This window comes from Rhopalosiphum maidis, chromosome 1 (genome assembly GCF_003676215.2).
Source record: "Rhopalosiphum maidis isolate BTI-1 chromosome 1, ASM367621v3, whole genome shotgun sequence".
Lineage (NCBI taxonomy): Eukaryota > Metazoa > Arthropoda > Insecta > Hemiptera > Aphididae > Rhopalosiphum > Rhopalosiphum maidis.
This window is the reverse complement of record NC_040877.1, coordinates 47,144,956-47,196,484: the sequence shown is the minus strand read 5'-3', so window position 1 is coordinate 47,196,484 and position 51,529 is coordinate 47,144,956. Positions and strand designations below refer to the sequence as shown.

The 51,529-nt window shown below is 24.6% G+C and overlaps 6 protein-coding genes across 7 annotated transcripts in view; 3 read left to right on the top strand and 3 right to left on the bottom strand.

Moving 5' to 3' along the window:
• Positions 1–3,068: 3,068 nt before the first annotated feature.
• LOC113547755 lies at positions 3,069–4,649 on the top strand. The gene is made up of 5 exons (XM_026948238.1): positions 3,069–3,143; positions 3,746–3,820; positions 4,004–4,095; positions 4,243–4,295; positions 4,528–4,649. The coding sequence occupies exons 1-5, from the start codon at positions 3,069–3,071 to the stop codon at positions 4,647–4,649; spliced, it is 417 nt and encodes a 138-aa protein (XP_026804039.1).
• Positions 4,650–11,234: 6,585 nt separating this feature from the next.
• Positions 11,235–16,195, top strand: LOC113547748. The gene is made up of 7 exons (XM_026948226.1): positions 11,235–11,256; positions 11,313–11,476; positions 11,841–11,985; positions 13,295–13,470; positions 15,512–15,661; positions 15,808–15,975; positions 16,058–16,195. The coding sequence occupies exons 1-7, from the start codon at positions 11,235–11,237 to the stop codon at positions 16,193–16,195; spliced, it is 963 nt and encodes a 320-aa protein (XP_026804027.1).
• Positions 16,196–16,444: 249 nt separating this feature from the next.
• LOC113561365 (fer-1-like protein 6) lies at positions 16,445–23,047 on the top strand. Its single transcript, XM_026948212.1, has 10 exons — positions 16,445–16,531; positions 16,592–16,783; positions 18,550–18,830; positions 19,800–19,970; positions 21,146–21,428; positions 21,486–21,670; positions 21,725–21,957; positions 22,051–22,208; positions 22,687–22,787; positions 22,852–23,047. The coding sequence occupies exons 1-10, from the start codon at positions 16,445–16,447 to the stop codon at positions 23,045–23,047; spliced, it is 1,887 nt and encodes a 628-aa protein (XP_026804013.1).
• Positions 23,048–23,113: 66 nt separating this feature from the next.
• LOC113548966 lies at positions 23,114–27,947 on the bottom strand. The gene is made up of 9 exons (XM_026950083.1): positions 27,394–27,947; positions 26,696–26,786; positions 26,454–26,606; positions 25,856–25,991; positions 25,622–25,749; positions 25,381–25,503; positions 24,731–24,895; positions 24,390–24,620; positions 23,114–23,264 (listed from the first exon to the last, which is right to left on the bottom strand). The coding sequence occupies exons 1-9, from the start codon at positions 27,517–27,519 to the stop codon at positions 23,143–23,145; spliced, it is 1,275 nt and encodes a 424-aa protein (XP_026805884.1). The 5' UTR covers positions 27,520–27,947; the 3' UTR covers positions 23,114–23,142.
• Positions 27,948–29,970: 2,023 nt separating this feature from the next.
• Positions 29,971–42,270, bottom strand: LOC113548444 (thiamine transporter 1-like). Its single transcript, XM_026949324.1, is given in 10 exon segments — positions 29,971–30,181; positions 31,027–31,168; positions 31,443–31,623; positions 32,034–32,136; positions 34,512–34,639; positions 40,663–40,764; positions 40,839–41,052; positions 41,919–42,089; positions 42,144–42,203; positions 42,205–42,270. Coding segments are annotated over 10 exon segments (1,281 nt in total). The 3' UTR covers positions 29,971–30,067.
• A 5,947-nt stretch (positions 42,271–48,217) lies between these two features.
• LOC113550242 (catalase) overlaps positions 48,218–51,529 on the bottom strand; it is a 19,702-nt gene continuing 16,390 nt past the window's right edge. Inside the window, exons 1-9 of one of the 2 annotated variants that reach the window (XM_026951966.1) lie at positions 50,936–50,964; positions 50,463–50,617; positions 50,259–50,400; positions 49,672–49,822; positions 49,425–49,604; positions 48,990–49,334; positions 48,675–48,907; positions 48,454–48,586; positions 48,218–48,370 (exon numbers count right to left, since the gene is read on the bottom strand). In XM_026951966.1, coding sequence (XP_026807767.1) covers positions 48,272–48,370; positions 48,454–48,586; positions 48,675–48,907; positions 48,990–49,334; positions 49,425–49,604; positions 49,672–49,822; positions 50,259–50,400; positions 50,463–50,617; positions 50,936–50,949 — 1,452 coding nt within the window. In that variant the 5' untranslated portion in view covers positions 50,950–50,964 and the 3' untranslated portion in view covers positions 48,218–48,271. Of the gene's footprint in view, positions 48,371–48,453; positions 48,587–48,674; positions 48,908–48,989; positions 49,335–49,424; positions 49,605–49,671; positions 49,823–50,258; positions 50,401–50,462; positions 50,635–50,935; positions 50,965–51,529 lie in introns of those variants that run through there. The other variant, XM_026951965.1, reaches the window with a different exon arrangement.

Genomic DNA, 51,529 nt, shown 5'->3' with positions numbered 1-51,529 from the left:
CGTTATAAAATTTGTATTTCTATTGTTCTATTTGATTGGTGTTTTCAATTATCAAAAAGCATTATTTGTGTTTTATACTAACCAGTCGGACCAGTGCATAAATTAAATAGTATTGATAACAATAATAAAATCACAGTACACGACAGGGTTAGTTTACTTTATCAATATGTTGGTCTATCATCTATTTTTCATCATAATATCATGTTATTAATTACTAATTATCTAGTAATCAATAAAATATTTTAATAATGTGTAGGAAAAATTCAAGCTTCATTATAATAAAAATAATATGTACTTTGGATAATCAACAAGGCTCAATGAATATGTTTGATTGTAGTTAATTTTAGTAAAAAAATATTAGTATTATAAAAGTTACCAGAGAACCCCTTAGGTTTTAGGCGCGCAGTTATTGTGATAATAGCGTTATGGTAAAATTAATATTGTTGACTTTTTTATTTATTCGCTGTAATCACCACTTCAGTCATTTAGGCGCTTACAAAAAATGAGATTCGGTCTTCATGTTTTAATTATAAACATTAGTTATATATTGTGTATATTGCTGAAAATATACACTTCACGTGGCCGGATCGACTGGCATCAAATATTTTGCGACAGCCCTTTTTTATCTGATGTACGATATAAAATGCACTTAAATAGAGAAATTATTGTATCGATATTATTGTATAAACATTATGAGAAAAACGCGTAGATTTTACATCATATAGAAATGTTTTATTGTTATTAAATTGACCTGCTCGTACATAATATGTTGAATTTGAAGGAGTCAGTATCGAAAAACAATATTTTAAGCCTGTAATTAGATTTTTTTCTAAAAATGTGCTTACATTATTACAATCATTAATGGAGCATTGCTAAGTCAATATTTTTTGTTTTGTTTTTATTGTTATTATCATTATTAATATTATGAATAATATATGTACATATAATTTCATTACATTTTTAAAATAAAATGCTTTCGATAATTTTTTAGATCGAAATCGTTTAAATAGAATTTTTCAATAAAAACGGCTTTACTTTGATACTGACTCTTTCAACTATACTATTCGTTGTTGGTTATTCATTTTATTTTTGAATTGATCATTGGTCAGTCGTAAAGATTGTTATTATATCACTGCTGTACTAATATACCGATATGCAATCAATTTGTACGATTAAAACCACATAAATTGTTATTTATTTATATAAAAGTTATCCTTATAAACAATTAATTAAAAGTAATCGTAGATCAAAAATACATTTTTATCACTCCTGTATTTTTAAGCACCAATTTTGGTGAATACCAAAGTTAAGCGAAGAAACTTTCTTATAGTGAAAGTTGACTGATAAACATTAGGAATACTACTAACTTTTTTTAAATCTATTTTAAACAAATACTTCATTAACATGAATGTTGGACAATTTTTCAAAATACTACTGTTTTTTGACAATATTTTCTTCTAACTCCTAAATGACATCATGTAGTAAAATGAGTAATTTTGGTTATAGTTTGCCAATTATTTAATTTGAACTAAACCAAATTACTGACATGCTTTTATTTATTATTATTTAATTTTTTATTATACATATATAATTGATCATATTGTTATTATTATAAGTGTATGTTTAAGACTGAATCATTTAGTAGATTTTTGATTAGATTCGTTTGTTTACATTGTTATTATACAGCTAATTATTATTATTATTTTATATTATTAACATTTGATTATTTTTAATTGGCTTGAAATATTTTAAAGAAAATGTTGATATGAGTTCTTTGGAAATGAAAATGTCCACGAGTTTAAAAGATCGAGTTATTTGTGACCTAAAACGCTTTGTTGTATATTATAATAATAATTATTGTCTTTTAGGGTGTGTCGATTGTTAATCAGTTTTTACAGAACTATGTGTGCATATATTATGTCGGGATGAAAATACCTATTACACATTTTTCTTTTTATTTATTTTATAAATAGTTACTCACTATACACATCAAAAAAGTTCACGAGCAGTTATTGTTTATTGTCATTATAAATAATATATTGTAATGTGCTTTAAGAAAAAAATGTAATGTTTTGTTAGTACCTACATCATGTATTATTATGTATGTTATTTCTATTCTTTATTCATTATTAGTATGATAATAATATTTAATGTGCCATAATTTTATATGTTATTCAGTTGTTGGTAGTGATTTTGAGATAAAATTATAGTACAAACAAGGTTTTTTCAACTATATTATATAGAAATCCGGTGTTTTTAATCATGTGTTATTTTAATACAATATTTATTACCTTTTAATGATAATTTGTTTTCTTTGACGAATCAATTCTAACATAATATATTGTTAACAATAATAGAACATTCATATTTCTTTAAGTTATTTTTTATTTATCGATAGTCAATAAGTACCAAAGTACCTCTACACGAACATGATATTTTTTAAATTAAAAACAATTTATTTAAATATTATGTTTAAAACTACGGATACAGGCAATTTGTTTTAATACCGAAAGATAACGATAGAGATGTAAAACAATGGTACACTAATGCATTTGTTACTGCATACTAGATATATGGTAAATAGACTGATTACATTAAATTTTTATCAGCCCTCAAAACTTAAAATCTTTTGATACGTAATTTTAAATATCCATATTTCTTACATAGATATTAGATAATCTTAACATTAATACCCCTGTTTTAAATAATGAACAATATTATCTTAACATATTAAAATTGAAACTCAAACGATTGAGTTGTTTTCGAGTTATTCAACTTTATATATTAAGGATAATAATATAGGTAATATGTAATCATTGTAATCCATGACAATATTGATAATGGATTTGAAAGATATGAGAGCTTTGGTAACTTTAAAGTCTTAGTAATTAATATTAACTTTCTATCATGTTATAATTTGTAACTATGGTAATTGAAATATAAATAATAAACCAACGAGAGAAAATATTTTTGCATTTACCGATTATATTATTATAGTTACTCAAATAATCGATAAAAAATATTTTTTGAATATTATTTGTTAATATCTCTATAAATTTATATCGAAGATGCTACGGATTCAATTCGAAATCTTGAACTCAAACATAAAAAAATATATGTTCATAAATTTAGCCATATGTTTAGTAAGTATATATATTTATATGTATATAAATTCTATAGTTAATATATTTTACTAATATTAATTTTAATATTATTTAAAGATACTCAGAGCAGTAGCCTTTGGCCATTGGGAGTTATTCAATTTCGTATATTATATTAACGCTGCCACAGTGTCATTTACGTTTTTTTCTGTTACCTGTTAAAAGACAGCATAGCGCAGTATAACGCAGCTTCTAAAATGTTTCAAAATAAGTCCTGCCACCCACAATAACTAAAATTATACACTATTATGTGTAAATTTAATTAAGACATTAATTATATCCTTTTAAATTTTTCTAACACTTTTTAATATTTAACTCATTAAAGCGTGTAACATTTATCCATGTGGATACGAAATCGTTTTTAACTTAAATTAGTTAAATTTAACATAATAATATACTATTAACTAATTAGCTTCGCTAGTGGTAGAATAATAACTTACAATGATCGTTAAATTAAATAAATGCTTACTAAAACGTTTAACATAAAAAACGCTTCGCTCTTTTTTTTTACATGTATAATAATTAAAACAATAAAACATATACATGCAATGGTATTAAACACATTGTCGATAATTTTACACCAGGTATTGACGTATTTCGAGTTAATAAATTCAATTAACTACATTACAACCTTCATTGTTGTCGGAGCTTTACTCAAGGTAAGATTGAATCTTTCGCATAATAAATCATGCATAAAGAAGAAAGTACAATTTAGCTATATTGAAATAGATATTTGTTATAAGTTATAACCCTAGAGATAGAGAGTAAATAATAATATTGTTTAACATTTTTAGAATGAATTTACCGATAGATTAAAACAGTATTATATTATATTTTTTTAGGGAAACACCATTCGTGCTATGCCTTATGCACTGATTTTAACGGCAATTGGATATATGTTTGATAGTTTTTATATTTTTTTCGGCACTACTAAGTATATAACTATATTTATTATCAATTTATCATTATTCATTTTTTTTAGTTCGATATTAAAGTCAATTTGTTTACTATTATTATAATGCCAATTAATATTAGTGTAACTATTATAAAATAATACTTTTAAAAACATTTTATGTTGAAGTTATGTTAGTTCGAGTTGTGTCAAATTCTTCCATTGTATAATGCATATTTTCTGTAAGTATACATTTATAAATACATTATAAAATATAACGATTATTTTTTATTTTAAATAAAAATAAATAAATTGAATAATATTGTTAAATGGCTTAACCCTGAAATCATACAACATTTAGCAATTAATTAACATATAAAAAAAAAAAATCGTTTATTCATTTCTATTATTTTTTGTTGAGCTTATTTTATACCACTAATATCCTTTTATAACTATAGTGATTATTTTGTATAGCTATCCTGTACATGCTTCTCTACATACTGATGTTATATTGTTATTGGCTGCATTGTATGACTGTGGCGCAGAAAAAACAAATAAGACTACAATTGGGCTTATATGACGTGGATACGAGATAGAATCGTCTTGTTCAGAAAGAAAAATATCTTCTATGAAATAAATTAAATTTTAATACACGGTGTGATACGTTTGGGTTTATCGCTTAATGTAATTTCTGTTTTAAATCATCTATTAAATTGTTTTAAATAATAAGATTAATTAAGATATAAAGATTAAGATAGTAAATATATGTATATTAATACTATAGTTAATTAACCTTGCGTCATTTTGAACAAACATGTAATACTTACTTACAATTTATTAAACAGAATTTTTGATATTGACAAATGATTATAAATACAAATTGTACGGATTAATTATTATGTTTAGTACAAACATTAGCAGTATTTATAAATTTGTATTTTAATATTAAATGAAATTATTTACTTATGCATAATGTAGATTTGAATAATACCTACTGATCATTTATACATTTTTGTAATAATTTTACTATGGATAGAACTCTAAATGAGTTTATGAATTCAGATTTTTAATTTATGATGCATAAACATATAAATAATCAGGTCTTCCAGTTCCCAATATATAATTTATAAAAACGAATTATCCATTTCACAATGCTCTTATGTTTGACTTTGGGCTGTAGTATTATTGAAAAACAATCTTTTATTGGAGACTGTAACATTTTTTAATTGAATTAGAAAATCATTCTAATGGTGTTTTTGTTAAAAATATTTATTCCCATAGCGTTTCCTGTCAAAATTGTAAAGAATAGAATACTCAAATTCTCGAGGAGTTTTTATTTAAGATAATTTTAAGAAAAAAAAATAGTAAAAAAATGTTTGTTTAATCTAGCTTATATAAAAAAATCATGATTTAAGATAAAAAATTCTAATATTAAAATTTGGTAAAAATGTAATTTTTATTTCTCTGTGATTTTTCATTTTTAATTAGGTACATCAATACTACAAAATTGATTTTATAGAAAACTAACTTGTTTTTTCCCCGGTTTAATTAATAAATAATTTAAATAATGTAAATTTATTTAAGTAGAAACTAGAAAGTAGGTATTAAAACAATTTTATTTTAAAAATATTTATAGTTTATTACATTTAGTTATAGTATTTATTTAACTACTCGTATAGTCGTATGTAAATAAATTACTAAGTGTCTAAGTACCTACCATAAAATATGGTTGATTTTTTTCATAGAATTTAAACTTTTGTTCAAGATTACTCTAGAACTTTAGCTTTTAGTTTCTTAAATATAATTTTTTACTATCTTTTTGACTGATTTTATGTTTTTATAAATTTCCAATCGTCTAACTAGTTTTTCGTAGAAATTAAAAATGTATGCCAAATGTTCTTCTACCGTGGGATAGATACATAGATACTTACTAATATCTTAGCAACATACTCTTATGAAACATTAAAACAATAGTATGATTTAATTGATATATCATATATTATTATAAATAAAGTAAAGTAATATCAGGATTGTCAATAAGTGTGTTTTTACAAAAGTAATAAAAGCAAACGCAAACGGTTTGCTGACGATTCGCTATGACACGAAATAATATGAATTGTGTACATCACCACCAAAACGATTCGACAACGATATTGTATTGTATTGTATTAAAAACGTTCTATCAGGTGTACCAGAAATACTAAACCATTACAATAGTAAATTAGTGTTAGGAACGAACATTTTAGTAAATGGTTTTAACAAACAATTAACGCCAAAACGATTTTTAGTTAACCATTTGCTATGAGTATGTGTGAAAATGCGCTTATTATTCAAGGTATACCAGCAAAGTTATCGTTACTAAGAAGACGTGTCCCTCTTAATTATACGATTCGTCGCTGATTATTTTAGTCCGCGTAATAAACATTTCGATATAATATAATATTATTATAGTTATAGTAGGTACCTAGGTATTATATTTATTATTAGTCATATTATACCTAGGTATAAACATTATATTTAAAGGTATTTTGTATTTATATGTTATATCGTTACCATTGTTCAACCACAGCGGTCAGCTAATATCAAACCATAAACTCGGAGCCTGGTAACAAAATTTGATCGTAAAAACATGTTTTCGTACTTTCCATTTTCCTTAGCTCTCATTACTTTGTTAGTCGTTTAAGGCAGTGCTTCTCGAACTGGGAGCCGTGACTATATGACTGAGTGGACCGTGAAATATATAATATTATATACCTAACCTAATCCTGGTAGGTTATAAAATAATTAATGATTTTGATTAAGAGAGCCCTAACAGTTTCACATTAAATTTAGGAAGGGCCCATGACAAAAAAGTTTGAGAAGCGCTGGTTTAAGGTGTATGCATACCTAACCATGTTGAATGGTGATAGTACGCAAATTTTACGATAGAAATGTATTTCCGTCATAGATAATAGTGAAACTTGTTATGATTTACGATACACATTGAGTGCCATTAAAGTATCTTAGATCGTGGTTTTGGTCACTGTTGGTGTGTAGAAAACGATAATAATATGATTTATATAAATAATTAATAATATAATACCTATGTTTCAAATTTTTACGGCTAATATTTTTAAAATTACAACAAAATAATTGTAAAATACTTTAAACTTCAAACAGTTCAAACGCTTTTCAAAAAAAAAAACATCTTAAAATTTAATATATGTATATATATTTTTAACTTTTTAACAACTATTCACTTACAAGGAACCTTAAAATATTTTTTTTTTTGATTTAGATTATTTTATAAACGTAATACAAAAAAAATTTAAAAAAAGACAACAATTTTAAATGTCTTAAATGTAGCTAAATATTTTGAATATTACATCATATTTAGACAATTATGGAACGAATCTAAATTACAACTTAAGAAAGTTATGACTTCAAAACCAATCCCTATTGATTACATTCATCGTTATTACCCTCTATCCCGTCCACTATTTAAAATTATCCGACTCGATACAATCTACCAATAACAGTTGAGGTTTCATCCAAGATTTTCTGCCATTCGATGTTGTCGCTAACTAGCGTTTCCGTTTATGTTTTTATATAATTTTTAACACGGTATATTACAAATTATAATTTAATATATTATAGCCTATAATTTATAGTATATCATATTATTTATATTGTAAAATGTGTACATTTACGTAAACCTAATTAATTTAGTACAATTAGTTTTAAATATGTCAATTACCGTTACATCTACTTTTGTTTCATCAAATTCAAGTGAGTATTTATTAATTGTTATTAATTTCACGATGGAAATGAAAAAAAATAACAATTTATTATTAGAAACAACAAAAAAAACTTGTTAATCGATAATGGATACAAGTATCGCTCAATTAGTAAAATAAGTTTTAAATAAATTTACTAAATAATATCATTTATTCGAAAATATAAAATTACACCTATTTTATAATGTGAAAAATGATAAGAAAAATGCATAGGCTTATAGAACATAACATAATAGTATTATATAATATAACATGATCCATTATTCTATAGCAACTTTTGTGGGTACTTTGTTTATTTTATAAACATTTGCTTCGTGTCAAATACACACATTTCTATTTTTTTTTCATTTATTCGTTTTTTAATATTAAAACAATATGGATAATCTCAACTACCTAGGTGAAATTGAATTACCTACAAAACAAATCAAAAGCCAAATTATGGTAAATGTAATCGAAGGAAGAGATTATTATAAAAGCCACATTGACACATATGTTGTTGTCGAAGTTCCATTATATTTTCGTGATAAAACAGCGACCAGAAAAGCATCAACTTCTCCATCATATTTTAAAGTAACTATATTAACTATCAAATAAGGATTTTTTTTTTTTACTAATAACATACATGTGTAATTTATTGAATCATCAATACGATATTGTAGACATTTATAATTGATCTTCCATCATCGCTATTAAATAATATATGGATATGTACATTACTATCACAGTAAGTTATTATATAATGTTTATTTAAAGGTTAGGTGAAAGTGGTTATAAAGATAAATGTGCTACCTATATAAGTTTTAATATTTTTGAAGGTGTATGAATTGCATAACATATTATCACTTCCAAAAACAGTTATTCTTGGGAGTGTTGTTATACAAATGTCCACAATTTGGTCAGAACCAGGTAATAGGCAATTTATTTCTAATATACTTTATTTATTCACAATTTATTTAGTCAATCGATAGAATTACGGCTGTAATTACTACAATTAAATTGTGAATTGTTACAATTTAAGTATTAACGATTTTTCATTTTTGAATCGTGACAAAAAAAAAATCAATTTTGTCATAAATTGGTCTCACGTATTTGCTCGTAATTTTTTTAAATTTTTTTCATGATTATCACGTATAACTTGATGAGAAATTTAGATCCAATTAGTTATCAGCTAGTAAAGTTAAATGTTGATAATTTGCATTTTTTTTTCTTTAATTCTATATAATGCTATCTTAGCTAAAAAATTGTTCCACGCTCCCTTGATTCAGATTGTTCTAATTTTGTTTTGCAATTTTTTGTTTTTTAACGTCATTTTCTCATATTTTGGGTCATTTTTTGTAGTTTTTGTACAATGTGGAGGCATTTTTTTCAAATTTTTTATTTAAAAGAAAATTTGTATAATACTCAAAAAAATCATTTTAATATTACTATTGTGGGGTTTTTGTTATGATTAAATTTATCGCGTACCGATAAGATTTACTGTTTGAGTGTTATATATTGATAAGACAAGTGCTTTTTCAGGCATACACCGATAATAAATACTTATCGAATATTATATTTATAAATTGTACGGAATAAATGTATATTATTGTTTATTAATATTATAATTCATATTTTAAATAACCTAACCTTATTATCACACTCATATCTCTAATAAAAATTATTATTCATAAATAAATTTTTTTCACTTATTTAATTAGTTTTTTAGATCATTTTTTAAGTTCATTTTTTTTTTAAGATTTTAGGACATTTTTGCATTTTCGTGTGTTTTTAAGTCCATCAACATTCTAACTCTATTTATCAGAAACCTCTCTTAAACTTGAAATTTGCAAACATTTTTTATACTATAAAAAGTATCTTCAGACATATAAAAACACATAGATTATTGTAAAATGTATTACTAAGTTACACTTACAACTTAAAATTTAAATGTCACTAATATAAAAACATATTTTTTATTCTAATAAAAAAATACTTAATTACTGACTTATGTATTTTCAACAGACAAACTGTTTCGTAATAAATGGTTGGCTTTAGTTAATTACGAAACAAATGATTTTGGAATTAGAGGATATTTAAAATGTGATATAATTATGTTTTATGAAAACCATATGATTAATAATTTAATCCTATCAAAACCATTGGGTTCCACAACAGAAAACATCCAATTTAATAAAAAGTTTGTACAACACACCTACTTATATAAGCTTAAATGTTTATTTTATTATATTCTCCTATTTATATACAATTTAAATACTTATTTTTAATGATGCAGAAAGATAATTTTTAGTACCGATTTCGTTTCATGTATAATAAACTAATAAATAATAATATATACTTAATATGATATATCGAAAATAAATAAATTGATGATTTTTTTTCCACTCAAAACAATATGTTTTTATAAATTTGGTATTCTATATCAGACATATCAGTGGTTTTCAAAGATATAGAGCATAGACGCAACTGAATTAAATTAAAATAAAATAATAGTTTAAAATGTTTAATATTAATGAACTCGCATATTGAGTTTTATAATTAAAAACAATATTAGCTTTAGTTCATAACTAATATGTTTTTTTTTTAATAATTTGATAAAATATTTTGTTTTATACGCATTACAAAGAAATACAATTGAACAGAAAATATTTCATGCATCATTTTTTAATTAAGATTTTCACAAATAAAAAAGTTTGCGAACCACTATTCTATCTATATTATACCTACATAATAAATAAAACATTTTAATAGATAAAATAAACATAGAAATGAAAAAATAAATCAATATGAATGATATTTTATAAATATTAATTGGTTAGTTACATTGACGTCTGATGAAATCGTTTAATTTATTTTCTGTCAAAATAATAATTCTGTTGTATTTAGCTTGTTATATTAATATCAATAACAGTATCGAATATCGATGTATTTATAGTTACATTTATATTGGACAATTTGTTTGATATTTATATTATTTTACATTACAACTTATTTATGCATACTGTATACTAACAATTATAATATATATATTAATAATAAGAAACAATTTTAGTGATTTATTTATTCCGAATGGATTTAAAATAGCTAAAACTCATTTAGCCAAGTATTCTATTAAATTACACAAAGGTGAAGTGATCCGTTACTTATATGATGAAGGTCCTAAATGGTTGTCAATTGATTTTGGAGAATCGCCTGAAGTATCTATTCATCTACAAAATAAATAAAACAATAATATATTACATTTATTATACCTACTTCAAATAGACAAGTATATTCTTGAATTTGAACGGAACAGAATTAAATTGGAACAAAAATTATTGGATAATAAACGTATATCCTCCATTATGTCCAATTATAAAATTTAAATTTATTTTATCTGGAAAAATAATGGCTAGCAGAATGATATCCATGCATGACTTTATAGGAAATGGTTGTTTTTTAATTTAAACAAAATATTTCAATATACCAATTTAAAAAAAGTTACAGATGGACTCCCATGTTTTGGTCCAGCTTTCTTGCATTTTACGTTATTGGAATCTCATCAATATTTTGGGAGGATACTATTATCTGTGGAAACTGAATTAGTACCAGCTGAAATTGAAAGTGTTGAAAGATTGCAAGTTGACGATATACATTCAATTCTAGAAGAGGTAATAAAAATATATGTAATTAGTTATTGAAATATATTAGAAATCAAGTAGGTACAAAAGATAATAACTAAGTAAGCACATATTTTTCACAGTAATTTGAATTTTTAGATCATCTTAATTCAAAAATAGTTCTTGGTTTATCTGATTAATCAAGCTTTATTACAACTATCTTTAAAATACAAGAATTCATCCTGTACTTCACTATAAAAAATAACTATATACCTATTATTATTATGTAGTAGTTTATAATTCATAGCTAGGTATTGAGTATAAAAAATTAATTCTATTATTTATAAATTATTAACAATATGTAAAAATGTAAAATTGCTATTATAAGCTTATATTTTCTTTAAAATATTTTTAGGACTTAATGTATATTCCAATAGTTATAATTTGTGTTATATTATGTGTTAATCAAGTACATAAAAATCTTATCAGTTCAAAAAATATGACAATTACAATGGATTATAGTGAATATAATTTAGCTATGGAAAGTGAAAACAAACGAGGTAAATACTTACTTTGTTATTATTATTATTATTAAAAATAAATAAATAATTATGAATATTTATTATTTGTTAAATTAAAAATGAAAAGTAACTCTGATTAAAATTAGATTAAAGATAATAATAGATGATAGAAATTTTTAAATGAAGAAGTTATATAAATTCAAAGTTTTAATATGACTGATTTTTTTTTAGTTTTAATTTAAGTAGTCCAAGTTAGTCGTTTATGCGTTTACCGAAATTAATGTCTAAATATTTAACTGGGTTAAAAGATTGTCATTTGTCTTTGAGGCGTAATAAAATATAAATATGATGTTTAATGATTTAATTTTAATTCTCCATTGGTTGAACTGGATTTTTAGTGCATTTAAGTGAATTTGAAAGTTATTTATAACGATTTTGATGAATTTGAAAATCACATCTTATCGATAAGTTCTTTTTAGCCAAACATCTTCAAACGTTGAGCTAATTTATGAGTATTACTCTGGGATTGGCAAATAATAAATTAAGTTTTTAGAATTTCAAATATTTATAATTTTGTATTATAGTTATAACACTTTTAATTTTCACATTATCGCTTTTTTACCTGGTCACAGTGCAAAATTATTACAAGTGTAGTACACTATATACTATATATAGTATTATTTAATGTCCAATCTTTAAATCTAGATTATCGGCTATGGAGTATAGTAGAAAAGATAAAGTTGAGCAATATCTAAAAAATAATCAAAATATTACTCAAACTGAAATTTAAATGTTTTTAGTATCAATTTGTATAACCTATTATGCTAAAAAATTAGGAACTAATAAAGACGTTAGATATTGTGAAACCAATAAAAAAAATATTATTATTATTATTATTATTAAATAAAACTATTACGATTAAACAATTAACCATACCCGAACAATTTTCTGAAATAGTGAAAAATTATGCAAACTTCTTCATTTGATCAAATAATTTATAATTTTCTAAAACTAAATCGAGGATCTGTTATGGTAATTGGAATATAAAAGGGTTTAGAAATTGAAAAAATATACGGAACAGTAATATTTACCAAGTTGGCACAGAAACTGATTAAAATAGATTTGACATTCAAGATAATTAAATACTTAAACTCATTTCAAATATTAGCTTAATCGATATGAATAATGATATCGTTTTTTGATATATTTCAATCATACCTACATCAATAGTATAAGTTATATAATAAGTCTTAAGTTAGGTCCAAGTTTTTAAATCTAACCATAATTTATGGATACTGTAAATATGTAATAAAATTTAAGCAATTTTAATTTAATTTTTTATTTTTAGAGCTTATTAACACTAAGACACCAGAATACAAAGTAGTGAGGTTAGAAAACAATTTTCATAAATTATTGATTGAAGAAGATAGAAAACCCTGCTTATTCTTAATTACAAATTTACCAAGTATTGAATATTACGCAATGTGTTCAATGAATTTATTATCGAAGACTATTAGTAGTATGGTAATATTAATTTAATTGTTAAATATTTAATTTATTATATTATGTAACAAAAATTATTTTCATTTGAACAGGAAACTTGCATTTTCAAAACTTGCCATAAACTAAATTATCAACAATCTAGTAACAGTAAAATAGAAATTATTCGTCAAATGATTAAGAAACTAATTGTATATAATGAAAGATTTGAACAATCATACAATAAAAATATTAAATTACATACACATATTCATACGTCTTGTGTTAATAATATGGTATTTTGTTAAACACATTTATAATGAGACTAATTGAATAATGTTTTTAATGAATATTGAATATCACTATAATATGAATGGTAGTATTATTCTAAAAACCTTTAATACAATTTCAATTAACAAAGTCTAAACCAAAATTGACTTTTAAATATTTTATTTGAATTATACAATCTATAAAAAGTGTGTACAATGAGCATAAAAGATATAGGTATATAATAACATGAAAGCTTGAATTGGTCCAAGCCACCCATTAGCAACACTCTTTATAAACCAAAATTAAATTTAAACATTATTTATTTATGTTGGCTAAGCCCAATTAATTTCCTCACAAGTTTTGTATGACGATTTCGTAGGTTTATACGTTTTTAGACTTTTGTAATAGCCTCCATTTAAATATTGATTTTAATACTTAGTTATATTTAGCGTCACACGTAAGAGATCTCTAATAGAAATTTTAAAATTCTCCTTAAATTTTATAAGACTACGGTAGCCTTCAATCTCCTTAGGTACATCACTGCGGTGAATACTATAAAATATATAGTTTTCAATTTAAAATCAAAAAACTTTCGATAACTAATATTGTTAAATTCTCATAAATATGTCTCTAAAATATAATTATCATCTGGTAATTATACTGATTACATTTACAGGAGTTATTTAAACAATATTGTTCAAGAGAAATTAAAACAATTTTCAACCTTACTTATAGTGAAACAGAAGTATTAATTTTAGTGAACAAAATTAAAGATACGTTTGATCGATTATTAATATGCCAAAATAACAGAGTAAATATTTTCAGTCTATTGTTTTATCTTAAGAATAATATATAATTTATCGATGAATATTTTGATAATACTATCAGTAAATATGACAATCATTGTAAGCACATTTTGAATATTGTTTACAAATTGATTTAAATTATTAAACTGAAAAATGTCGATTAAATATTTCTAATATATAATACCTACCTAAAAAGAAAAAAAAACTTTTATTAAAATGAGCTGCCCGACAGTCGGGTAGTACACATGATAAAGAGTAAATAATCAGATATAGTTATTACAAAATTCAAAATATAGATAACATGTAAAATGCAAACAGTAAAAGTAAATCACATAATATATAATATGAAATAATATAAAATATATTATTATTTTTAAATATAGCAGTCTAAAACAAAGTACCATAAATACAAAATATTTATGTTACCATCTTTTATTTACGATAACATTTGCAAAGTATTTCGATTATTTTTAATCGATTTTTTTTTCTATAAATGTCGATTAAAATGGATTTTCTAGGTAGAAATGCTTGGAAACTTGGTTCCAAATGTCTTTTAAATTTTTAATTGAAAATTAAAAATATCAAAAATTTATATAGTCACAGTATTTTTTTAAAAACATTTTAAGTAAAAATGTATTTGATTTGAAAACAAATCAGATGTATGTTATTCGTATAAGTTGATAATATATGTTATAAATGCATGTATATTATTAAAATATATAACTGAATACTAATAATATAATAAATGCAATATTTTCGTTAAAAATTATATCAACCAACCGTAATACTAAAAGTAAAAAAAATAGTTAACAGATACATAAAAAAAACATATGAAATATACTTTGTAATATAGGCTGATATAGTTTCTGTCCAGAATCGTTTTTTATATACAATAATATATCATTGAATTTGAATTTAACATGAATAACATGCTCATAATAGTGACTCGCTTGATACGTAATATATGGAAAAATAATATCAATATTTTTTATAATTTATTTTGTTTTCAGTCGTATAATGGCCCACCCAATATTTTCTTAAATTTACATAATGGTAAAGAAATCGTATCAAGATGTCAAATTCAAACAAGAAACTTTTTATATTCAAAAATTTCAGAATGTAAAGGAAAATTTTGTAAACGAATTCGTCCTTGGTTGTTGGTTAGTAATTTTTTCAAATAAACGAAGTTAATATAAATTGTTGATTGTTAAATATATATTATTAGAATATATTTCAAGCAGGCGTAATATAATGATTATAAATACAATTTTATATTTTTTTACACATAATTTTTCATACTTTACAGTCAACTGAAATAAAAGAAAATGTATTTGATGGAATTATGGAAACTATATTTTGGATAGGACCATATGAAGATTTTAATGTGGGATTGAGACAAATTCCCGGACTTCTGTATAATAATTGTAATGAACAACTATGCTCACAATATAGTTACAAATTATACGACAAAATAGTAATTTTTAATTATTTATTAATGAGTAATATATGCATGAATCATATACAACTATACTCATGTTTCACAAAAACAAATCTAGTTTTTACAACTTAAAGCACATATAAGTCAAGTTGCTCTTACTGAAAAATGTTACAAAAAGTACAGTCAGTTAAATTTGATGGCACGAATAATTTTTAACGGACATTCAATGACAACTAAAGTAAGAATATTCTTTTAATTTATAAAAATGTGTGATAATCAGTATAGTTTTAAACTATTAAGATTGTTTAAAATAACTGTAATAATTATAATAACACTAAATTAGTGTTTAATAATTTATTTTCATTATTTATAATGTGTTTTATACTATTGAAAACTGAAAATGATTTAAAATGTTATAATTATAATATATATGTAAAAGGCAATTGACTCAAATGTATCGACATCTTGGAATGTATCGGTTCTGTTTAAGCCAATTTTGTTTACAATGTATGGAGATACTAATAAAAGCACACCTATTTATATAATTATTCAATTGTGCCATCAAGGAATAGAAAAGAATAAACTAATAGAAGTAAATGCTTCATGATAAAGATGATTAATTTGATTTAATGCAGACAATTATTATTTTTAGAATGTTATCGCATTTACTGTTATCAATATAAAAGAAATCAACAGTTCTACACTTAAAACATTAAACTGGTATAACATTGTGGATGGTTCAGAAAAAATTGGAAAAATTTATATGGCAGCCGAAATCACACAAATTATGTCTAATGAATTAACAGTAACTGATAACGATTTGAACGTTCCCTTGTTGAAACACGTACAACCCAAACTTTGTGTTTATCAGTTAGTTTTCTCTACAAAATTAGATATATACAAAACAAAATTGACTTGTCAACATATTTTATTACAGATTAGTTGTACTATTTTGGGGTTTGCGCCAATTTAACATACATTTGCATGAACCATTTGTCCGATTGTTATGTTCGAGTTTATCAATTGATTCTGATATAATTAAAAATTTTAACTCCTTTCCAAATTTTCCAGACATTGTTAATAAAAAATTTGTTTTCAGTTTGGTAAGTATAAAATAAATAAATATTATTTTAACAATTTAAATAATAAAATATCTTATTTTAAAGGAATTACCCGAGGATCCAAATCTTATGCCCCCTATAAGTTTTCAACTTTTTACTAAGTATACCATAAAAAATTCTTACAGTCCACTTGGAATATGTGTTTCTCAGCCCTTAAATGAATTTATAGTTCCTACTATATCAAAAACTCAATGGAATGAACAATCAGGCCATTCAAGTAAATTAATTAATAATTTTTATTCAATTTTATTGTTGTTTTTAATCACATTAAATAGTCTTAGAAATAGAAGATGAAGAGGACGAAAAAGAAGAAAAAAAATTAAAAATTAAAAAAAAAACTAAAAAAAAAAGGACATCAAAAGTAACCAACAAATTTAAATTTTAAAAACTAATATTAAAAAAAAAACTTTTTAGGTTAATTTCAAATTTAATTGCAATTTTATAAGACAAAAATTTGACATTATTTTTCCAACTTGTTTAAAAAATATTTTTTGGTGGATAATTGAATACGTAACATTTATTTTAACATTATTGTACAACACCGTATGTTATATACTTCCGTGTTTAAATAAATTTATTTATTGGACTTCAAACAATTTAAAAAATTATATTACCTATTTTGGAAATAAATATAGTCCTTTGATTAATGACGAACTCGAAGAAGACGAAAAAGAATTTAACTGGTGGACAAAATACTACGGATTTAAATACCAAAAGGTTGTAAAATGCTTTAATACTATAGAATATAAATCTATACAATATACAAAGGATAGACCATCATGTTTTATAGTTTTACTATGTTAGTTATATGACGGAATAAAAAAACACTGGCTAATAATATAATTGATTTATATTTCTTAATTATTTCATCTAAATAATATATTTTTAAAAATTTATTTTTATTATTATAAATTGATTGATTACAGAATACATTTCAAGGGAATAATCATGTAAATGTATTATTAAACATTCCAAGCAAATTTATCCCAAATAAAGTTTATTCAAAAACTAAATCAACAACTATACATGTATAGTTTTAAAGTACCTATAATGACTAATAATTATGACTTCAATATGTATCTTTTTTCGATCAGATATATAATCATGAACTAGAAAACATTCCAGAATTTAATGGTTTTGAAGACAATTTAAAAAAATTCAAAATCTATGAATTTGATAAAAAGAAAGAAAAAGCAGCAGTTATTGGTATATTAAAAGTAATTATTATTAATTTTTAATATTTAATGAGTTATGTCTTATAACTTTTCCATCTAAAAAACCAGTTTTTAACAGTATTGATTTATAAATAAAATACGAGTGTATAATGTTAATACTTATATAATTTATTCTATTTGTGATAAATTCATTTTTGTTCGTACTAGAATAAAGCAATATCATATTATTATTTTTACTTAAACATGTGTATTTACTGTAACAGGATTTACCTTTTTTATTTTCATTCATATTTTGTACACGTGCGTATTCATAGGGCAACGTGCATTTGTATCCTATACCAGTTGGTAATGACAAACAAAGAACGGTTCAAGAATTATTATTTTCTAATTCAGCATCTCAAATATGGCCAGGATTAAAACCGAATAAGAAATGCAAAGTAGTCGTGCGTGTTTATATATTGAGAGCATATAACTTACATCCCTGTGATTTAAGTGGATTATCAGATCCATATGTAGAGATTGTTTTAGGGAAATCCCTTCGAATTACAGATAACAAAAATTATGTTCCTAAAACATTAAATCCCGTGTTTGGAAGGTAAATAAGTCAGACATAAAAAATATGCTCAAAACATAGTGTAGTTATATATATATAGTGTAGATATACATATATATATAAAATAATAATATTGTATTAAGCAGTTGTGGTTCTGATGTAGTATTTGATTAAGTTATAAATTATTTGTATCTAAAGAATATTTTTCTTATGATGTGTTCTTCGCAAGAGTGGGGTGCAATATTAAACTTATAAAAAAATTTATTTGAAGATAAACATTCATTTTCTTAAAAATTATTATTATTAAGATGTTTTTTTTTTATAAGTTTGGAGTTATCATTATCATTTTCCAATTTTTTATTTTTATTATTATGTTATGTATTTTTAATTTCACATATTGAAGCAAAATATTTTTTATGAATTTCAATATATAAAAATAAAATTTTGAATGAGTAGTTAATAAGAATATGTATTTAAAGTTATAAGAGTGGAGTTTCAGATTAACCCAGTGGCAATCCACTCCGTGTCTCTACTCATCAAAATTTTAAATACTTATAAAAAATAATAACTGACTAGTCATATGAAATTTACAAAAAAAATTTTTATTCCGTTTTTTAGGATATGAAATTAAAAATATATGTCATTTAAAAAAGTAAAAACTTAAATGATAGATACAGATAAAAAATATTTGAAATACAATAAACAAATATTTTTTAATGAAGAAAAACTTTTTGCTCAAAAGCAATCAAGAATTTGTTAAACACGTACACATTAGTATTCTATTAATTAAATATATTAATTGATAAAATACTCAAAATACACATATTTATTTCTCAATTGATAAATATAAGAGTATTACACAGATCGATATGTATATAATTCATATTTTATCGAGTTATTCAAATTTAGCAATTAAATAATTAAAATTTATTTATTTTAATAACTTGTAAAAACATAAAACAAATAATTCATCTTCATCAATAAGAAAAATGTATTTTTAATTTTGATAAGGTGTTATGAAAGAGAAATATCATTTCCAAAATGTTCTATATTAAAAGTTAGAATTATGGATTATGATAGAATTGGAAAAGATGAATTAATCGGTGAAACGACAATTGATATTGAATCAAGATATTTTAGCAAACACCGAGCTCACTGTGGACTACCAAAACAATATAACAAGTAACTAATTTCTGAATATATTTATAGTTTAGTGTTACGATATTGTACAACACTCATTTTAAAACTAAATATTTCCTATGATAAATTAAATAAATACACAATACAGAGCCCTGATTTTGATAATTTATTGGTGTTGATAGTACTGCGTGTTGCGATAATGTATTTGCAATCTCCTTATTCTAAAAAATATTCTGATAAGAACTGTTAAAATAGTTCATGTAATTTATAATTTTAACTAATTCGAGCATAAGCGACATATGACACAAAATACACTAGACTTCTCAATAAAAATAGTTTTTTAAAATTTTACAATTTATTTTTTTTTCTATACTACATAAAAAAATAAAGTAATTACCCTCAGCATTAACAAACTGTTTAATATACCTCTGCCCTCTACCATTATTGGATATAGACGATATTATAGTACTTTTAAAAGCCTTCTTAAAAGTTTTACCGTTTTCAATTTTATTTCTTCGACTGATTAAAAATGGATTATTTTCAGTAAACTTTTAACATTGACGAACATTAAAAAAAAATTACAAAAAATATAAGCTGATTCCTTGTGATTTTTTGAAAATGTTTGTTAAATTAAATAGATAATTGAAATTTTAAAGGATCTCATGAGGTGTTGCATGCATAAAAAGTAATAGGTTTAATAAGTACGACGTACAACATAATGCATAGAACGTATAGATACAATGTTTTCTGGGGGAAGTGACCGACCGACGTCATATATGTATACCTAAAATGATGAAGAAATACCCTTTAAAGAGGGGGTCTAACTTTTTTATTTTTTAAGTTATGCGCAATTCAACTTTTTTTAAATAAAATCAAACCTACCACGCAATTTTTTATGTTTCTTCAAAACTTTTCAAACAAATTTTTTTTATTTAAAGCTATTTAATTATCCTATCAACTAACATACGCAATTAAACCAGAATTATATAAATTATTATTATTAAATTGAAAAAATTAAACCTTTTTTATCAAAATTTAAAATTTTTAAAAATAAATCTCATATTACTCCAAATACTTTAATATTTAATATGGGTTTTTTGTCCGTATATTATTTTACTGAATAATACCTAGAATACTTTATAAGTTTGGTATTCATATCTTCCATAATTGCAGAGTTTTTTAATATTAATTTTTTAAAAACTTGGTTAATTTTGTAGGGATGGATATAATCGTTGGAGAGATAGTGAAAAACCTTCAAGAATTTTACATAAACTATGTTCGTTATATTCATTGAAATATCCAATATATACGACGGATGGTGTTACAATTGGTCCTAAAACATTTCATGTTCGCAGTGAAAATACTAAAACCGATAGACAATCGTTAGCTTTGTATGTACTAAACCATTGGCAAGAGATGCCAGTTATTGGTTATCATTTAGTACCCGAATATGTAGAAACTAGAACATTATATAATCCAGACATGCCTAATTTACACCAAGTACAATAAAAATGTATTATGCATATGATAACATAACAAAAACATCAAATTTTTTAGGGCAAATTAGAAATGTGGATTGACATGTTTTCTAAGGATAGTAATATTCCTGAAATGGTAGATATTAAACCACCAATTGTTGAACTTTATGAACTTCGTGTAGTTATTTGGTCCGTCACTGAAGTAAAACTCGTTGATAACAACTTTTTTACAAAACAAAAACATACTGATATTTATATCAAAGGGTTGTTATAGCTAAATTTTTCTATACTTTGATGACATTATTTTGTATTTTATAGGTGGTTACCTGGTGTCGAAAAACAGTCAACAGACGTTCATTACCGATCATTGAACGGCGAAGGATTGTTCAATTGGCGATTAAAATTCTCCTTCCCTTACAATAAAATGGAAAATATTATTATCTACAGAAAAAAAAATGTTTTCGGTTTGCACTATGAAGAACAACAATTTAGTCCAAAGTTAAATCTTGAAATTTGGGACAACGATCAGTTATCGCCAGATTCCTACATAGGTGAATTAAACATTTTGAAATAAAAATGTTGTATAATTTATATCATTTTAATTCTCATACCAGGCTGTATTATTATCAACTCGTACTTTTTAGGTTCTTTGACTTTGAACTTGAGGAATATGACTCGTGGTGCGAAATCATCGTGGATGCATAACTCATCTAGAATGCCCCGAATAAACTTGTTCAAAGTAAAAAAAACAAGTGGCTGGTGGCCGTTCATTTCCACGGAAAACAATAAAAATACTATTGTAGTAAGTATTCAAATAATTTAAAAAAAATTCGTTTACAAATGTACAACATAACAAATTTGCGCCCAGAGAACAAATTGTACGTTGTTAGCTTTAATACTAGAGTTAATGACTTACGATATACTTAAAGGTAGAAACGTTTCACTAATCACTTATTGGCTTTTTATGAAATTTTAATTTTTAAGAAAAATTATAATTATTTTTATATTTTAATACTTTACGTACAAGTAGGTAACTTACTTAAAAAATAAAATATCATAAAAACCAACGAGAAATCACAGATAATGTTCTTACCTTCAAGTTTTATAATAGGTCAATTTATTCTAATATTAAAACTAACCAGATGATTGGTTTTACTGTGAATACGAATTTTTGATGTCGTATGTTTATAAAATGGAGAAAACCCATACGAGCGTCACGTCACCATAAGATTTTCATAGTAATAAAATTATAAAAATTCTTGTTAATTATATAAAACAAGGGTAAAGTAAATGCCGATATTCAAATAATGACCAAAGAAGAAGCTGATAAATTACCAGCTGGATTTGGAAGAGATGGGCCCCAACCTTTAACGGTACCAAAGTAATTATATTTTGCTTCATGATAAATAATTGCTGAATAATAATTTATAATTTAACAAAAACAGGAGGCCATCAACTCATTATCTAAATACAGTTATGGATCCGTTTAAGTATATATTCCGAAGTTTATTCGTAGCTAACAAAACAAAGTTTTTAATTATTTTATTAGTTTTTTTTGTGTTATTGTTTTTTCTTATGTTGATTTATGCGATTCCAGGAAACATAATAAGAATAATATTTGACAAGTTCTTTAAAAAATAATCATATTATTTTTCTTTTATATATACACACATATATATATATTTATTTAAAATAAATGTGGTAAATAAATCTTAAATAGAATGCAACTTAAATCTTTAAGCATAATTAGCATTACAAGGTTGTTGAATATAGTTTAAACAAAAACCACGATTACCCATGTCATTTGGCATTTCTACAGCATTTGTGTGAAATGATAACCGGAAAGGTCGGACACTACCTGTGAATAAAACGTTATTAAATAATTAGAATATTTATTTAATGAATAATTTTTAATAACAGATCATATTAAAAATGTATATATAAATTATATGTATACATTAAATTTTCCCACAATTATAATGCTTCTTTTGTTTATATATAATTTAAATTATTGTAAAAATCTATCAGTTACAGTTATATTATTGATAATACATTCAAAATACTTTTTAAAAAGTATTGAGTCTCAATAAAACATAAATAATAAAAATGTAGTATCTATTTTAACAAATTAAGTGATTTAAATAGTAATCATTCTGAAAATATATTAAAATACTTAGTCAGTTACCAGTGCTAACATAAAATATGCTGAAACAGCATGTCTTTTCGCAGTAGATAACAGGTAAGAAAATAATAAATGAACATTGAAGTATAAATATAAGTAATGACATAAAATATTTTTAGAAGAGGGGCATTTTTATTTCATCAATATACAAGCATACTCACGTGCATCACTTTTTTTTTTTTTAATAATGCAGTTATACAAAATCTGATTTTTGAAACTTTTTAGCATACTTAGAAACCATATTTTAAAATTCTTAAAATTGTCTGTATTACTGAAGAAGTGACCAAACATTGTTTAACATTTTATTATTCTAATAATTCGTAAAAATTATCCAAGTATAATAAATACTAGATCCAATATGGTATCTAATTTATATTTTTATAAAACCAATTTTAAGAACTATTATTAATTATCCTTATTATATTACATTATTATTTTAATAATTGAGAAACTACTCGTTAGAATTTTAAATTATAAGCATATAACATTTTTTTTAAGTTATCCATTAAATACTTAAAAGTAATCCTCCTTAAGTTCTAAGAAAAAAATCTAAATAATTTTATAACGCAGTCTTGAGTTTGAAAAGTTCCAAATATCAAAATTTGAATAAATTGATTATTAAAGAAAGAAATAGACTGAATATGCTTGTTGAATCACTGTGACTAATATATTTATAACTTTGTAAAGGAGAAAGAATTATATAAGTACCTACTACGTATAAAGGTCTAACAGTAAATTATATTATCATCGCGAATAAAAATAATATAAATAATAATTTATTAATATTCTAAACTTTCTTACTCATAACGGTCGTTGGAATTGTAGAATAATCTGTGTTTAATGTTCCGCCGCATAGTCTGTCCACGCAAGTATTCATACCTGACGCCACGGGCCCTTGTTTACTTGAAACACATGGTATAATTAGGTAATCAGAATTACACGGACTTGATCCAACGCTACCCACATTTGCTTGTACTGGATTTTGACCCAGTGTATTTCCAGTCAGTGTGAACGCGTGACTTCTATTATTCACTACATTATATTTATGAAATGCGTTTTATTTAGTTTCATATTTAGTTATTTCTCAGTATTCTTTCTCAACTGCTAAACACACATGACACAACCGAAATTTTATCACTCACTTTGATCATCGCAAGCTGAATATTGTACAGAACAGAAATTTCGCTCGGTTCTCAAGCATATTGTGTAATCCTGATTCGACAAATGAAGGCCAGAATAAGATTCGTAATTAAACGACTTCACTGTACCCGATACTCCAGTGTAATATTGCAAACAACCAGTGTCAGCTAGAGTTGAACACATAAAACATGAATTATTGTAATACTTTAGCAAAACGAAATATAACAAATATGATAATATTATATTATTATTATTCTGTGATATAGTTAGTGACTAGTATCTAACTATCTACGATTTAGATCCATGTTTAAAAATGTCAAGAAAAATAAAGCTTCAAATAAAAATGACATAATCAATGTTTCTTTAACACTTAAACAGCTATCACACAATTATCAAAAGACTAGTTTTTAATCATTAATAACTGAAACATTAACACCTACAATAATATCCAATAGATCGAAAAAATAATAAACAATGTAACCCAAAATATAAAATTATTAAATATTTGTAAATTAATTTATGAGTTAACCTTAAGTATTAGAAAAACACTTAATTATTTTAATTATTACATTTAAAAAATTCATACAATTTATTGTTGTTGTTTAAAATTTATAAATTTATTAGTTATTGTATGTATATGTTTGTGATTAACCTTTTGTAATAGAGTCGCAAGGTATCTGACTAACTTTTATCTTCCAGTTTCTTTTTAAAAATATGCCACTTGTAACCATTGTTAATATAATTGGACTTGTACCCGTGCCAGCATCCACGTACACTATATTTAATCAAGATATTAATTTTCGATTATTCATCCGTAAATCTTATAATTATAGGTAAAAAAAAATCAAAATACACAAAAATAGGTAAAATTGTTTGTGTGATTGCATACGTACTGTGATTACCAGTGTTCAATCCACAAATAACAGGTACGGGATTCGAACCAGAGACAATAAACTGGTCATTGTCACATTGATGGTTGACTGGCTCGGGCCCCATTATAGAAAATCGCTCAAAATCCAATCTAAAAATAAAGGTAATCAATATAATTATCAATTCAATGCCTTTTAATATATTAGTTACACACTAATAACGTAAAATTTGTATGCTTTTTTTCGTAAACTACACACCTGAACTGACAAATATACGGAGATAATTTGTGTATAGTCACTTGACACGTCCCAGTGTTATTTAAACCATCTGGGTATCCTGCATTCACGAAATACGTGCCGTTTTCTCGGATGGTCTGTCCACATGTAGACAAGGCTAAATAAGTATAGTATGAGGTATAATTTAATAACCTTAGTATTATATAACAATAAACGTAAACGTTAAATAATATTAGATAGGTATTATACGGTTTTAGTATTGATCTAAGGAACAGTAAGTAAATTTTTCAATTTTCACGGGTTGTATATATTATGATATATATACACGGTTTGACATTCGATAGTTCAATATCATTGGAATCTTAAGATTTATCCGTGTAAGTAGAGGAATTACAACTCTTGATACGTAGGGATATTTTTCAATGTCCAATATTAATCGGCTACTTAATTTTTTTTTAGTTTTTATCTATATTCGTTTTTATTTTATTTAATACTATGATCTTGTTATTATAAATATATAGAAAAAACCTTGGCCAACCTTTCAAGATGATTCACTAATGCACCTTTATGGTGATGTAAGATATTGATATGGGTATTAATCTATAATATTTTATCTTACATAGACAGCAAACGCCATATGAATTAGCACACGATCCAATAGGTACTCCTCGATGTTGATAGCATTCGGATGATGTCATGCAGATACCGCTGTCTCCAGACGATGAGTAACATGGTTCGTTGTCGAATTTGACGATTGTGAACAGTGAGAGCACTAAAGTTAAACAAAAATTTAAAGACAACTATTTAAGTTGGTCTCAAACAAAATGCGTAAAATACAATTTTAGTATAGTGATGACTTACGTCGATTTTGTTTTTTTAAACTGGATTGTCGTTTTGTTCCTCTTAAAGGACGGTTACCCTTAAAGCTTTCAACCACCCTATCATTATTTGTCTAAAATAAAATACAGAATATTTAATTTTTCCACAAAACAAGAAAAATAAATGTTAAAGAAAAATTTGAATGAACAGAGTATAAGACCAGTATTTTGTAAAGTATACCAATTCGCACTCCGCTTATAATCGAAATATATTAAACAATATTCTGCTACCTAAATATGAAATTAAAAATAAATGTTGTCATTCAAAAAAAGTATAAAAATTTAATAAAAAAATTTGAACAACTTAAAATTTGAATGTATCGATAATACTCCAAAAAATATTCTCCTTTTTTATAACTATAAAGAATAAAAAATTAATGTTTTCATGATAAAATTTTAAAAATGATAACGACAAATCAGCAAAAATATTTATTTTAAAAAAATTATTATTTTTAATAACTTAAACATGAATTTTTTTTACTAAAAAGTTAATAGTTTTTTAAATAATTAATGTCTTACTTTAAATGGATCATAAACATTGTATTAATTTAACTCCCAATATAGAGTGAATGAAATTTAATATATTAAAACTTATTAGCTACTACTAACGGAAATATCTAGGTACAATAAATTATTATTAGGAGTACTCTATAGGTAGGTAATCTTTCTACATCTACTTACAGTGTTTGAGTTTGGAGTATCAAACGAAAGACTCGAAGATGATATTACAATTGGTATTGCTAAGCTCGTTAAAATAAATAATTTTAGTTTTGAACTCATCGCGCATTTAAAAAACGATATTAACATTTCCAAAGAAAATTGTAATGAAGTTTTCTATAACTACCAGCAACGACAAATTTTACTGACTAAAATATACGTATGCAATGTTTGCATCTGAGTTCGTTATTTATATACAAAAACAATTTCTATAAGGCTATTGTTTCGCTAAACACAATAATAATTTCCATTTTCACTATAAGTAGGTACTTCAACAACAATGAATCCGGACAAGCTCGTTATGCACACATAAACATTTTAAGTCATTTAAATTACGTTCCAATGATTTCTTCTTTTATTTTTAAAACAATTTTCCGGTAAAGATTTAACAAATATTATTTTTGTTATACAACTATTGGATGTACAGTTGCACTGCATAATGTGTTGAATAGAATAAACCAGACTTTTTCGTTGGTATAAAACTAATTTGAAATATCCCATTCACATCTCAAAAGTAATTAAAAATTTTAAATATACAGGATGATTCTTTTATCAAACAACACTCATTATTTCAAAAAGCATTAATATTTTTGAAAATATTTTTTTACATAGTTTCTAGTTGTTAAAAAACAAAGTTTTTATTAAAATTTATATTTTTAAATATTTTTTATCCTTGTATTTTTTATTTAAAGTTTAGAGAAGCGAGTAGTGGACAAATATTTTGCGGGGTAACCCGTACGGGGTTATCCACTTCGCACAACTAACCTTTAAATACATATAACTCATAAACTACTCGCCCTAAATTCGATTTTTATGTATCAAAATACTTAAAAAATTGTTCTTTGGAATATGAAATTAAAAATCTATGTTGTCATTCAAAAAGCACAAAATTTAAAAAATTATAAGGATAAAAAATATTTAGAAATATAATTTTTTAATAAAAACGTTGTTTTTTTAAAAATTTGAAACTATGTAAAAAAAACTTTTCAAAAACATTAATACTTTTTGAAATAATGAGTGTTGTTTGATAAAAGAATATCACCCTGTATAGTATCTCATTTGGCTATGGACCCAAAAAACTGAAAAATACCCAAGAGCACAGTTAAATAAAATAATAAATATGCATAAATAAATAATTTAAGAAATATGTACAATTTAAAAATAACTCAATAGCATTATTTACCGATATTATAGCTTATCAAACAGTATACATTATGTCGTATTAGATAATATACAAATATAACTGAAAACTGCATTCTGTTTCAATGACTGCATATAATTTTTTTCCCAGGTAGGAAGCGAGTTTCCGGAGGTTTTTTCTGTATACCGCAATACATAGTTATAACATATGTATATTAAATATTATTTACAGATGCTATATATACCATTATACTAAAATGTATTATTTAATTTAGTATAAAATTGGAAATTTTTAATAAAAATTTTACTTAAGAAATGTCATTTTTTTAATTCATAAAATTATTAGAAAGTTATATGATAATAATTAGAAAATGTATTCACGTACTTATTGTTTAAACAACAATACCTGGCTATCGGGGACGTACGCAGAAAAAAGTTTTGGGGGTGCTTTTGAAAATCAGTTATTGAAAAGTAGAACTTTTTTCAATAAATAAAAAAAAAAATTTTGAAAATTAGATATACTTACACAATACTTTTTTATAATACAAACATTGATATAACGAAATTATCATTAAAATTGAATAAGTAAATAACCAAACAAAAACCCAAATATTTCGAGGGTGTTTGAACACCTGATAAAGTAAAATAACTGATAAAGAAAAGCTAAAATAGCACTTGTTTTAATTTTTGAAAGCAATTATAATATAATATTAACTTATAATATTGAATATAAGTATTAATAGTTATAATAAACTGAATTGTTTTTTTTATCAAACATCACTTATTATTTCAAAATCTATTAATGTTTATAAAAATATTTTTTTTACATAATTTCCAGTCAAAACAAAACAATATTTTTGAACCACACATTTTAAATTTCATATTTTGAAGCAGAATATTTTTCGAAGTACTCGTATTTAGCCATTTAGGTACATGCAAATCGAAATTCGGACGAATTCTTTTTGAGTTATAAGTATTTAAAGTTTAGGTTAGCAGAATGGAGTAGTACGGAGATACCCCCGAAAAATGTTGATCTACTATACTCCACTCACCGAAACTTTAAAAATATATAACTCAAAAGCTATTCGTCCAAATTTCGATTTTCATGTATCGAATTACTCCAAAAAATATTCTGATTCAGAATATGAAATAAAAATATACGTGTCATTTAAAAAAATAAAAACTTAACGACAAAATATTATTGATATATTTTTAAAAAATATATATTGTTTTATTTTGACTGGATATTATGTAAAAAATATTTTAAAAAAACACTAGATTTTTTAATAATGAGTGTTTTTTTTAATACAATAATTACTCTGTACACAGTTAATAAACTTATGTGAACTCTGTAGAATTGTGGAAGGAATAGGTTACAATCGATAACGATCCACACACGTGTTTGTTTTTAAAATGTTTTAATAAAATATCATACAAGTTATACAATAATTTTAATAATAAAATACATGTGATTATGTCAAATATAAATCAATTTAATTTAATTTGACGTTGTAAAAATTCTATGTCTCATCATCGTGTTATATGTTGAGCACAATGCTCCGACGGTGAACAAAGCCCCGATTATTAAACAACCTCCGCTGTACACGTAAAACTAAAAAATGAAAAGTATTTTTTATAGCCATACACAATATAAAAGATACAAAAATTATATATTTTTTCTCTTAAAAGGAAAACGGAGGAATCATTTAGATATATTTTAGAGTATAAACCATAAATCGTATGATTTCTTGGTCATGGGTAGATTTTAAATCTATGTTTAGACTTACTATTTAGCACATACTTAGACCACATATTAAGTGGGTGTTGTAAGAGAGGGAAGTTCAATAAATAAAATAATAAATTGTTTAATACGCAACTGACTGGGAAGCAAACATATTTTACAGGACTTAAGCAATTTCGTACAGCTTTTTATTTTAAGTCTGAGAGAAGGATATTTTTTTACGCAAATATAGTTACAATAGCAATAGACAATTTGTGATGATACGGAGAGTATAATTGATTTATGTTAGAATACAGTTGGTGCTGGATTTTTTGCTACGCCACATAATATAAGATGTACAGATGGGCACTAATAAGAGAGCTGTATAAAAAAGTTTTATTTAATGTAACGGTATGATACAAAATCACGTAGAGAGCTGATATGAATATTTTCATAATACTTAATTTTATTCTTCGTGTTTTTTCAATTTAGCAACAAAATAATTGTAAGTATTTAGTTTTAAAAAGTATTGGGTGGTAGTTGGTAATAAAAATAATAACACGCAATTGTATTAATCCTACTCATTTCAACCAAGATGTACGTACGAAAAATAAAATAAATAAAACAGCATTTATAAATCATTGAAAGTTATTAGAGAGAATTTATTGTTGGGTAAACCTAATGTTCTACAATAGTCTGTTTATAATAACAATTAAAATAATAATTAATAAGTTTACCTGTGTTCTAATGTCTAACATGAGTCCAACAGGACTATTCACAACTACTGTTAAACATGTTTGCAATAAAAGTGACATGAATGTGTTAACTCCAAAAACCAATGCATAGCTGTCAGCGGGTATATTTTTGGCTACTTCACAACTAAAATAAATAAATATGTTCTACATGAGTTGTTTAAATATATCACGTAGTTAAAATCAAAAAAATAATGAATAATTAAATTTTAATTTTAAAAATATAAAAAAATTAAACTATTATTAATGCTATTTTATTAAATATTCCTTATTAAAAAAAAGAAAGTTCATTAATTTTTTTATATAATAAATAGTTATCATTTTAATATTTATTTTTTAAAACAAAGGAAAATAAAATGTATTCATTATTAAAACAATATATAATATGTTGGATTACTTACTTCGCTGCAGTGGCCATAATATGATAAAATGTTCCAAACATAATGTAGCCAATATATGCGTGTGATAATAATTTTTCTTGAGCCATTATAAACAATAACAAACCTTGGCTAAAAGTTAAAGTACCAACCAGCCACCAACTTGGAATTGTTATGATACCAACCAAATAAACTCCTAGTGTACCTTCAAAAAAATAAATTAATACAATATTATTAAAGTAGGCAGTAGTCATAGCACTCATATTCATATAAGCCTTTAAAAATAAATAGATCGTAGAGCTAATAACTACTCTATTAAAGTAGCACAATATATCAGCATCAGTAGCACAATCGGGAGGACTCAAGAAGGGCTAAGCTCATATTTTAAGATTTCAGCCCCTCCCCTGCCTTCCGAGATTTAAAAATAATTTTAAAAAAAATGTAATAACACATTTTATAGTAATCATGATAATTCTCATAATTGTTCTATTCTGCATAAATATATTGTTATGCTTGGCGAATTTTTAGAATTAGCTTAAGCATATTGAAAGAAAATCAAATCCATTTTAGAAATAAAAATAAATCATTAAATAATGAAAATAATTATATACGTACTTATTATTGTATATATAGCTTCAACTAATCCATTATCGGTCACTTGTAAATCTGTGCCATTTCGGTAAATTTCTTGCCATAATGATTGGAAATACGCCATACACTATATAAATTAACATTGTTCAAAAATTAAAATTTAATACTTCAAATATTTTAGATAATTAATACGAAAAATAAAGTTAATTCAATTAATACATATTAATTAACTTATAAGCAATACATTTATATTTTCATGGATTATATAATTTAATAATAATAATGAAAAAAAACAATATATAATATAGCCTTAAACCATGAAGACTAATATAAACAATATCATTATTAACTTTCTATCTAATTATATATTAATACCATTTAATAAAATTAAAATTTCTTCTTTATAGGTACTAAAAAATATAAATTTTTATCTAATTTATAAATTTAATTGTACGTTTGATTTTTAAGAAGACTATAGTTTAAATCTATTGTATTAAGTTGCATTAACTTACATCACATTATTGATTTATTTAAATCTTTTATTTTCGAAGTTTTTAATTTCTTAACAATTTCAAAGCTATAAAAAAGTTAACTTTCACTATACTACTAAATCAACTATTACATTTTTGAACGACTTGAATTTTTATATAAAAATATAATAATTTTCAATTAATCATCATAACCAGCTACATATAATATACTTTAAAACTTTGTGACTTGTGTCTCTAAAAAACATCATCTATATTAAATGAGTGAATTACATTTGTTTAGCTATTGGTATACTATAAGTATTATAACTTGATCAGGATGACTGTACATTCCGTGAAAAATAATTTAAAATTTATACTTAATGTATTACATACTATATCATGCATTTGGTGGGTATTACTGGTTTCCTATAAAAAATATTATTAAATATTGTGCGATAATAATAACTAATAATGCAGTTAAGCTTTTTGCTGAGTATTTAATGAAATCTGCATTATAAAACCGTCGATTTTGATAAACATATTATATTAAGTAATATGTAGATACAACGATGCGAACAAAATATAACCATATAATGATTATTTTAATGAACATTTTTAAAATTATTTTTTTGATTTTTCACAAGTAATAAATTATCATAAATTATTCTAAATATCGAAAAATATAAAATTTAATTTAATTAGACTATGTAGCCAACTAAATACAATACTTAGCTTATTCATGATTACGTATGACTAATATATGTTATAAACTTAATACGTATCTACCTACGACAATTGTGTTATAGAATATTATGATAATACATTGTTTTTGTTATTAAAAAAAAAACCTTTTGTGTGGTGGTCATTGAGAGTTTCAATATAAAATATTAATACTATAGTATTCCGTGATAAGTATCTACCTATACCTTAGAACTGTAGTAAATTCTTCCAAGGATAAGCATGAAAATATAAGGAAATATGTAAAATCTATACAGACCGAAAAACTGACACCTTAAATAATAATATTTTTAAATTAATTGCTGTGTTTGAAACCGTTATTATTATTTAAAATCAAATTTGATACGAACAGTAGAATTTTTTTCAAGAAAAATAAGTATTATGAACTTTTACGTAGTTCATTGGCGACTTATAATTTGAAACAAAATCTACTCTTTACCGTCTATATAAAAATGTTTTATTAATATGTTATAAAAATACTCGGAGGAACAATGATGTGGTAATTAATTTAACATCATAGAATTAACTTTTTAATTTTTAAATAAACATGCTATCAAAATTAGTTTTTATTAAAAATAACATTATCTATTTTTTATCAATTTAAAAAAATATGTAATGAAATATTTAATACACCAAATTGTATTTTACAAATGTATCTTAATTAGGTATTACGATTTAAATTTTTGAAAGTTAACAGTTAAAAATAGGGGCAGACTAAAGTAGCACACAAGTCGGACATTTTTAACACCAGCTACAGTTTATACACTAAAAATTACCTTTTAAGCTTTCATTTATTATCAAATTATTTTTTAATTGTATTTATATAAATACTAAGATATTTCAATGTGTATCTAATAATTAATGAGTGTTAATTAGTTAATGTTATCGTATATTTTATATGGGATAATTAAATTTAAATAAGATAAGTAATCCCCATTTTGAAAAAAATAAATTTAATTCTGATTATGAAACTGTCCGGCCTGACTCTTTTTAAAGATCTACCCCACGAAAAAATAGAAATAAGAAGAACATTAAATGAGCGTTTGAATCATATAGACGCTGTAATTACCATGTATATCTGCTTTGTTGTAGATTTTACGAGACAATGTTTTACATGTGTATGAGAAAGTCATGATGAAACAGAGCATAAACCTATATAGATCATAATTATAATATTATAATATAATTATTTTAATAACTATTATACTATAAAAAAAAAAATTATACCTATTCAAAATATATGTCTTATTTCTTATAAATTATTCAACTTGATTATTACAAAATTAATCCGAACCTGATAATAAAAGCATGTGCCTAAAGCCCACCAGATGGACCACTGAAGAACATAACGGTTTGTGAAAGCCGTAATGAAGTCGGACCACAGTCTTTGACACACAGTTTTAGGTTTGGATACATTAACATCTATGAATTATATATATTTATATATTTATATATACACATAAGTATTACATATGCAAAAGATGTATTTTAAGTACATAGCTGTTTGTAAACTACTCTGAAAAAAATGTCAAATCACCATGTTAGTCAAACTCCACAACCCTTATAATTGATTTTATTAATATTAGTATTTATAAAAATAATAGTTTGTACCTACCTATATAGGTGTACAATTTACATAAATACTTATTTACGCAAACCTAATACAATATTGTGATTAGAACTTTTTCTATTTTATCTATTCAACGTTTAAATATAAAATTAAATATTTTTATTTAACATTGAAAAGCTATTTGATAGTAAAAGTCATAAGTTTAAATTTAGTTTATGAAATTAGTTAGTAAGCAGGTCAACCAGTCAGAAAATACATTTTATGTTATATTCATCAGGACAATATCGAATTACAAATGTATATATTTATAATTACATAATTATATACCAAGTATTATTTTACTATATTAATATTGTACGAAAAAAAAAACAAGAAAATTTCTGTGAATTTAATAGATAAAAAAAATCTGTATAAAAACACCAAATAAATTGTTTTATTTTTTAATCTAATATTAAAAAACCACAAGAAGTTGATTCTTAGATAGTAGCTATTAACTTGCATTTAAATTAAATGTATCTATAGGCATTTGGTATAGTTCGTAATTATATTAATATTCTATACAAAGTCGCACATTTAAAAGATCGTGAAATGCATAAAATATTAAGTATACAGGTCTCAGGTTTTGAGCAAAGTGATTCTAATAATAATACTTCTAATATTATTAGAAGTATATTATATACTATATAGTATATTATTCTAATTTCTAATAGAACAAAAAAAATTAAATTAATCTTCAACATTGATAATCGTTTTTGGTATAAAACTTGGTATAGTAAGTATTTTGGAAAGAGGGAAAGTAATAGAAAATTTCAAATAGCTTTTTTTTAGTACACAATAGAAAAAACTTGAAGAAAAGAGAATATTTACATAACAATTCACGTTCAAAATCAATTTTATTTTATTTGTTGTAATTCAAAAATGAAAAATTTAAGTTTAAAGGCAATAATTAAATTTACATTCTTTAGTTATCATATAATTTTCTAAATGGCTTTAGAACTATTTATAGGAATATGAATTTATTTATCAATTAATGTAAAAGAAATGTTGTTTGTTAGTAAAAACAATAAATACAAATTCGTACCTGATAAGTTATTATTACAAATAATGACCGCTCCGTTACCGCTCAGAATTGTTTTTTATATTTAATTACATGTCATATAATTCAAATTTAACACTCATATTAGTGACCGACTCGACATGTAATATACAACAAAGCGGACTCACTTGCTTATTTTTTTTTTTTTTTTTTATGAACATTTGAAGCTTACATTTTTACTATTATATTATATTCAGACGTAAAATAACAATTTTAAAATTATTTTGTTTTAATTTAATAGATATAATTAATAAATTATACTATGTTTAAATAAACTATTTTGTATAGGACTCGGATTTATATGTATTTACGTTAGCAAAATATGTACATAAATATGTGCTAAAAAAATCAAAATATGTATTTTACTAATATGATTTATTTATTAATATTTATATTATATAATACAGCCATTTTGAAATTTTAAAATTCAAAAGATCTTCGATTTGGTCGTAAAATTGCCTTATACTGACTAAATGATCTTTCGGCTTCCACTGATGTTATTGGACTGTATTGCATTTTGACTATATCTGAAGGAGTAAGTTATATCTACCGTAGATTAAGTTCAATAATTGGTATTATTTTGTTACTATGTTGTACTTTTGGAAATTTGGGAAATTGTTTGTATTGAAAAATACAATTTTACAAAATTAATAATTATTAAAAAATATGTAAAATATAGTTAATTTCATTGGAAATCCCTTGAAACGAATTTATCACTCACTTAAATTAATTTATCAAGTCACAGTAAAAATATGTATTTACATATAAATCCGAGCCCTGATAATATTCTATGAAATTTTTTTGGTAAAAATTATTTCCACCTACGGTATTAATGTATTACAAATACACAATAGTACGCAAATACAATATAAGTATATTATGAGGTATCCTTAGAAATATAGGAAAGGTTGGGTTAGCTTACTCTAACCTAACTTTTTCTCGGCTCAGAATCGTAATTCGTGTACAATAATTATCATTGAATTCAAATTTAACAAAATTAATATTGATTGTAAAAAGTAATATGTTTTTATATGTCATCATAAACATTTTTTATAACATAATCTTTAAATAAAATTGTGAAATAATAAATTAATATTTTAACTAAATATAAATTATGAATCGCAGATGAAAAGTCCAACTATATTTAAGACTTTTTGACCGATTACCATAAGTCCATAAATTATATATTCAGTCGCTAGCTATAGCTAATATACCTTAGCATATTCTATAATTTTAACTAACATTGATTGTGTATTTATCGTATATACATAATACAAACAAAAATTATTGGAATTAAATTCTTGTGATTAGATATTAATTTAGTCAATGCACATGCATAGTTAAGTAATGCAAAATATTAGTCAGAAACTACACGTGCTAATTTATACTAGGTTCAAGCCTACTGATAACACTTATAGCTGTACAATTATCGACCAATAATTAACCTAAAATATGTAAGTATCGAACATTCCTCAACCAATTAAACCGTAGGTACATTTTGCACACAGAGATCTACTATGGAACAGACTATATTCATTGGCGTTCACATAGAGTGGGCAAAAACCTAAACTGGCTTACTAATGACGCTACTTATTTGTATGGCGGAGTGATTGCGGTCCAGCCTACCGAGTATCAACCTTTGGTGATGAGTGATGACTCAATATTATGAGCTGATCATAGATAAAGTTGGCGCCCAGTATTAATCACCATACAACGCATGTTTCTGATACCTTTCAGTGAATGTTGCACAAGACTAGCATCTCAAACAGTGGGGCATTTTTTTTTGGGGGGGGGGGGCTCCTCCATGTCTGGACACCCTCAACCTTCAAAAAAAATAGCCTAATATATTTTATTAGTATTTAATCATGCCCATCTGAATGTCTGTATCCAAACTGCAAAAGTGAAATTAATTTTATTAAATCCGACGATATATTTCGAGTTATATTTCTAAGATTTGATAGTTTATCTGGAATATCTAGGAATTATTCAGGTCACTAGGTTAATAAGAAATATTTTGGTACATAAAAACGGAAATTTTTAGATTCTAGACTCATTCTAAGAACAAGGCTGTTATTATTATTAATATTTAGTTACTTATACAAAATATACCGGAATTACCCCGCTCGATGATCGTGAATATTCAATAACAACACATTTCTTATTTGTTATAAATAAAATAGATACTAATTTACTATTTAGCTTAATTTAAAAATGAATATTAGGCATTAGTGCTAAGTGCATAACCATAAATTATATTTTAATGATTAAGTAGTGCATATTAAAAAATCAACCCCCCCCCCTGACAAAATCATTTGACCGCCACTATACACTGGTGAAGCTGAATTAGTGCGGGTAAAAACGAATTATCTAATTCTATCAGATTACTAGTCTCAACCGGGAGATCAATCCGTAATGTGGATCGGCTTCACCACTCAATTACGATTCAATGATTGTATACCTCCATATCACGTAAATAGCTTTTAAGGCAAATATAAGGTGAATGGTTGTATATACATCATGCATTAAAACTAAAAGATACTCGTGGCACACCCTACCACAAAGATTCCAACATTTTAATGCACTTATCGGATTATCTTTTTTATTTAGTTCTAAATGTAAAGGGCTGAAGCAGCACAAGACACGAATACATGATTAAAGTTTTTCAGTATCGTGCTGTAATCATTTAACGATTTTAGGAGTTAATTAAATCTAGTTGTCCCTCCACTATAAAGCATCAACATTACAAATTAACTATATCAAAAATAGATAACAAAGTAATATTTTAATACATAATAGTAAATATACAATATATCCCTTCTACATATTACATTGTTTTGGATTTTAAACAAAGGAAGCTAGAATGCTATTAATTGTAAAAATATTACATGTGAGTGGATTATTATTAAATAATTAAAAGGCCACAATGAATGGCCACATCAATCTTTAAGAATCTATGTTTCTACAGATTAGAAAATATGTATACCTATAACATATTTTACTTGAAACAATTTAACTTCTCAAATCATTCGAGTGAATCTCAAAAAATAACAAAATAAAAAGCAAACGTAAATATTTAAGAAGCCGCTACACCAACATTTGTTTTCTCTGTTTATCTCTCACATAATATAGGAACATATTTCATATTCCATATTTCTACAATTATAATTATCTGATTAAGAAGAATATTTCCTGAGCATTGACCTCATAGATTTTTAATATTTTGCATGTTTTAATTTAAAATAATTTTGATTATTTTTAACCATTAATAACTTATTCAAAAATGTAAATATTAAAAATTCATCAAGTCAATGCACAGTAAATGTTCTTCTTTATAAAATATATAGTAAGTACCTTTTTGCCCTAAACTGAACTAGAGTTGTATTTTTTCTTATATAAAAATAAATACGAAATATTTTTATTTCTATATTATGTAGAAGATAGACAGAAAAAACAAATGTTGGTGTAGCGGCCCCTTAATAATAACATCAACAATATTAAACTCAATTTGATATTAATTTTTAAATTGACAATAATTTTCACATTAATGTGCAATAAACATCAACACTATTTAAAACAAAACAATAAAATATTATTTTGCACCGATGTAAGCAAAGCAACACATATTCCATTAATAGGAATAACTTACTTAAAAATATTTTAAATTTATTCTGTAATCTATGGTATGGTATATTAGTATGATTTAATACACTATATTTTAATATAATATTATGTATTTATGTATTACTATTGTATACAGTGAGTCAACAATAATTAAAAAAATTCAGCATAGAGTTATTCAATTTTAATAGTGTTTTATTTTAATGTTTATGAATTTAAATACTGTAATACTCAATATTCATATTTAAGAAATATATATTAATAAATAAATTTGTAAAAAAAATTAATATGGATTGGATTTACAATTATTGTAAAATGGACAACAAACACAAATAGAGAAATATAGAAAAACTGCAGACCAATCTAATAATTGGTAACAAAGACAAAAAGATAATTGAAAAAGATTGATACACAAATAGGAATCACTTAAAATTATTAAAAACAAATAAACAAATGACACTGGTAACAACAAAACAACACATTCATTCATTATGCATCTTTAAAATAAAATGTAATAACATTTAATCTATCATTTAATAGCCATCAATTTTAATTAATAAAGTGTCTTTTATACCAAACTATTAAACAGATCCACAGGTTACCGTACTCAAGATTTTTTTTTTCACACATACACAATTTGAATTTGATAAAAGTAATAATTATTAATCACCATTATCGATCAAAGACTTAAGACTATCTGTCCTAAATACCAGTATATAAAACTAAAATTGTCACCAAAATAATTGATCAGCTACAAACCTTATCATACACAACTTTAACTATAACTACCATAATCAAATTTGAAAAAAAACATCATAATTGTAACATATTTGTAACAAAATAATATACATTAATAAATAATAATATATAATCTAACATAAAAAATAGTTTTGGAGGAGACTCCTGGGTGTGCCACAGTCATCATGTACAGTATATTCTATAATAATTCATTCTAGATTTAATATTGTTATTGAATAATTATTTCAAAATTATTAATTATTAGCACTAATATTTGCTTCAATTGGAAAATAATTAAAAAATAATGCATTTTATTTTTAATCTATACATTATCTATAACTATAAATTTTAAGCTTATAAAACAATAAAATAAGCCAAACAAATTAAAAATGTTATTTTATTGAAAATAAATGTCTCTTTTACCTGCATTATCTCGTATGTATGTATGTTCAGAGCTTTGATGAAAATATAAGCTACTTTTAATTGATGGTAATCCAAAAGCCCAAAATATTGATGCAGTTGCACCTGTAATGAAATAAGCATATTAATTTAATTCATTAAAAATCTCAAAAAAATAAGATAATAATAAAATCTCTTACCAGCTAATGTTAAATAATTTAAATGAGACACAGTTAATATATGATTATCAATCAATGTTTGAGCAAGCAAAGCCGATACAAGTCGACCTATAAGACATGCCATTTTCATGTGGCTAGAAACGGTTTTGTAATATTTTTTATCTACTTTTGAGTAAACGTATGTATAGTATGCAACTTCGCAGGCTGTCATGGTGCCGTAAAATACTTCCATTATCTATATCAAACAACAATTTTATTAGAAAAATTAAATTAATCAATTTAAAGATTCAATAAAATTAAATGATCCAACCATGAGCTACTAAATCATGTTTAAGGTACCTTTAACTCACTAATGATTTATTAAATGTTTAGTGATTGTTTGTGCAACCCAGTACTATTATATTAATTATTAATAAAATAAAATAAGAAGTTAGGGATTTAAAATTTAAAATAATATCCTAATAGAAAGTTGACTTGGATTAAAATAATATAATATATATATATTTAATTTTACATTCAGAAGAATCCATTTTACTCTGTTATTTCAAATATTTGAATGAATTAACCTATGACTAAATTTTGAAAGGTATGAATATTATCTATTGCTCTAAATTATATTTTAATTTTGAAATAAGCTATTGGTCATTTTAAAATTTAAAACTGTACATTGTTGTATATTATGGTGCACTAAATAATATTCTCATTATGTAAATTTCACTTAAGAAAAAAAAATATTTTTATGATATAATATGGATCAATAATTCTTTTTTTGTGGAACTTTTGATTTCAAATATTTCTTTTTCAATGTGCGCAAGACAGCTAAGTAAATATAGACCAAAAGAAAAAATGTAAATTAAAAGTCTAGGTATTTATTAGGCTATATTTGCTACAAATTATTTAAAAATGTTAATCTAAAATAATTATTAGGTATGAGTGTAGTTTGCAAATAATACAAATGAGTAAATTAATCTGATAACAACATCAAGATCATTATATTTTTCCTAAATTATGAGATTAACTTATATATACCTTATTTAAATATTTAAATAGCTTGACAACTAATTATTACATTTTTAAATAATTATTTAATGACTTACCCACCTTCATGTCAGTCTTTGTTCGAGTAAAAATCAATAATATCTGAACAGTAAAACTTGATAAAGCATTCAGGACAACAATTGGTTTGTAACGTAAATAGTCAGTAACCAAAAACATAACAATTGTAAGGCAAAGACAAGTATAAGTTGATACTGGAAATATTTCTTGATTCACCTGAGTAAAAATGTAATTAAAAACCTTCAACGCTATATTGGATAAAACACTTACTTCTTGATTTGTAAAATTCATTGGTGGATTTGTCAAGTATTGAATAATATAAGGATCTTCATGGTCGAAATTCTTTCAGAAATCCAAACACAGCAATCCATATAGACTGAATCAGCCATTTCTCCATTTTTCAAAATATTTTCAAAATTATCTTTTAAACTTTAGTACATATTTTTCTTGTTGTACAGCAAACTACGATTAAGAATCACATGAATCATTCTGAACATGTATCTACAATACGTATATGTAAAATGTCTGACATGTTACACCATTATACATTTTTTAAATCCATAATATTAACTTGAGTAGGTACCTATTTAAGATAAGATAAATAAATAAATATAAAAATAGAATTATAATATTAATGATAGGTATATTGGCTATTTGTAAATTATTGAAATAAATTGCGCGTAACTAAAAACCAGACACTTTTTTTTAATTTTTTGTTACCACTTACTTTTCTCATAGCTTTATCTAAACATGACCTCGAATACCGGTAATCAATAAAACTATATAAATTAAAAACGGATAAAGCGATTTAAGCTTATTATCTACTAAATTACTGGGTATACATCATCAAGTACTCAGTAAGAATGAAGAATTAATCTGTGGAAGAAATAGGCACTTTGGTCTTTCGTTACAATCAAATAAACGTGATCATATTATTATTATGACAACGGTCGTAAATTTTTCGATAACTGATAACCAATTACCACGATGATATGATGTAATAAATAATAAATCTGCGATAATAGATAACCTAAATAAGACGTCGTGAAAAATCAGTCGTATCAGTCGTATCCACGAGGCACAGAATCTGATAGATTAGTTATTAATTAATGTAACTAATTTTATAAATTAATAAACCATTTAAAACTATAGAGCCACTGGTTAGGTGTTTCAATCCACCTTATCACTATATTCGTAATCCTTTACTTTGACCCATAAAACAGTCTATAGTGTATATCAACTATGGACCATAGACGTCAGACGAATACCTAGACAATTTCACGGTATAATTATGATTATTATTGTTTTTATTTTTTTGCGTCCTGCGCGCACGTTTATTAAGGTCTACCTCGGCCGCGCTCGGTATCACGGTATTATCTTACAGTGATTACACCGCGTCTTAACAAGACTAAATTTAATTATATTGGCGGTAAACACTTAAGGTATATCACATGGCTTAAGCATATTTTAAGCCACGGTACATCTTTAATCGTGGTGGAAGAGTCAGTGGTTGTTTGCATGTCTCATGGTATACACAATATATATTACGTATATTATAATATTATCTATGAGTAAGAGTGTATCGTTATATTCTATAGTGGTCAAATCACACTCGTAAATATTCCGTGCTCGTATCATAGAACTATAGTATTTGCCACAACAACACGGTATAGTTACGTTTTACGTTCATATCAATAATAATTAATTGTGGTGATATTTACTATTTGCTAAGTACCAAGCAGACCCATGACAGTGTGACACCAACATCTAACACATGTCTCACATAGGCGCAATTTGGGAGGGGGAGGGGTTATGCTTAGCACCCTCAAATTGTTAAATTTTAATAGTACCTAATAACCAATTAGTAAATATCTATAACCATAAGATAACAAGAAGATAAAATAGAAGGGCTTCATCAGCGCCCCCAGTTTTTTCATTGAAATTTACAGTCACGGATTCTCTAGAAGATCTTCTGTGCATAGTGCTACATAGTCACATAGATAATTATGTATATTCTCGTGTATAAAAAAAATGGGAAAATGGGTACCGTTCTACTGTATGATAGGTGTCGAGTACAGTGGCGTAGTTATGATTTTAATCTGCGGGATATATAATTTATTGGATAAACGTTCAACACCCCCCTAATAGATCTTTTATATTTTTTAAATATAATTCTAAACAGAATTCACAGTTAAATTTTACATAAAATTTCAGTTATCATAAATTCTATAATTTTTAAAGTAAGATCCGATTTCTTAGGTTTTTTTACTAACTCCGAACTCGCTTATTATTTTCTCTGTGTCAATGTGTATGTATTTGTGGACAGCTAACATAGTTAATCCATTCAATCAATCCTATTTCATGACAAATAATGGTTATTAATTAATTATTATGAAAATATAATGACAATCGTTTTATGACAATATATCTACATCTGGAAAGTATAAATTATTTAATTATTATTTTTAAAAGATTATTAGTAGCCATAGTGGGTACTGGGTATACACAATTTATACACACAATAATATTTTCAAATTCAATGATTTCTGCAAAAACTAATTCAATCTGCTATGAAAATAATAGAAAATAAATTATTTTACTTAATGGCAATATAAAAAAAAAGAACATGAAATATAAGTAATAGCAGGGAGGCATAAAAATCCGAAATGTTAAACTCTGGAATTTCAAAATTTTAAACCCGTAAAAATCTGGACTGGACAAAACTGGACTGTAAAATTGTAGACCACACACATATATATATATATATATATGTGTGTATAAGAGGTATGAATAGGCCATAAATATTAATCATTCGGTATACATTCAAAAAGGCTGTAGCTCATTAGCAAAAAATATAACTCTAACACAAACAAAAAGTGCAAAAAACATACAATTAAAACTCTTTATAATTTAAAATTAATAATATTTTTAAATAATAATAAAATAATGAATATTGTTATCCATAGATTAAATAATATGTAATTTAGTCTAAATTTAAACTTAAAACGTCTATAAAAAATTATATTTATCTATTTTTTAGATTTTTTGGTTTCAATATTAATTAAACTTATAAGGAATTTTCTTTAACATTTTTAAAAATTAATTATTATATAAATTTACAGCTGAAAACCGTTTGTAAATATTCATAATTTTAACAAAATTTAATTTCAATTATAAATATAAATAAATTGTATACCTTTGTATTTTAAAAATACCCATAATAAGCATGAATTATGTTGAATCTTGACGAACTAATCTATTAAATTTTTTGTCTTTTTAAACAAACGAAAAATTGTTATAGACATTTATAGGAATAAAAAAAATAAAATTTTTAAATGTTAATAATAACTCAAAAAGCGTATATATCATGTATAAAAAATGATCATATAAATATTTTTTGAAAATTTCAAACATTTATAGTTATTTGTTTTTGAATTACCATAAAATAACAAAATCAATTTGAGGAAAAATAGTTATATTACGAGTGAATATTATATATCGTAAACATTTCACTCATAAAAAATGTATTTGACCGCTAGAATTTTTTTTTTTATTATTATATTATAAGTTAGAAAACTTATAAAACTTAACTTTATAAAGTTATAAAGATACTTGTATTAAATTTTAAAATTTTAGAAATAAAAAGAAAAATTGTATGCATTTTTAACTACAAAATATAATACAGGTTTGTGGTTAGTTCGTATAAATAAGATGTTATTTATTAGCTCTAGTGACAGATATGTGTTATTTAATTATTTCATTGTATATATATATATATAAATTATTTATTGTCGTTATCAATCCAATTAATTTGTTCGTGACGATAGCCCGTCAAAGCCAAATCAGTCCGTCACTAAGGAGTATTGATACACAGATGACAGATACCATACAGTTTACAAGTTTATATTGTGTTGATACAATTTTTTTATCAATCGCCATCAAATGTCTTCCACAATTCCAAAAGATATTAACAGTATTTGATTTCATTATCATGTTTGAATTGTTTGATAAATGGATAAAAACACTAACGGAATCAATCAAAATGTGTATGTCATCAGAAAATTCGAATAATCTCTCATCTTCACAATTAGTCATTGAATGATTTATACTAATTTATTAAAAATTTCATCGGCCACAAAATAAGCTTTTCAATATAACAAAAAAAAATAGAAAATAATGATTTGCATTTTAAAACATTAAAAGATTCTATTATTTCTATTAATAATTTGAGTCTCTCTTATCTGCATTAAAATAAGAAACCACTGCTTAGAGAACTCAAATTTGTGATTTATTAATTGTGAAAGCGAACGCAAAAAGTTTAATTGAAATTGTAAGCTTTCAAATTTAAATGGAATATAATATAATATAATATATAATATATAGGTATTTCGGAGTTGTATCTAATATATCTCCTAATTCATATCCGATTAGTTTTGTTCCTTCTACTCGTATTACGTTTTGTTTCCATGATTTTATAAATAAACGTGTCCTGTTGCATAATTTAGATGGATTAAGATTTCTAAGTACCATAACAGGTGCATCAATTTCAAAATCAAATTATGAAGTATCAATCTAAATTCTAAATATTTCTGATGAATTAAAAAATTAACTAAATAATGGATTGCATCAACAGGACCGACAGAACCACATATGTTGTTTCAATAAATTTGTATTTTATAATTTCTTTATGAAGACTTTTTAAAATATAAAAACTGATTTTGATTTATTTTATATATTTTTTCATATTTTGTTGCAAGTATTTACCTATTGCATATTTGTTGATGATTATTTTGAGAAATCAAGTTCGAGGCCAAACAGTATTTTTGCAATTTATTGATTATTCAACTTTTTTTACAATACGTATATATCCTATTTATGTTCCGGATAAAAATGAAGGAATTTAATTTAATTAAAGTTTCCTTAAATTGTACAATTCAAATTATAGTTTAAAATATAAGTTTGAAAACCGGGAATTTAGTACGCTCGCAAAAAGGACTTTCCAATCTGTTATATGTATAATGTTACATTTTAAATATAAATTAATACATATATTTATAAATTTATAATTCAATTTTTTTAAGGAGTTAAAATTGAAAAGTTGAAATTTGTATATTCACAAACTATAATATATTTATATATTATTAATTATTTAAAAACAAATCAATTCTTATCAAGTTGAATTTTTTATTTTTACAAATTTCCAGTGAAATAGTACCTATAGAAAGTTGGTTGATTTTTTGGTTTTGTCACTTATTCATCAGGAGTTTATAGTTCTCATAAGTGAAATAACTCTCATCGGCCGAATCTTAAGAGGATGTAGTACCCGCATGTGTTATCTCCGTCTTACACAAGTACCTAAAAGGCTATAACATTAAAAGGTAGGTAAGATTATTATCCAGGGCCCTACGGAAGCCTTTTATTGATATTATTATTTTTAAGTAAATTATGATCATTTTAAAAAGTGCAGTTTCAAAAAGATCATAACTTATTAAAGAATAATTATCGTTGAAATCGATTGACGGAAAATTACATGCTGTTTTCACCTGTCTTTTTCTTTGTTCAACAGTGGACTCGTCACAATTAATCAGTGACTGTCATACAAAAAAATATAAACTATCAATCATTTAGTATTAATGAAAAAAAACACGATTATTGTAAACAATAAAAATTAACTTCAACAATAATAGGACATACTTCAAATATTTTTTTTTGAATATAAATTAATAAAAAAATTACATCACAACCTTGATGAAGATGGAGATCCACTAGTAAGTAGTAGTTAATTTATTTGTACATGAATATTATTAATACTTGGATAAGTTAAGTTTTATGGATAATACCTACCTAGGTAATTATTCATTTTATATGCCAACTGATTTTAATCAATGTAAATAGAACACATCATCATATACAGTTATTTTAAATATTACTTAGGCAAATATAGGAATTAAACAAGATTCCTAGGCAAGTTCCAAATATATAATATTGCCAGAGTACTCAGATGAGTACATTTACTAGATTCTAATCTTATTTAATGGAAAGGGAAAGCCTAACATGTATTATTAACTAATTTTTTATATTAATCAATTTAATAAAAATAAAATACAAAATGACATAAGTAACAAACATTAATGTAATATAATGGATAATATATTAATATAATTGTTTTTATTTTTAACTATTCAATGTCTCAATATAATATGAATTACATAAATGTGATTTTTAAAATTATAATAGAATAAACTTATGAAATTATTAAGTCATTTGAGTAATTAAAAGGTTTTCCTTAAACACAGCTTAATAAGAATTAAAATTCATTACAATAATCAATTAAAGAAAAAAAGTTTATAATTTTAATTGTTTTTTATTTTAAATAATTATGTGGTTTATTAAAATTATTAAAGATTTGCTTTTGAACACTTAGCCAACTTCAAATGTTCTCTTAGTTTTTTACCTAAATCATTGTCAATTTGAGTGAAATGATAAATTGCCTTTTCCTAAAAAACAATAACATAAAATTAACAATACTAAAATAATAAAAAATGATGTGCAAAATTAAAGTAATAATATATCTTGGTACTTGTAGAAAATCAGCAGCGTGTTTTAAGTTGTCGACTATATTTTCTACCAATCTATTTTGTTCATCTTTAGGTAAAACATTTCTATAAAGTAATCCTGCCTGGGTATAGTTATCATCATTACTTAAGTCATACCTATAAAATAAAATGTTGAAGAAATGTTAAAATTAAATACATAAGAACTATATAAATATTTATAATGTATATTATTTTATTTTCATACTTGGCCACAGCACCAGAAACATTGAATGAAGACATACTATATGCAGGTTGTTGTTCTGGTCCAGAAAAACTATTGGGATAGTAGTTTGGTGCAGATCCTTGATTATCATAAGCTTGAGGTCCATCGCGTTGATAATTGGCAACTTTTGAACGATATGGACAATTTACAGGCAACTGCAAATAGTTAGCTCCTAAACGATGACGATGTGTATCACTATAAGAAAACAATCGTCCCTAAAATCCAAATCCAAAATTAAAATAGTGATACAATATAACTTTAAAAAAAATAACAATTATAAAAATATAATATAATAACCTGGAGAAGTTTATCAGGACTAGGTTCAATACCAGGCACCATATGCGCTGGGCTAAAAGCAATTTGTTCAATATCAGCAAAGTAGTTAGTGGGGTTACGATTCAACACTAGTTTGCCAACTGGTATTAATGGATAATCAGCATGTGACCAAACTTTTGTAATATCAAAAGGATTGAATTTATTAGCAGCAGCTTCTTCAAATGTCATCACTTGTATATAGAGAGTCCAGGTTGGGTGGTCACCCTTAGCAATAGCATTGAATAAATCACGGTTTGAATAATCTGGGTCATCAGCAGCAAGATCACGAGCTCTTTTAACATCCAAATTTTTTATACCTTGATCAGTCTAAAAATAATTGTACACAACATTTTGTTAAATTTATTTTTATATTTTTATAATACTTAATATTTATTAATAAGCTATTATTTATAATACCTTGAAATGAAATTTAACATAAACTGCGTTATTACAAGAATTGACCATTTTAAATGTATGGGATCCATAACCATTCATGTGACGATATCCGTCTGGAATTCCACGATCTGAGAACAGTACCATAACTTGGTGTAATGATTCAGGACGAAGAGTCAAAAAGTCCCAAAACATATTTGCGTCCTAAAAATAATTTTAATATAGGCATATAGCTTTGGTACTAATATTATTGTATATTAAATTGTGTAACCTTTAAATGGGTAACTGGATTTCTCTTTTGGGTATGAATAAAACTTGGAAATAAAATTGGGTCTCTTATAAAAAATATTGGTGTATTGTTTCCAACTAAATCCCAAATTCCATTTTCAGTATAAAACTTTATAGCAAAACCTCTTGGGTCTCTAAAAATAGTAAAATATATGTCTTTATTATATATTTATACATAAGTAGGTTAGTAAGACTAGTAGGTATATTTATTAATTATTATAGATCTAGTAGATTATTATTTATCTATTTTTTTAAATAATTAAACTTGTATAAAAATATAAAACTAACTTATTGACAAATTTTAATGAATATAACTGCTTAACTTTAACAAAAAAATTCATAGTAAATAGTTATGAATTAAATAATATCAAAAGCATATTACACTTTATTAGGTATGTAAGTACTAGCATTGATTATAAATAGTACTATTTATAATCAATGGTACTAGGAATAACTGTAACGTCTGTAGCCTTTAGATACATACCCAATGTATATTATTTAACACATATTGTTTTCTCAACAATTAAAAAACCTTATATATAATGTATAGTATATAGTATATATATATACCTAACAGTGTCAGCTGATCCACTCTCTCCACCAACAGTGGAAAATCTTACAGCAACAGGAGTTTGTTTTCCAATGCTCGAAAATAAATCAGCCTTACAGTATTTTGTAATATCATGTGTTACTTCAAAGTAACCAAATGCACCTAAAATACATTTCATTTTTTTTTAATGTAAATAAATTATTATTAATAAAAGTTAAAATAACCTCCTCCTTTTGCATGTACGACTCGTTCTGGAATACGTTCACGATCAAAATGCGATATTTCATCTAAAAAAGTATGATCTTGTAATACTAGTGGTCCATTTACTCCAGCTTGAATTGTATTAGTATGATCATCAACTGGCACACCATTTCCTGTCCTAATAACACGAGTATTCTAAAATTTTATAAAACCAATAACTATATTAGTTAAATATTACTATATTAATTATTAATTATTATAGGTAAATCTTAAGTTTTGAAGTCAGTTTTAAAACATAAAATAGTTAATAATTAACTTAGAAATCAAATTCTCTTTTGTAATCTCCAAAACTTAACCTATACATTTGAAATATTTGAATACACATTTACAATCGTTGGACTCCGTTAAATTATTACATGATTGATTTAAAACAAAACACAATACTCAAAAAAAGGCACCTAAGCAAGTGGTTACCGCTCTGCTGCAGTATACCTACATTATACGAGGCATATCCAGAAAGTAAGTGCACTGAGGCTCTCACAATCGTAGGGAATATATTTTTACTATGTTCGCTACACTTCTGTATAGCTTTACTCCTCTTCTTTATAATAAGACCATAACAAGTTCAGTACGTTGAAAACTGTGGTCACAAGAATTTTTCTCGTGAAAAATGTCGATCGAGTCTGCCGCCACTTCCTTTGTCCACTTCTCGACCGCCTCTTCACCTCCTCGTCAGTAAACAATTTTTTTCCACCCGTGTACTTCTTCAGGGAAGTGAACAAATGGTAATCTCAAGGCGCCAGATCGGGGAATACGGAGGGTGGTTCAAAACATCCCATCCAAATGAGCCTAAAAATTGTTTCACGACATTGGCTGTGTGGGGTCTGGAGTTGTGCAGCAGGCAGACTCCTCTTGTTAACAGACCCTTCCTTTTATTTTTAATAGCTCTCCTCAATTTTTTTAGGGTTTCACAATACCTTGCTGCTTTGATGGTCTCACCCTGAGGTAAATATTCAATCAATATGACGTCTTTGTGGTCCCAAAACACTGATGCCATGATTTTTTTGACTGAAATCGGTTTTGAACTTTT

Coding starts and splice junctions, on each gene's coding strand:
- LOC113548966 (XM_026950083.1), bottom strand. CDS start 27,519: ATGTTAATATCGTTTTTTAAATGCGCGATGAGTTCAAAACTAAAATTA. Junction 26,607..26,695: donor TTTAAAAAAACAAAATCGAC/GTAAGTCATCAC, acceptor GTTTAACTTTAG/TGCTCTCACTGTTCACAATC. Junction 25,504..25,621: donor ATTGAACACTGGTAATCACA/GTACGTATGCAA, acceptor GATTAAATATAG/TGTACGTGGATGCTGGCACG.
- LOC113547748 (XM_026948226.1), top strand. CDS start 11,235: ATGCATGACTTTATAGGAAATG. Junction 15,662..15,807: donor GAATTCGTCCTTGGTTGTTG/GTTAGTAATTTT, acceptor CATACTTTACAG/TCAACTGAAATAAAAGAAAA. Junction 15,976..16,057: donor ACAAATTATACGACAAAATA/GTAATTTTTAAT, acceptor AAACAAATCTAG/TTTTTACAACTTAAAGCACA.
- LOC113561365 (XM_026948212.1), top strand. CDS start 16,445: ATGTATGGAGATACTAATAAAAGCACACCTATTTATATAATTATTCAA. Junction 18,831..19,799: donor TTAAATCCCGTGTTTGGAAG/GTAAATAAGTCA, acceptor AATTTTGATAAG/GTGTTATGAAAGAGAAATAT. Junction 21,671..21,724: donor ACTGATATTTATATCAAAGG/GTTGTTATAGCT, acceptor TGTATTTTATAG/GTGGTTACCTGGTGTCGAAA.
- LOC113547755 (XM_026948238.1), top strand. CDS start 3,069: ATGCTACGGATTCAATTCGAAATCTTGAACTCAAACATAAAAAAATAT. Junction 3,144..3,745: donor TAAATTTAGCCATATGTTTA/GTAAGTATATAT, acceptor ATTTTACACCAG/GTATTGACGTATTTCGAGTT. Junction 4,296..4,527: donor TTGTATAATGCATATTTTCT/GTAAGTATACAT, acceptor TATTTTGTATAG/CTATCCTGTACATGCTTCTC.